This window comes from Salvelinus namaycush, chromosome 7 (genome assembly GCF_016432855.1).
Source record: "Salvelinus namaycush isolate Seneca chromosome 7, SaNama_1.0, whole genome shotgun sequence".
NCBI lineage: Eukaryota > Metazoa > Chordata > Actinopteri > Salmoniformes > Salmonidae > Salvelinus > Salvelinus namaycush.
The window spans coordinates 7,621,632-7,693,061 of record NC_052313.1 but is presented as its reverse complement, the minus strand read 5'-3'; the positions used below and the strand labels follow the sequence as shown (position 1 = coordinate 7,693,061).

The window sequence follows — 71,430 nt, the reverse complement described above, 5'->3', positions numbered from 1 at the left end:
AGCAGAGAATGGGGAGCTCTGCCTAATAATACAGCACAATACAGATTATTAGAAGAGAATGGGGAGCTCTGCCTAGTAATACAGCACAATACAGATTATTAGCAGAAAATGGGGAGCTCTGCCTAGTAATACAGCACAGTACAGATTATTAGCAGAGAATGGGGAGCTCTGCCTAGTAATACAGCACAATACAGATTATTAGAAGAAAATGGGGAGCTCTGCCTAGTAATACAGCACAATACAGATTATTAGAAGAGAATGGGGAGCTCTGCCTAGTAATACAGCACAATACAGATTATTAGAAGGGGCTTCAATTGGGTAGGGCAGCTAGCTCAAGACCAAAAATGTAAAAGTAGGCTAGAAAAAATGGACAAAAATCATTCCAATCCCGATGAAAATACAACGTAGGTTTAGTGTAAAGGAAAAATGCCAGCCTGTTTGCTTTGTCAGCTAGCCGTTTAGGCAGTGCGTGTTGCTTTGAATTGATGTTGACAATTGAACTCGGCCTTGTAAGCTCACTGCCAGCTGTTTTATGCACCATTTACTTTAACATTGATGCCAGCATTGGCTGCGAGGAGAAAATAAGCTTCACCTAAAGTAAATGAAATTTGCGCATCAAATAGCCTACCAAATAGCTGATTGTTGAGTTGCAACGGTCAGTGAAAAGCACTTAAATAGGTATTTTGCATTACTTCAAGCCACAATCTTTGGAAAAACATAGTCCAGGAAGCAAATGGCTAATGCTGAATAGAGAAGACAAAGAAAATACTAATATGTTTCTATTTATCAAAATGCTCAACTCCAAATTAAGCGAACAGTAGCCTATCTTATTGGCACCAGAAGAGATCATTGGCCAAATCCCTAGTGAGTGCACACAAATTCAATATCTTTATCATTGGATCAGTACCACTAACCACGTTTCCATCGACAGTTTTTGAGTAAAGTCATACCATATTTAAAAAAAAAAAATCAAGACAGCTGTGATGGAAACAGGAAGTTATGGTATAATTATTTTTTTGTTCAAATCAAATTAATTTGTTCAAATCAAGTCAAATGTTATTGGTCGCATACACATATTTAGCAGATGTTATTGTGTGTGTAGCGAAAAGTTTGTGTTCCTTGCTCCAACAGTGCAGTAGTAGGGTAGTAGGGGGTAGCTAGCCCCCTGGAGTAAGTGATGCTTACCTTCATGCTGATAATTACCTGACACATAAGAAAAGTCACAACCAGGTTGATGGAAACATGAAATGCTGGTATAATTTTAAATGCCAACAGACAATTTGTTTGTTCAACACGGTGAGATCTTTTTGTGTTGTTAAAATTAATTTTGTGAGAAATGGCTGTGGAAACATACAGAAGAGTATTAAGGCCAAGAGATGAGAAAAGAAATGGAGGGGTGGTGGTACTTGTGGCAATATTTAGAGAATAAAGTGGCAACATAATACAGACACCATTTTGACAATGACGTTGCAGTTATATTTCAAAATGAATGTAGGTTGCATGTCTCCTTGGCTCCCTGTTACTGTGCCCGCCACTGTTGAAATGCCTGAGTTAGATGACCTGGTGAAACTATACTTTAGAATTGGCTTTAGTAACAAGGAAATCCTTGCTCTTTTAGCACATATAAGTCTTAGGACCAGGAAGCGGTTGTGCCACAGATTATTTTCAGATAGAGGGACCGTGGTTACATATAGGTAGAGATGGGTGGGTTGTGTGTTTATGCAGGTGTGTGTGTGGAGGCAGTAACAAGTAGGGGTAAAACAAAAGAATGGCCATCAATCTAATGATCTGATACACTAGTTCAAACAGGCGTCACTGTGCAGTGTGCACTCACGATTATCAATCATCTAATCAGGGGCGCAACTTTGGTTTTAGAAGTGGGGGTGACATAACTATTTAATTATTCTTAATTTTTTCCCCAGTTGGATAAACTCTCCAAACAGCCAACTCGACCACTCGGAGGTGTCCACATGGTCCTAAAGCACACCGTTGACTCATTTTGTATCACTTTGCAACCGCACGGCAAGCGGTACCGGTGTACCAAGTCTAGGTCCAAAAGGCTTCTTATCAGCTTCTACCCCCAAGCCAAAAGACTCCCGAACAGCTAATCAAATGGCTACCCGGACTATTTGCATTGACCCCCCCTCACTCCTTTTTTTATGCTGCTGATACTCGCTGTATTATCTATGCATAGTCACTTTATCTCTACCTACATGTACAGCTCAATTACCTTGACTAGCCTGTACCCGGCACACTGACTCTACCGGTACCCCCTCTATATAGCCACCTTATTGTTATTTTGTACTTTAGTTTATTTAGTAAATATTTTCTTAACTCTTATTTTTCTTAAAACTGCATTGTTGGTTAAGGACTTGTAAGTAAGCATTTCACAGTAACGACTACATCTGTTGTATTCGGCTCGTGACAAATCAAATTTGATTAGATTTTATGATGTCAATTGCTAACCAACACTTCAGACTAAACTTTTTCAATACCTGGTTCGTATACCCATTGTTGCCTTAGCATTTACTGCTAGATATTATCAGTTAAAATGTCTTTCCTACCCTACAAGGCTAATTATTCTGTGAGCTGATCCATGCCAAAACCAGTTGAGAGCTGCATACTCTTGCTGCCGGCATATTCTGCTGAAACTAGTCTGTGTGCTGCGCCCATGTGACTATATTTCACATGCTTTGCGATTGTGTAGGCTACTTTGTGTACTTTCTCTATTGTACTACATAACAGATCAGTCATATACCTCCACTACACTACTTAGATACGCATCAGTAGGGATTAAGAAGTGAGTAAGCAATGCCCAAGGAAAAAGTGGGTATACCGCTTATACCTGCCCTACGCTACACCACTGGCCCATTGTGTTTTACAAAAAGTGCACTCTCTTGCATGAGTGCACAGGTGGGTGATTATGCAACTACGGGCACTTCCATGTCCTCGGGTCAATTTTGGGGATTTTATAAAAAATAAAACAAATACAAATATTTTTATGTTAAGTTCACACTGGAATCACCCCATACTTTTTGAAACACCTCTCTATCAAGTATTTTAGCTACTTTTCAGATGCATTTTTCACCTCAATTTCACTATTTTGCCCTTGTCCCTGACCCAGACTTTTAAGCTTCTACTATGTTTTTCTATGAGAAAACATTAATAATTACACATTATATGATGTTATGTACTACAGAAAGAGTCGATTAAATAAAATCTATATCAATATTTATTGTGAGTATGTATTATATTGTTTTTTACACAAAATATACCTGTCCTTTGGGAGTGGTGTCATTTCCACCACTGAGGACAAATTCCTCATTAATAAAGTTTTTTCAAGAGAATGTTAATTTAGTTACCATGGAAACGTATTATGACACTGAAGCACATGGCTGCAGTGGACAGTTGTTCCAGATGTGATGTCCAGAAGTTGAAGAAAAATCAATATAAATATTGTTTGTGTAGAGAATATTTTAATTGTCAGTCATTTCCAAACAGGCTATAATTTATTTTATAATTTGTGAAAGTGGTGGAAATTACACAAATATATTATCTTATTCGTTTTTACTTAACTTTTTTAAAAACTTAATGAAGCCTCCAGTGAGGATCCATGGCACGAAACCTCCAGTGAGGAGTTATGGCACGAGGCCTCCAACGAAGGACGTCAGTCCGGAGCCTTCAGCAACGCCCTCTAGTCCGGAGCCTCCAGCGTCTCCCTCTAGTCCTGAGCCTCCAGCGACGCCCTCTAGTCCGGAGCCTCCAGCGACGTCCTCTAGTCCGGAGCCTCCAGCGACGCTCTCTAGTCCGGAGTCTCCAGCAACGCCCTCTAGTCCGGAGCCTCCAGCGACGCCCATTAGTCCGGAGCCTCCAGCGACGTCCTCTAGTCCGGAGCCTCCAGCGTCGCCCTCTAGTCCGGAGCCTCCAGCGACGCCCTCTAGTCCTGAGCCTCCAGCGACGCCCTCTAGTCCGGAGCCTCCAGCGACGTCCTCTAGTCCGGAGCCTCCAGCGTTGCCCTCTAGTTCGGAGCCTCCAGCGACGCCCTCTAGTCCGGAGCCTCCAGCGACGCCCTCTAGTCCGGAGCCTCCAGCGACGCCCTCTAGTCCGGAGCCTCCAGCGACGCCCTCTAGTCCGGAGCCTCCAGAGACGCCCACTAGTCCGGAGCCTCCAGCGACGGGCTTCAGTCAGGAGCAGCCAGAGTCTCCCTCCTGTCCGGAGCAGCCAGAGTCTCCCTCCTGTCCGGAGCAGCCAGAGTCTCCCTCCTGTCCGGAGCAGCCAGAGTCTCCATCCTGTCCGGAGCAGCCAGAGTCTCCATCCTGTCCGGGGCCCGCTGCGAGGGTCCCCGGTCCGGGGTCGGCGGTAAGGGTCCCCGGTCCGGGGTCGGCGGTAAGGTTCCCCGCTCCGGAGGCGCCACCTAAGTGGGCCAAGACTAAGGTGGAGCGGGGTCCACGTCCCGCACCAGAGCCGCCACCGCGGTGAAATGCCCACCCAGACCCTCCCCTATTGGTTCAGGTTTTGCGGCCGGAGTCCGCACCTTTGAGGGGGGGGGGGGGGGGGGTACTGTTACTCCCTGACCGTAAATTGCTTTGTATGTTTCCTGTTTAGTGTTTTGTTTCACCTTTCAGGACTGTTCGTTTGTCGTTTTTGTTGTTTGTCAAGTGTTTTCGTATTTTATTAAAAAATATGACCACTTACCACGCTGCACCTTGGTCCTCCTCTCCTTCTCCATCAACAAAAGCCGTTACAGAACCACCCACCAACAACGGACCAAGCAGCGTGGTAAAAAGGAGGAATGGACATGGGAGGACATTCTGGACAGCAAGGGATCTTACACATGGGAGGAGATCTTGGCTGGAAGGGATCGCCTTCCATGGGAACAGGTGGAGGCAGCCAGGAGAGCGGAGGCAGCAGGAGAAAGGAACCGGCGGTATGAGGGAACACAGTTGGCAAGGAAACCCGAGAGGCAGCCCCAGATTTTTTTTGGGGGGAGGCACACGGGGTGATTGGCGGAGTCAGGTAGGAGACCTGAGCTAACTCCCCGTGCTTACCGTGGCGAGCGTCGTACTGGTCAGGCACCGTGCTATGCGGTGGAGCGCACGGTGTCTCCAGTACGTGTTCATAGCCCGGTACGTTACATCGCAGCTCCTCGCATCTGCCGGGCGAGAGTGGGTATCGAGCCAGGAAGGAGTGTACCAGCCCTGCTCTCCAGGCCTCTAGTGCGTCTCCTCGGCCCGGGTTATCCTGCGCCAGCTCTGCACACTGTGTCTCCAGTACGTCTGCACAGCCCAGTGCGTCCTGTGCCTGCGCCCAGCAAGTGCAGGGCCAAAGTCACCATACAGCCAGGACGGGTTGTGCACTTTGCTCGAGACCTCCAGTGTGCCTCCACGGCCCAGTGTATCCGGTGCCTCGGCCAAGGACAAGGCCTCCTGCATGTCTCCCCAGCCTGGTGAGTCATGTGCCTGTGCTAAACTCTAACCCTCCTGCATGTCTCCCCAGCCTGGTGAGTCCTGTGCCTTCTCCCAGAGCAAAGCCTCCTGTGATGTAATCCATGGCAGGAAGCCTCCAGTGATGATCCATGGCAAGAAGCCTCCAGTGATGGTCCATGGCAAGAAGCCTCCAGTGATGATCCATGACACGAAGCCTCCAGTGATAATCCATGGCACGAAGCCTCCAGTGATGATCCATGGCACGAAGCCACCAGTGATGATCCATGGCAAGAAGCCTCCAGTGATGATCCATGGCACGAAGCCTCCAGTGATGATCCATGGCACGAAGCCTCCAGTGATGATCCATGGCACGAAGCCTCCAGTGATGATCTATGGCACGAAGCCTCCAGTGATGATCCATGGCACGAAGCCACCTGTGATGATCCATGGCACGAGGCCTCCAGTGATGATCCATGGCACGAGGCCTCCGGTGATGATCCATGGCACGAAGCCTCCGGTGAGGATCCATGGCACGAAGCCTCCAGTGAGGATCCATGGCACGAAACCTCCAGTGAGGAGTTATGGCACGAGGCCTCCAACGAAGGACGTCAGTCCGGAGCCTCCAGCAACGCCCTCTAGTCCGGAGCCTCCAGCGTCTCCCTCTAGTCTTGAGCCTCCAGCGACGCCCTCTAGTCCGGAGCCTCCAGCGACGCCCTCTAGTCCGGAGCCTCCAGTGACGCCCTCTAGTCCGGAGCCTCCAGCGACGTCCTCTAGTCCGGAGCCTCCAGCGTTGCCCTCTAGTCCGGAGCCTCCAGCGACGTCCTCTAGTCCGGAGCCTCCAGCGTTGCCCTCTAGTTCGGAGCCTCCAGCGACGCCCTCTAGTCCGGAGCCTCCAGCGATGCCCTCTAGTCCGGAGCCTCCAGCGATGCCCTCTAGTCCGGAGCCTCCAGCGACGCCCTCTAGTCCGGAGCCTCCAGCGACGCCCTCTAGTCCGGAGCCTCCAGCGACGCCCTCTAGTCCGGAGCCTCCAGCGACGCCCACTAGTCCGGAGCCTCCAGCGACGGGCTTCAGTCAGGAGCAGCCAGAGTCTCCCTCCTGTCCGGAGCAGCCAGAGTCTCCCTCCTGTCCGGGGCCCGCTGCGAGGGTCCCCGTTCCGGGGTCGGCGGTAAGGGTCCCCGCTCCGGAGGCGCCACCTAAGTGGGCCAAGACTAAGGTGGAGCGGGGTCCACGTCCCGCACCAGAGCCGCCACCGCGGTGAAATGCCCACCCAGACCCTCCCATATTGGTTCAGGTTTTGCGTTGTTAATTTATGTTAATTTGGGGGGGGGGGGGGGGGGGGGGGGGTACTGTCACGCCCTGACCGTAGATTGCTTTGTATGTTTCCTGTTTAGTGTTTTCAGGACTGTTCGTTTGTCGTTTTTGTTGTTTGTCAAGTGTTTTCGTATTTTATAAAAAAATATGACCACTTACCACGCTGCACCTTGGTCCTCCTCTCCTTCTCCAGACGACAATCGTTACACTTTAGGCTAATTTAATCATATTTTAAATGAATTGAATCTAGAAAATGCTCCAAGGTGTGCGCACAAGTTGAAAACTAAGTAGTATTTATCTTTATTTTTAGAAGATGCCACATAAAACAACACAGAGGTCACAGACATGTAGAAACAAAATAAAAAATGATCCTATACGATACCAGGAACATCTGCAAAAAGACAGGGAGAGATACTGGAAGAAAAAAAGAGAAGGGAGAAGTGAAATCTATCTCTTAGCTTACAAAGCGAGAACAAAGAAACAAGAGATGGCAATGAAAATGTAACCAACGGAATAGAAGACAGACTTTAAAGAGAACAGTTGCAATGGAGACCTACCTATCAGGCAACACACCACCTCAGTCACCAGATGACTTGCAGCCAGAACATGAGGCTAACATACCTGCCCCTAACTTACCTGCCCCTGATGCACACCCTGATACCCCTTCCTCATCGTCTGCAACATGAATGAGAAGTCGAATACTTGCTGGAAGGAAAAAGGTTGGAAGAGGTCGCTCAAAAGCATACAGAGATCTTAGTATGACAAATGTCAAACTTGATAATGCTTTACGGAAAGCTGAGAAGTACAAAAAAAGGTATGATCGACTGATGAACAAAATGAAGAGACAAGATTCCCCAAAGACAAAGAAGCAAATGAAGGGAACTCCAAAGAACTTGAGAAGGATTTTATTGTTTCAAAATGCCATCATTGCAGAGTTTTTAAAAAAGTATAAAAACATGTGCAGTGCCAAAGACAAATAAGTGGCTTCAAAAATGCTACGGCAACATCCTGAGAAAGTATGGCCTGGTCAAAGCCGCAAACAGAGAACCCTCTGTTCCCCCCATGTCTGTGTGTGGAATTGTTTGTTGTAAAGTGTTTGTGCACTCTGACTGGTTCGCGGCGGGTTATTTTGTACCCATATTTTGTTGTTCTGGGTGCCGTTGGGTTTTTCCATATTAAACTGCTCCGATTTTTACCCAGTTCTGCTCTCCTGCGCCTGACTTCCCTGCAGCCAGTCACGCACCTCTTACAATCACAAGGTGATCAGCTGCAGCAACATTGAGAAAGTTATTGAGTCTTTGTGCTGTGAGAACCTGAAGAAAGAGTGCATGTGTAGAGAGTGCTCCCTTTGCCAAGCCAAACAGCTTAAAACATCTGACATCTGAGAGAAGAAAAACCAAGAGGGAAACATGGAGAAGTTCACTGTAAAAGAAAAGGTATGTGGCACACTGCAGATTCTATTGGAGGACTTCTCCAAAGGATTGAAAGAGAAGTTGGGGAAACACGTGTACAATATTCGACACCAATACTCAACTGGGAGAATTAACAGAATCTGGGGAAAGAGGAGATCATTGTGCATATTGACTTTGCAGAGAACTACCTGTGTAAATACACCAGTGAAATCCAGGCAGTTCACTTTGGTGATTCTCACAGCAGGTGACCCTCCACACCTGTGTTGGATATTACCACAAATGATACAGTTTCACTTTGCTCACTATGCGGCATGACCCCTCTGTTATCTGGGCCCATCTCTTAAAAACACTGGCCTACTTCCCTGAGCTTTGCCCATCGGCTACTGCTGTACACTTTGTGAGTGATGGGCCTACAACCCAGTATAGGTCTGACATGTTTAACAATGGTTGTTGTTCAAAATGTTTGCAATAAAATATTGTTTTCATATGTTGTTGTTTTTTACATAGATTTCATTTCCATCACACCTTGTCATTTCCACCACACCTTGTCATTTCCATCACACCTTGTCATTTCCATCACACCTTGTCATTTCCACCTCACCTTGTCATTTCCATCACACCTTGTCATTTCCACCACACCTTGTCATTTCCACCTCACCTTGTCATTTCCATCACACCTTGTCATTTCCATCACACCTTGTCATTTCCACCACACCTTGTCATTTCCATCACAATCCATATTTTGAGGTAAATTAGTATATTATGTATAATTTACCTACATTTATTTGTTTTAGATATGGAAATCATATGGTTGTTATCATAATCTCACAAAAAGGTTGGGTGGAAATATATAATTTTTCATGATAAATAAATGTTTTCAGCTGTCACCAAGGCAAGTTTATACATTCAGGCGTCATGTTGAATTATTCATATTAGGAAAACCTTATAAATCACTTTAAATAATATTCAATACAAGTTCATGTACAAGGGTATAAGAAATCCGTTATAAATCAATTGTATGAAATTTCCTTTTCAACTAAAATTGATGTTTAATAACGTGATGGAAATTACATTTGTGTATGGCTGTCTGGGAAAATTTACAAAACATATAAATTCCTGAATAGTACGATCGCAGCCATTATCAGATATAGTTCCTAGACAAATCAAAGACAAGTACAATACTGGTAACATGGTGTTTGAATAAGTTTTAATTTCTGAAAGTTTGCACGGCCAAAGTGCCCGAAGTTGCATAATCACCCAGATATTACGGTTGCTGTCCTATCAGAATCACCAACCTGTCACACACTGAAGGCCTATAAGTTTGACACTGCGCAAACATGTCTATAAAATATATAAAGGCTGTTAAGATATTGTTTCAAGAAAGGAGTGTATATATTTGGCCTGGCGAAGAGGTTTTAGGCGCTGACTGAATGGAAGCTGATAATTATGAGGTTTAATTATGAAGTTTTTACTCTGCTGGTCTCAGGAAGAAATTAAGAGTCTCACTGTACGAGACTGATTCAAGACAGAGTACAAATGTATCCGACACCAAGACACTCAATATGTGGTCTCGGTCTCGACTACTACAACACTGGGGCCAGGGCCCCTAGGCACATACGCTGTGTAGCCGGTCGGTAATTTGGTGATGATTAGGCCTTCTACACGTTTTAGATAGCTGGCTAGAATACCTTACCTAGCAATCAAAAAAATGTTAGCTGACTTGGGCTAATTGAGTGACTGTCAGTGACTGGCATAACAAGTGGATACACTACACTATTTTTCGCTACATATTCGTCGCCAGACCCACTGGCTCCAAGTCATCTATAAGTCTTTGCTAGGTAAAGCTCCGCCTTATCTCACCTCACTGGTCACCATAGCAACACCCACCCGTAGCACGCGCTCCAGCAGGTATATCTCACTGGTCATCCCCAAAGCCAACACCTCTTTGGCCGCCTTTCCTTCCAGTTCTCTGCTGCCAATGACTGGAACGAATTGCAAAAATCGCTGAAGTTGGAGACTTATATCTCCCTCACTAACTTTAAGCATCAGCTATCTGAGCAGCTTACCGATCGCTGCAGCTGTACACAGCCCATCTGTAAATAGCCCATCCAACTACCTACCTCATCCCCATATTGTTTTTATTTAGTTTTTTGCTCTTTTGCACACCATTATTTCTACTTGCACATCATCATCTGCACATCTATCACTCCAGTGTTAATTTGCTAAATTGTAATTACTTCGCTACTATGGCCTATTTATTGCCTTACCTCCTTACTCCATTTGCACATATTGTATATAGACGTATATAGACGTGTTATTGACTGTACTTTTGTTTATTCCATGTGTAACCCTGTGTTGTTGTTTGTGTCGCACTGCTTTACTTTATCTTGGCCAGGTTACAGTTGTAAATGAGAACTTTTTCTTAACTGGCCTACCTGGTGAAATAAAGAATGTAATAAAAATGAAATAAAAAATGTATAAATAGAAAACTAACACCTCACCATCAAAGGTCACACAAGCTGAGCCTCACACATTTTAAATCACAGGGAATCTTTAACATCACAGGGAATCTTACTGCATATGACACATACTGGTCTACTATAGACCTAAATTGATACCTATTGGTCCACTATAGACCTTAACTGTGAGGCACCTCTTTTTTGAGGAAGAACAAGTACTGTACAACAGAAAGAAGGCAGCTAGACAGGCTGGGAGGTTTCACCACCTGCTGGCCAGCACCAGTACTGCAAGGTGGCTCAGACACTGGGAACACACAGGTAAACCTTAAACATCAAGTCACTTGGTTTCCATGACACTGGCCAATGATGTGACAGCATTAAGGTATCAAGCATAGAATAAGAATGACTACAATACTACAAGATATTCCCTTTCAATGGTCTATGATTCAGATTTTATGGGATCGCGCACGTGCTGGAAACACTTCCAGTTTAGAGGTCGGAGCAGCTGATTGGTCAGCCCTTTATTTGGCAACCAACGGTGACCTCAGACTGATCCCAATTCACACCCTATTCCCCAGCCTGCACACAACTTTAACCCCTAACCCCTATGTGGCTCTGGTAGTGCACTATATGGAGAAATAGGGTGTAATTTGAGACACAACCCTCGTAAAAGGTCATCTTCAAGCACGGTTGTAGTCAATTCCATTTCAATTCCAGTCAAATTAAAACAATCATTGATCAATGTGTAATAAACCCCTGACAATGAGGTGGAACTGGTTAAGGAGGAGCTTGAGGCTATACTGTATACCACAGGTGTCAAACTCATTCCACGGGGGGCCGAGTGTCTGCGGGTTTTCGCTCCTCCCTTGTACTTGATTGATGAATTAACATCACTAATTAGTTAGGAACTCCCCACACCTGGTTGTCTAGGGCTTTATTGAAAGGAAAAACCAAAAACCTGCAGACACTAGGCCCTCCGTGGAATGAGTTTGACACCCCTGCTGTATACTCTCACATGACATGACCTTCCGGGTCGACAAGCAGCTTGTGAATGCATGTAAGCCAAACTATCTATTCACCCTTCACTGAAACGTAAAGGTGGTCCTTAGAGGCTGTCAGGTACAGCAAGCACCTGCCTTCCTGCACACACTTTCTCTCTGTCCTAACAAATCTGACAACACACACCTTCTTAAGACATACTGTACCTTTCTTAAATCTATGTTTTGGACATCTAGAATGCAGCACATAATGTGATGGACATTAAAATGTAATATTGAAAGTGCAAACGTGCCATCTTGTGCTATGACATTATTAACACCCGGTTGGAATCCCCACATTTCACTTCAGCAATGGTTTAGTCCGGCATCCCCTCGATTGGGTCTTCTTTGTATAGTCCACCCATCCAACAATCCAAACACTCTATTAAATGATGTGTTAACAAAATAATGTTTCAACCATGTAGTCTTGGTGATATCTTCCAGATTCATACCATCAATTTTATAAATGTTGGGTGAAAAATCTGTACAAAACCATTATGTTCCAGTACCTCTCAGCTCAGATATAGTATTCTCCCAGTTCAGGTCCTTCCTCGGGCCTGGTCCATGAAACACTCAGCTTTTGGCACAGTTAGTCTCCACTCTGTAGTGTAAAGATGGATTACTATTCCTACTATTCCATGTGATGCTGAGATCTATTAACTGTCCTGGGTGAACACTCAGGGTCACATTGTGTGTGGTTCTTCCGTGCAACTGCATGCATGGTTGTGTGTGTGCGTGTGTAACTTACTGATGATAAAAAGACAAGGCTGTAGGGTGCGACTATGGCAATGAGTGAAAGGAGTGCATTTCCATGGTTATGCTGTGGGGCTGTTTCTATAGCTACAGGTATGCATTGGGATGCTGTTTCCATGGTGACAAACAAAAGTGTGGCGTTGCTTAAGGCATCATATTAGATGGCTGGTTTCTTCTCCTGAGACAATACATTTAGTTTATGAAATCTAGTCACATAGAAGACAGCTGTAATCAGGTGCAGAAATCTGGTTGGCTCACCTGACAGCCTCGTTCTCCAACAGAGACCAAGGGTCAGGGGTTAAAGGTGCCTGAGCAGAATGTACATTCACATTTTAGATCTTATCGAGGGCTACTTACAGTAGTGAATGGATTTTTTAATATATTTTTTTACTTTTTCTCATACTGGTCCCACGTGGGAATCAAACCCACAACCCTGGCGTTGCAGGCGCCATTCTCTACCCACTGAGCCACTCAGGACATACCAAATGTCATGGAGCCAAAGATTAATGTTGACCAGACCAGATACCTACCAAACTTCAGGGTGTCATTCTCTAGGTGTTCTGTCACGTTGGCGTGTTGTTCGTTGCCTAGGAGACAGTTCTGAGACTCACTGAGAGGACTGGGACGTCTTCAGTACTGGGAATAAAATAATAGATTTACAAACATCTGATTGATTATGCATTACTGAACATAATTAGATAATAATATTTGACGTTACACTAGATAAAACAGTTTAAATCTCTCACGTTTCAGTTTATTCATCTACATCTGATAACCGTTTGTTGGTGCTGTCACATTGATTGACCTTCTGATCGACTGATCAGTTTTGATGACCTTTTATTGGCCTCTGGCTGCAGGGGGATTGTGGGCTGTTCTGGGTCAATATTGCCCGGCCGTGCTGGGAACATCAGTCCATCTCCTTGACTGTAATACACCACACAGCACACCATTCACAACACACCACACCACACAGCACACCATTCACAACACACCACACAGTACCACACCACACAGCACACCATTCACAACACACCACACCATTCACAACACACCACACAGTACCACACCACACAGCACACCATTCACAACACACCACACCACACACCACACCATTCACAACACACCACACAGTACCACATCCCACAGTACCACACCACACAGTACCATACCACACAGTACCATACCACACAGTATCACATCCCACAGTACCACACCAGATCCAACATCACACCACAGTACCACACCACACAGTATCACATCCCACAGTACCACACCACACCACACAGTACCATCCCACAGTACCACCCCACACCACACAGTACCATACCACAGTACCACACCACATCACACCACACCGGCAGAGAGAAGACACTGGTCTAGAGACTGGTTGTTACAAGTAGTGCACATCCATACATCTGATTCAGATTTCATCCTTCCCACCATCTCCTCCCTCCCTCCCTCCAACCTAGTGAAGATGGGTAGCTGCCAGAACTTCTTCCTGTGGAGCTTTGAATGCCTCTGAGGAAGGGGGAGAGAGAGGGAGGGGGAGAGAGAGAGAGAGAGAGAGAGAGAGGGGGAGGGGGAGAGAGAGGGAAGGAGGGGGAGAGAGAGGGAAGGAGGGGGAGAGAGAGGGAGGGAGTGCGAGAGAGAGGGGGGGAGAGTGGAGAGGAGGGAGGGATGGAGAGAGGGAGGGTGGTAGGATAGGGGAGAGAGACGTAGGGTAGAGAGAGAGAGCGAGCGAGTGAGAGGGGGAAAGGTTGGAATTGTTACATTACTTGTTAGATATTACTGCACGGTCGGAATTAGAAGCACAATCATTTCGCTACACTCGCATTAACATCTGCTAACCATGTGTATGTGAGGGGGTGAAAGAGAGAAAGTGTGTTAATCCTATCAGTCCCGAGACCCCTGCAAAAAATATCTGACTTTTTCTGCATGTCCAGCCCTTATATTTAGCCTCACAATGAAGTATTTTAAAGAAATTATTACCATTCGGACTCCACATTCGGGATCTGCCCTTGTCTCACAAACACCTCTCTAGCTCAGCCCCCGTTAAACACAATGTTTAAAAGGGGTTAGAAGTCCAAAACGCACTGGCTTCAAGGTGGGACTGTAGGTGAGGAGGACAGAGAGGAAGGAGAGGGGGGGGGGGGGACAGGAGGGCATGGTAGAAATGAACAGACAGACTAGAGGACAATAATCATGTCTGTGTGTGAGGGAGAGAGAGAGAAAGGGGGGGGTCAGAGGGGAGGCAAAATGTGAACAGACTGAGGGATGGAGGAGATGGGAAACCATTACTCACTGTCCAGTACTTGATGAAATACTGCAGTACGTGGCTGCAATGAACAAACAGAAAATTCCCACACAGTTGTTCACCCTGAAAGAGAAACTTTGATAAATCCAATTTTGATAAACTTTCACATCTATTGGGTGAAATACCACAGTGTGCCATCACAGCAGCAAGATTTGTGACAACCAGTGAAGAACAAACACCACTGTAAATACAACCCATATTTATGTTTATTTATTTTCCCTTTTGTACAATTTGCACATTGTTACAATGGTGTATATAGACATAATATGAAATGTGAAATGTCTATTCCTTTGAAACTTTTGTGAGTGTAATGTTTACTGTTCATTTGTTATTTTTTATTTCCCTTTTGTTTATCTATTTCACTTTCTTTGGCAATGTAAACACATGTTTCCCATGGCAATAAAGCCCTTAAATTGAATTGAATTAAATTGAAATTGAGAGAGAGAGAGAGAGAGAGAGAGAGAGAGAGAGAGAGAGAGAGAGAGAGAGAGAGAGAGAGAGAGAGTGTAAAAGTGTTTTCCATGCCAATAAACCCCCTTCAGAATTGAAGAGTGAGAGAGAGAGAGAGACAGAGGGAGAGAGAGAGAGAGAGAGAGAGAGAGAGAGAGAGAGAGAGACACAGAGACAGAGAGAGAGAGAGAGAGAGAGAGAGAGAGAGAGAGAGAGAGAGAGAGACACAGAGACAGAGAGAGAGAGTCAAAAACGAAGTTGAGTTATGACCTTACTTCATCTGAACATTAGAACAGTTTGGAGTACACTTACACGTCATTGTAGATGTTTCAGGGCAGTTATCTAAAGGAAAGGTACCTCTTTGGAGGGGTTGGCAGGACTGGTTAAGATGGTGTTCCAGTAGGACCACACAAACATGATGAAGGACAGGTGGAAGAACACTATGTAGATGACTGCAAGAGCCACACACAGTGACAGTCAGAGACACATTGCAGAAAACACAGTCAAAACATTCAGCACAAGTCTACGAAGGGTTGCATTTTGTAGTAGTTTCAAAATGGACTCTGAACTGAGTGTGTGTGTTTGTGTGTGCCACAGAGGTTCTCCGCACTGCAAACGCTGACTCTCTCCTTTGTTCTTATCCTCCTAGATCTATCCGCTGCCTTGGACATTGTGAACCATCAGATCCTCCTCTCGACCCTCTCAGGGGCATCTCAGGCTCTGCACGCTTCTAGGACCTCTCCTCTTCTCTCTATACACCAAGTCACTAAGCTCCGTCATATCCTCACACGGTCTCTAATATCATCAACATATGACTAGGACGATAAAAAACAAAGGTATCCAAGCTAAGCCCTGTTGACAGCATCGCAGTATGTGGGTGGGCGCCATCTTTACTCTCCCATCTGAAGGGTTTCCACTAGATAGCACCAGTGCTTAATTTGAGCTGGATCCTGTAGGAGTAAAATGAGACACATGGATGGCATGTGGAGGAATAGGACAGCTGAACATTGAAGTGGCAGACCACATGAAGAGAAGAGACACATAGTCTGCTGATTCCACTAAAAGCACACATACCAGACAAATAGGCGCCTAAAACAATTGGACACACTAATGATAGAAGAGACACATAGTCTGACAATTCCCATAAGCACACATACCAGAGAAATATGCCTAAGGCAACTGGATGCTAATGATAGAAGAGACACATAGTCTGCCAATTCCAATAAGGACACATACCAGAGAACATGCTGAGGCACTGAGTTAAATACAGGGTTGAGTCATAGGCCTATAGGATAGATGGACATATATTATTTTTAAGACAAGCATGGGTCTGGCCACTATTATAATCTAACTGAAAGCAGATATGGGCGTTATTGGGCGTGAACAAGTAAGAAGCCTGAACTAAAAAGATAATGATGGCAGGAAGAATTAGGGGAAGTATGCTTATTTAAATATGCTTATTTGCATATGGGGTGGTCCCATATGCTATTTGTGTATAAATGTTGTAGCTGGGGCTGGGAAGCGGGGTGTGTCCCGCGGGACATTCGAGCTGGCTATACAATTGTATTAAAAAAGCATGTTTTGATTTTCACAAGTTCTTGTAAGAGTTATATTTGAATTGATTTTCCACGACATATTTGGCGAGCTTGCCAGGAGGGACAGGGACTGAGGAATGGCGTTCAGGGCTGGAGATAGTTTCTTTGGACAATCTTGCAAACACTATGGCCACAACTATGAAAAAGGTAAGCTTGTTCTTACATAGTTGAAATGTTTGTATGGATTGCTTCAGAGATCCTGTCTCAGCGAGAGGGGCGCCACGTAAGTCTCTCTTTCAAATTTCCTAAAATGAAACCAGTAAATACTAAAGAACTTTTGAATTCAATGAATTTGCATGTATGTGTAATTTGGGGAATAGTATTAAATATAAATGTATGTGCATGTAGTATAGAGACTGAGTGAATAGGCGCTGTGAACTTTGCTTGTGTTAGGTGTTTAGCGGAGCATGCGCTCGTTCTGATCAGACCGTTCGAATGTGTAGCTTAAATGATGCGGTTGTTTACGAATCTGGCTGAGATGGCTGGCTATAATAAGGGACAGATAATGTAGGTAGAAAATCCTGTGATACCTCTTCAATAAAATTAGTAGAAGGAATGCTTGGACAGGTTACTTATGAATAACGGCTCTAAAGATAACAGAGAACTGCATAAATAAGTAGTTAGGAAGCCACGATACCGCTCTTTAAAAAAGGAACATTTTTAAAGAGGTCTGCTTGGGTGGGATATTCACGGCAGAATGGTCTGTTGGTGAATATTTAGTAGTTAAATAAATATTTCATGGCTACCGCCCCAGAATGGGGGACTGAACGGATGAATATTTAGAAGGCAGAAAGAACGTTAGCCCGATTGTGCGGCGTTCAACTGCAAAAGTAGCTTATACGGTCAAAGCATAAATCAGTAGTTAAATAAATATTTCATGGTTAACGCTCTGAAAGGAGGACTGTACGGGTGAAATATTAGGTTGTAGGAAAACGTTGGCCCGATTGTGCGGCGTTCAACTGCAAAAGTAGCTTATACGGTCAAAGCATAAATCAGTAGTTAAATAAATATTTCATGGTTAACGCTCTGAAAGGAGGACTGTACGGGTGAAATATTAGGTTGTAGGAAAAACGTTTGCCCGATTGTGCGGCGTTCAAATGCAAAAGAAATCCTGCGAATAAAAAACCGCTCTGTCTAGCTAACAGGGTTTTGTAATTCAGTAGGTCACGCCACAATACTACTCTAATAATAGAAGAAAAGATCAGTATTGGGGGGGTGAATAGGATATGAAGACAAGCTGATCCGATTAGACAGTAGTCTCGTCATATTGTAGAAATCTTAGCAGTCTAGGCTTATGTAGGAGGAAGTGAATTAAGTCAATAAAGAAAGACTAAGTTGTTTTGAGGTAAAAACAAAGGGATTGAATGAACAGATGAAAAATAAAAAGGATGAATGAAAATGTTGTAAGAAATGAGTGGATCTGTGTAAAGATAGAACATTAGGAAGAAAGATAGGACAGGTTGTGTGTGTGTAGGCAGAACGTCCAGAAGAGGGAGCGCGCAGCCTTCCTGTGACAGAGTAGAAGGTTGAGGAAGGGTGCCTCTAACTACTTAGATAGAGGGAACTGAATTAAGAAACGTCGAAGTAAAATAAGTTGTAAATCAAGGATAAAAACACAGATGTGACAAAGTAATAAGCGACCATAGTAGAATACTAAAAAAGGTGTCAAAACAAATAATAAATAAAAATACTTAAAAAAGGCGTTAACCGAATAGTATAAATACGGATAGAACAGTGGGTAACAAAACAGAAAGTAGAATCGTCGATAAATTGAAATTGTACTATAAAGTTAAAAACGAATCTAGGTTAGTTAAAATAAATAGTGATAAATAGTGAAATTCAGGACACATTAAGATTTCACGAACGGTGTAACAAAGGAAGAGGAAAAAACAGGCCGTCAGTCACTCTGTGCCTACAGAAGCTACGGTCTAAAAATAGCCTGAAGAACAGAGAGAAGGAGAACAGGGGAGGCTTGACTCACTAGTAAATTGACCATAGGATCAAACAATAAGAATATAGAGAAGAGGTAAGAAAGTATAGAAAAAATAAATAAATAAAGGTAAAAGTAAGATGTTAGATAGAGATCTTAACGGAGCGGGCAGTGGACCTGTGTGGCTCAGTTGGTAGAGCATGGTGCTTGCAACGCCTGGGTTGAGGGTTCAATTCCCACGGGGGGACCAGGATGAATATGTATGAACTTTCCAATTTGTAAGTCGCTCTGGATAAGAGCATCTGCTAAATGACTTAAATGTAATGTGAATGTAATCTTAAAAATTGATTAGAACTGTAACAACAAACCAAACGAATAAAATGAATAAATAATGATATCTGTAAAGGGAAAAACACAGTGATATTTGAAGTACTGTCCTAGAATAAGACATTAAGTCATCTGTAGTATTCAGAAATAATGTCTGTACTATATAGAGTAGGCTTCGATAAAAGAAATTAAGTGATGTGACAAATGAATTATTAATTGGAAAGGAGATTAGCTCTACCTCGGAAAAATAGTAAATAGAAGGTGTATAATACATGGGAGTATTTAGGAAAAATAAATAAATAAATAGTGGCATGACAACAAAATGACTGTTTCCATAGAATAGAGAGAGAAGGACACTATTACCTGATAAACAGGATGAATAGAATAAGGGAGGCACAGTCGCATGGGACCAAAATGTGAAGCTCGATTTGCAGGCGTTCTGATGTCAACATTCTATCATCAGAAAATACATTGCGATGAGGTACAAATGTGGTTCCTCTAGTCCTCGCAGACGTGCGGGTGATTAGCAGAACTATTGAAAATATCTAAGAACAAATAAGAAAATAGCTCTCTGTTTTGAATATGGGTATATCGGGTATGGGGAAAATTAGTGTAATGTGACACTAGAACTTAGTGCGGTAGCAGGAAATGCCGCTATACAAGAGTTTATATCCTTGTCAAAATAACAAACAACTAATCGGTTTGAGGTTGGTGAGAATGGAATTTTTTACTTGGCGGTGTGTAGTCTCTGAGCGAACAATGAGTGTTTCATAGAGATTACAGTTTATATGTGATCAAGAAGAAGTATTAGATCACGTTTGACTTGACATCTAGTAGAGTACAGATGGAATTTTAATTGTTAGGCATTCTATACCGTCATTCTCTGAAAACTGTTAAAACGTTTATGGAATAAAAACTATTTGCTGATTAAAAGGTAACATTGTGAATATTAACGATATGTATACTTTCTTTTCCAGGAAAAAAAGGGTTTATTTCCAATTCAGTTTCAAATTGGGTATGCAGAAGGATGGAAATGTTTTTTGAGAAATGTATTTAAGTTGTTCCTAAAGAAAGGGGAGTGGAAACATATTAATGGTGTCAAAATGCCCTGAATCCTAAGAATTTCCTGTGAAAGACTGATCACCTTTTACTAGAAATTGTTGGAACAGGTGGGATTTACTTATAAAATGTTTAAAAGACACCAGACTCTATTCAAACTGTATATTACTTTGAAAATCTATTATGTCCCTGGGAAAATTATGAAGAGTTGTACCCTTAAATTGAATAAGTTATTCAAATAGGTTTATTTTAATTTTTATTTTGATATAACATGAGTTCATAGGAAAAACTATCAGTTCCTTGGGGTTATGGTCTTTGGGTAAATACAAATGTGTTTTGTTCATTCTGCATATAAAAAGTGATGAAAGTTACTCCAAAGGGTTTATTGGAGTGTGGGTCTCTGTGAGGGTTTTGTTGATAAATACCTCATCTGTAATTCATCTGAGAGATCACCAGTAGAATAAGGGAGTTATCATAAAAGGTGAGGTCAGAATGCTTTAAGGCATGGGAGAGAATATCACTACAAGTGGGTGTGGAGCTCAAACTCACCCTAACCGACTGAATAGTGAGGGACAACTGTGTCTGATGACCTGTGAACTGTATCTAAAAAAAAAATATACATGCTGAAATGATATGGGCCAGGGAGAATAATGACTTAAAGGAATTGGGGTACTGATCTTTTTATTATCAGGCCACTCATGAGAGAAACTGAGACAAAAGGGCTATTGGGAAAATAGATAATACTGGTAATAAAAGTGTTTAGTATAAATGTTAATTATTAAAGGGATGATGTGTATTGAATAGATAAGGTCAAATTTGAGTTAAAGTAAACACTAAGGATTGTTATCCTGAATATTGGGTTGGAAAATGTATTAAAAAAAAACAAAAAAAAAACTGTTTAGTTATTTAGATATAGAACTGTTTAAATTTAATAGGCCTAGGGCCGCTCTGGAATCTAATCCTGAGACAAGGTGGTTGACAAAACTTACAGAATATTAGATTAAAGGTTTTTTGTTTCTTTTGTTTTATAATGTCATTGGAATTGTAATGATAAAATGTAATGTTTAATTGAATAAAAAGGTAGTCTGTTATGCGATGATACCCAAGAATGAAGAAGAAAGAGACCAATAATAACATGGGCATAGAATGAAACAGATGGACGTTTTCTCCAGGTTTAATTACATTACAAATAGTGGTAATTTCTTGCAAATGAGTAATTATTATAATTTTTTTTCTCTTTTTCTCATTTGGTCAATTTATTTTTGTTTTGAGGAACATAAGGTTGTGTATATGTTCCTGAGGAGGGACTGATACTGATATAAATGATATATAAATTGACTTAAGGATGTTTTAAGTATGTATCAAACAATGGCTGTTATGGGTTAGGGGACTCATAAATGAAGGTAATGGTAGTGAAGGGGTGTTATTTCTAGAAACTATGTATAATAATAGAGATAATTCACAGAAAAGGAAAGACAGCTGGCTGTGTAAAATATAGGGACAATTCTAAAGTGAATAGAACAATTCACATATGGTAGAATGGTAAAAAGGTAAAAATAATAAGTGGTGGCATTTTGAATATTAGAGCAAAAGTTTAAGAAACTTATGACTTAGTTTTGTTAGGATTGGATATTAATCCAACTGGAAGACGCTTGACTGATTACATGTTATTTTACAGCAGTTGTTGTAGGGACCATCATTTGACTATCATTATGAATATTTCTGTGGCAGGAGGCCAGGTATTTGAGGCAGAATGTTTACATAGGGCTGTTATTAAAAATTAAGATTTAGTTATATTGCTATAAAAAGAAAGTCTGTTGTCAGGGAATAACCCATGTGTTAGTGTGTATGTCCTCAGGAAAAAACAGCCAGAAATGGAAGGGCTTGGGCTGCATTCTGGAGACTGAGTGTACATCAAGATACACCAGGCTGGTGGTATACTTCTTACAACACTGCAGTGGTAAAGTTCTTCATGTCTCTCTTTGGTGGGTACATAAGTCTCACGAGAAGTGAGGTCCAGCTGAATAATGGGTGAGCTTGAAAACACCATGACAGAGGACGTGGGACCAGAGAGAGAGAGAGAGAGAGAGAGAAAGACTAGATTCCACTATAGACATACTGGGTTGAGTTTGGGGGCTACTTGCTTTATTTTTTAATGCATCATGTGAAAAAGAATAGATGATAGGATATTATACTCTAAACAAACATGTTAAAGGAATTGATGTGAAATCATATATAGTGTTGAATTACGTCAAGAAGAGATAATGTTGATTAAGGTTATGCACATGATTATCAGTTAAAATGGAGCAGATGGGAAACTAAGTAAAAAATGACATGATTTGGGAACACCTCTCAGAACCTGGGGCCAAAAGGGGAAGACTGGGTGGAAGCATGAGGAAGCTTTTTAGGGCTTTTATTTTTGTGGAGTCCAGCAGAAAAGTATCCTGGAGGCATAGAGTCAGGTGAAGAGAGAGTGGGAATTGTCATGGTCTCAGATTTCAGTTTTCATGAATATGTTTATGCATAACACATAACATTGTCAATGCTGTTATGTTTTGTCTGTTGTTTTCCAAGTCTTATGTTTAGGAAACCAGAAGGAGAGGGGTTCGCCAGCTTCAGCTGGAATGTCAGTTTGTTGTGTGATGAGTGATGGAAGTAAGAGGATGTATGGTGCAATCATAGAACAGAGGCCATAAGTCTCTAAGTATGAATGCCTCACAGAAAGTAGGCAGAAACCTGAACCAGGACGAGAGGTTCTGCGTCTGATGATCCAAGGGGACCAGAAGGACCTCTCCCAGTGATACCAGGAGATATAGTCCACGTTCGAGGGATCCGGAGGAAGTGGGATCAACCGAGGGGAGATGGACCCTATGAGGTGGCCAAAGCAACAAGAACGGCCGTCCAAATGAAAAGAAGCCAGACGTGGTACCATCTGAACCACTGCAGCTGAGTCCCAACAGAGAGAAGGATACAACCACATAGAGATGAGGACACAGAGGATGCTGATTCACCAGGAAGGAGCCCGGAGGGAGCAGGAGCAGCGGAAACGATTGATTCACCAGGGAGGAGCCAAGAAAACAGCGAATCAAGTGAAAGCCAAAATGTGACAGGTGCACCGACTAATGCACCCAGAAGAGGAGGAGAGGCCTCACAAGGAACAGAATGAGAACATTTCTTCCCTAAAATTGAAACCCTTCTAGATGGAAGCTAAGTCCGGCCTGAGGAGGGAGCCTCAGGTGAAGAAAGAGAAGGAAAAGTCCCGCAAGCTGAAGAAAATGGGGATTTCCCCACAATTGACTTTTAAACTTTTGAATGGCCTCCTTTACAGACAATTGAAGGTAGAACAACAAAAGAATAATGACATTGACATAAACAAAAGTAACCGTGAACACTAGTACAGAAACAACAGACTCACGCACAATCAAGATGTATGGTGGAAGCAGGAAGAGAAGAAAGGAATCAGCTGAACAATCCAAAAAGACTGACAAGGTTAGAATCTCTGTTCCACCTCAACTTATAACAGAAGCAGGAGAACTGAAGTCTATCCCAATCATAAGGATCAAACCCTTACCGGAGATGGCACTCTGTGGATGGACACATCACCAAACAAAGGGACAAGTCGTTTGGGACCCGAAAGGATGTGACCTGACATTAATCAAAGAGAAAGACGAGAGGGTGCTCATCATGAATCAGATTGAACCAGTTGAAGGTGAAGAATTAATAGTTGAAATAACAAGAACAACAGTGACCGAAGGGAGTAGCACCACGGTCATTAAGATTGATCCTACCCCTGCACCTGAACAGGAAGAACCTGTGACAACAACAAGGGTGGCGGCTGCTGTGACGACCACAGTAGCTACCACTAGATGACATCGACTGCCCTTACCAAGCAGACCACCGTACCCACAAAGCAACCTGAGACATCAGTCAGGAGAGTTTTTTACTGACATTTGGAACTTTCTGATAAACTCTAATGATCTACCTCAAGATAAGAACATTGAAAAAGCAACAGAATTAGATATATCAGAATCAGAACCACTCAAGGACACCACACGAGAAGAAGTAGTGAAGAAGGAGTGATACGAATGGGCTAAGTATATGGCAAACAAACACAGAATGGACAATTGTATTTTGTGAAGAAAATCACCTTTGTCTGATCTTTTAATAGTCTCTGAACCAGCATCATTTAAAAACTGTGTAAGTTGGAAAAATGACTATTGTACCAATAGAAAGTATTCTATTCCCTTGTGTGACATAAAATGTAGGATTGCTCTGGGTAAGCACTAGGGGTAAAACTATGTTGAATGAGACCATGCTGGGAGACAATGATTGTGCTGCCTATAACATTAGAACTGAATTAGATGTACCTCAATTAGACAGAGGTACCGTGGTTAAAGGAAAATATGAATGTTTTTACAGACACCACACTGAAGGAATGAATGTTTACTTATACATGTCCACAAAAAGTGTCATTAGCGTCACAATTGCAAGTGGTGTACAAAAATTCATGAGGATGGTCATAACCATCACCCAGAACCTTTTTTCCTGTGCCAAGTGTTAAAGAGGAGATTGTCTTATTTGTAAGGATGAGGGCTGTGCTCCTAGATAATGGGGTTTTAGCATTTTTATTTTGCCTAAAGCTTTGTGTTCTTTGTATGTTTCTTTGAATTTTTAGATATATATATTGATGAATATATATGGTTTTCTTTCATTAAAGCTAGTTATGCCTTCTAAAAAACTAAGTTAATTTCAAGAACATGTTAGGTGACAGAGGGTATTCTGGTTACAAGTGTCTACGGACCATGTCTTTAAATCTTCTAACTAAGGTTGGTATCATTGATATCACTTTATTAGAGAGGTGTCTGCAAGGGAGGATCATGTTGAAATGCTTAAATTTAGAATGATGTTGTGTCAATTTTCTTTTGTAACTGCATGTAGGTCTCTGATTTTCTCATATTCATTTATTATTATACTCATTGTATTATTTTTAATTTTTTAATTTTTAATTTTCACATAACTGAGATAACCACAGGCAAGGCTAAGTACCTACACGCTCATGCTTCATCAAATATGTAATATTATATCTTTCTAATTTTTACACCTAATTAGATCTTTTACTCTTATGCAAACTGGAGATGTTTGGTCTAGTTAGGTTTTCATTAATGTTTCTAATTGGATCTTTTACTCCTATTTTAGTTTTAATCATTTGGAGATGTTTGGTCCAGTTGGTTTATGTGTTTTACTCTGTTTTTGTATTTTCTTGTTTATCATAGGTAATCTCATTTACTATCCCAAAGTCATATTTGTATGATTTATGTGGCTGATTAGCCCCAGAGGAGGGATTGTAGGAGTAAAATGAGACACATGGATGGCATGTGGAGGAATAGGACAGCTGAACATTGAAGTGGCAGACCACATGAAGAGAAGAGACACATAGTCTGCTGATTCCACTAAAAGCACACATACCAGACAAATAGGCGCCTAAAACAATTGGACACACTAATGATAGAAGAGACACATAGTCTGACAATTCCCATAAGCACACATACCAGAGAAATATGCCTAAGGCAACTGGATGCTAATGATAGAAGAGACACATAGTCTGCCAATTCCAATAAGGACACATACCAGAGAACATGCTGAGGCACTGAGTTAAATACAGGGTTGAGTCATAGGCCTATAGGATAGATGGACATATATTATTTTTAAGACAAGCATGGGTCTGGCCACTATTATAATCTAACTGAAAGCAGATATGGGCGTTATTGGGCGTGAACAAGTAAGAAGCCTGAACTAAAAAGATAATGATGGCAGGAAGAATTAGGGGAAGTATGCTTATTTGCATATGGGGTGGACCCATATGCTATTTGTGTATAAATGTTGTAGCCGGGGCTGGGAAGCGGGGTGTGTCCCGCGGGACATTCGAGCTGGCTATACAATTGTATTAAAAAAGCATGTTTGATTTTCACAAGTTCTTGTAAGAGTTATATTTGAATTGATTTTCCACGACAATCCTGCCAGAACAGGATCCGGTACCTCTCAGATTTGACTTGACCTCTCGCAGCATGATTGATTAATTATTTCACTGTTCGCACTGTAGACATTCTAATAAAAGCGATCAGCGTTAAGGTCCCTACGTAATCACGTCACGTAGCCTAATCATCTCCTTACTGAATCTGAAGCGTGGGAAAGCCAAATAAAAAATGTGTAAGGAAAGGCAATCGAGTATGACATTTTTCAAGTCAAAAATCCAGAGAAAGATGGGGAATTGAATCCAGAATGAGCCAGAGAACTGTCAGTGCCGGAGGAGAGGAGTGAGGGGCAAACTGTTCCTGATAGCGATGCTAATCCCGCCAGTTCAGCATGACCACTGGCACCTCCACTAGCTAGTAGGCCTGCTAGCGAGTTAGACTCAGTGGGAGAGGGAGACGGTGAACTAGGGGGAGGGGGGCAGTGCGTCCACCGACAAAGCAAAAGTATAACCCCTGGCTTGTCATGCAGAATTCAATGTTGGGCTGTACATCATGCAAAAAGGTATGGCGCTTGGGTCTAGAAACAACTGGAGGGATTAAACTAGCAAAAGAGTGGGTGGAGTGTACAGTAAATGAACATCCTACGCATCAGATGTCAAAAAACAACAAAAGGCCCTCAGTAAAAAGATTTTTGAACATTCCTGAACCAAGGCGCATTTTGTGGCAGCAAGCCTTGTAGACAAGGCTAAAGAGAAAGAGGACACCCAGGTTAACACTCAAGACAAATAAGAAGAAAAGACAAATAAGAAGATAGAAACAAGACAAATAAGACAAAGACAAATAAGAAGATAGAAACTACAGCCAAAGTCTTCAGAACAGCCTTAGAAGGAGGTTAAACATCACAGCCACATGGCCGCTCATGGCTTTGAGCAAGAAGTTCACTCTCAGGAGTTAAATGGACTTGACATGGGGAGAGTAATTGTGGGTGGTTTTGAAAACTAAGGCAGGACATTTTTCCCGTTAACTTGTAATCTTAATATGTGCTTCATATTACCACATAGGCAGGCCTATATATTCTCATACGTGTGTTCTGCTGTAGACTACATTGATTTATTTCATTTGAAGATATATTGCGATATTGCGCAATATGTTTTACTGCTACATCGATGTTTTGCAAATTATATGATATTCGGGTCTTGTAAACCCCACAGCGGGTGTTCTGCAGTGTCTTCTAAAAATGTTGTTGTACATTGATGTCTAGAAAATAAGGCTATATGAAATTCGGACTTGTGCAAGCCCCGCTATACTCAAGTATGTAGGCATACTGCAGTGACGTCTAAAATACATTGAATTAATTAGCACCTTGGAGAGTGCTGTCCTTTCAACACCATAGATAGTAGGCTACTTAGCTGCTACGTTGTTTTGGACACTTTTTCCTCAATGTGTTCCGGTACCTCTGGACACCCACCCAACCACCCCATCTCGCGCTCACTGTGTTCCGGGCCCTCCCGATTTACAAATTAAGTACTACTATATCGTAAAAATGCATGAAATATTTTTTTTGGGGGGGGTCTCAATTTAAGGTTAGCAGTGATGTTAAAGTTAAGTTTAAAATCACATTTTAAAGAGATAAATAGTAGAAATGGTTGGGGATTATAACTTCATAGCTGTGGTATCTAGTGACGACCCCACCCCATGGGAGAGTTTGCGTGACGTCACCGACCACACTTCCCTGTGCATTTCCCTTCGTCTCCCGGTAGAGTGTGCAAGTGTCCCACACTTATATATATATAAACCTTACAGATATACTATATATATATATATATATATATATATTCCCTTCGTCTCCCGGTAGAGTGTGCAAGTGTCCCACCGGGAGACGAAGGGAATATATATATATATATATATATATAGTATATCTGTAAGGTTTACACGTGTTGTATTCGGCGCTAGTATATCTGGGGTGTATTCATTACGCCGATTCTGTTGCAAAATGTTCTGTCTGTTGCGAAACCGATTACTTGCAACGGTAGGTCCCTTTCTGTTTCGCACTGTTCTGTTTGCTTCCGTCTGGTTGTTAAACGATAAACGGTAATGAATAAGCCCTGGCCCGAAAAAAAAGTAGAAGCTTTGGAGTTCCAACTGTTTTGTATGCTTTTGTTAATCTCTTGATTTCTAGTTTGGATGTCTTTGTAAATGTAACCTTAATCAGGTCCCTAGACATATTCTACTAATCTAGGCGTCTCTTTAATTAGGATTGTATATTATATTGGTCTTAGACCTGGACCTACAGTACCTGCGTGCTTTATTAGCCTTCAGTCGGCTCGGACTATTCTTTCCAAATCACTACTGATTGGTGTGTCCGCCAGGAGGCAGCACGTCCGTTTACTAGGGTAACATATAACCTTTGGCAGGACTGAAAGCAAACTGAAAGGAATATCCTCCACACACAGGAACTGCAGATTTCGACTAATCTATTTTCAAAATCCGAGGCATAGCATGTCTTCCCATCGACATTTTGTTCTTAAAGATAAATCATATTTTGTATAAAGTGAACGAGATTTTTTACTTAAAAAAAAAAATCGATTAGAAAGTTCTCGATTAGAAATGGATGTTCAGAAGTATTTTATACGCATTGGGTATGAGGGACCAGCTTTGCCAACGCCGACCTTGGACGCGCTCCAGCGTGTACACCGCTGTCATCTGAGGACTGTCCCGTTCGAGAATCTCACCATCCACAGCGGGGGGCGCGTACGACTCGACCTCCCGCACCTCTATGACAAAATCGTTAACCACCGCCGCGGAGGGTTCTGCTTCGAGAATAACGGTCTGTTCTCCTGGCTTCTGTCGGAAATGGGATTCGAGGTCACCATCCTAGCGGGCCAAGTGAGAAACGCCATCACAGGGTGGTACGGCCCGCCGTTCGACCACTTCATCTCCATGGTGACGCTCGACGGGCATCGGTGGCTGTGTGACGTGGCATTTGGTGGATCTGGGTTCGAGTTCCCCATGTCCTTAGAGACGGAAGAAGCTCAGAAGCAGGGCCACAGAGTGTACAGGATCAGACAAGCGGGAGAGATGCACTTTCTGGAGTGGCAAGATGAAGAGAGAGAAACTGGGCTCTGGACTGAGCTATACAAGTTCACTCTGGACACAAGACACAGAGGAGACTTCATAGAGATGTGTGACTACCATCAGAGCTCCCCTAGCTCCATCTTCTTCTGTAAGTCTCTCTGCTCCATCCTGAAGCCTACCGGGAGGCTCACCTACATGGGCCACAAACTCATCACCACCCAGTTTCCCTCAGATGAAGCTAGGACTGTGACTAAAACCACCAGAGAGCTGACTGATGAAGAGATACCTGACATACTAAAGGAGGAGTTTGGAATCATGCTGGAATCTCAACTTGTCCCAAAGGATGACACTATCACACCACCCCTCAACATTTTTTAAAATGTTTTTTTTTCTTCTTCATGATAAACAACAAGACAGAAACAAATTGTCAGTTTGATTTAATAAATTAATATACATACACTTAAGATGTACAATGGTCATTTCATTAATCCAAATCTGTCCAATTTCAGACAGGTCCGCATCCAAAGTATTTACATATGTACAATCCTCAGGCTGCACTTAACACTTAGCAAGGCATGAACATGAAAGGGAGAGGGGGAGAGGGGGGAGAGAGAGAGAGAGAGAGAGAGCGAGGGAGAGGGGGAGAGAGAGAGAGCGAGGGGGAGAGAGAGAGAGCGAGGGGGAGAGAGAGAGAGCGAGGGGGAGAGAGAGAGAGCGAGGGGGAGAGAGAGAGAGCGAGGGGGAGAGAGAGAGAGCGAGGGGGAGAGAGAGAGAGAGAACACGAGATGGGTGGTTTCCAAAAGCAAACTTGACTACTCTGGGGTAGAGTTAGGGGGCGGGACAGAGCTGGCTCCCCTAGCCTTGCGTTCGTAGTTGACAAGCCGCTGGCCAACCAGGTACCTGCAGGAAGGCAAAGAGGGCACGGGGGTTAAAGAACAGTCACATGTCAATCACAATACTAGAGCATTTACCTAGTTTGTGTGTGAGCTGCTTATCAAGACCTTGAATAGTTTAAATCAGGTGTGGAAGTGCTGGGCCGGAACAAAAGCCTGCATATCCTGAAACTCCCTGGGACCATGGTTGTACTATCCCTATACAAGGAGCTGTGAAGGAACATGCCAGGGATGGAGATAGGGGTGGGTGCCTACTTGTCGTTCTTGATGTGTTCGTAAAGACGTTTGAACTGTCGTATCTGGAAGGAGAGGATGCCGATGATGGACACCACCATCAGGAGGAATGGGTAGATCCTCCTCTGTATCAGAATCTGCATCTCTGGAGTCACACCTGACACACCTGACAGACCTGCCACACCAGGAGGGGTACAGATATATTAGTAGAGTTATATCTGAAGTCACACCAGGAGGGGTACAGATCTATTAGTAGAGTTATATCTGGAGTCACACCAGGAGGTGTACAGATCTATTAGTAGAGTTATATCTGGAGTCACACCAGGAGGGGTACAGATCTATTAGTAGAGTTATATCTGAAGTCACACCAGGAGGGGTACAGATCTATTAGTAGAGTTATATCCGGAGTCACACCAGGAGGGGTACAGATATATTAGTAGAGTTATATCTGAAGTCACACCAGGAGGGGTACAGATCTATTAGTAGAGTTATATCTGAAGTCACACCAGGAGGGGTACAGATCTATTAGTAGAGTTATATCTGGAGTCACACCAGGAGGTGTACAGATCTATTAGTAGAGTTATATCTGGAGTCACACCAGGAGGGGTACAGATCTATTAGTAGAGTTATATCTGGAGTCACACCAGGATGGGTACAGATCTATTAGTAGAGTTATATCCGGAGTCACACCAGGAGGGGTACAGATCTATTAGTAGAGTTATATCCGGAGTCACACCAGGAGGGGTACAGATCTATTAGTAGAGTTATATCTGAAGTCACACCAGGAGGGGTACAGATCTATTAGTAGAGTTATATCTGGAGTCACACCAGGAGGGGTACATATCTATTAGTAGAGTTATATCCGGAGTCACACCAGGATGGGTACAGATCTATTAGTAGAGTTATATCTGGAGTCACACCAGGAGGTGTACAGATCTATTAGTAGAGTTATATCTGGAGTCACACCAGGAGGGGTACAGATCTATTAGTAGAGTTATATCTGAAGTCACACCAGGAGGGGTACAGATCTATTAGTAGAGTTATATCTGGAGTCACACCAGGAGGTGTACAGATCTATTAGTAGAGTTATATCTGGAGTGACACCAGGAGGGGTACAGATCTATTAGTAGAGTTATATCTGGAGTCACACCAGGAGGTGTACAGATCTATTAGTAGAGTTATATCTGGAGTCACACCAGGAGGGGTACAGATCTATTAGTAGAGTTATATCTGGAGTCACACCAGGAGGTGTACAGATCTATTAGTAGAGTTATATCTGAAGTCACACCAGGAGGGGTACAGATCTATTAGTAGAGTTAGAGCTGAAGTCACACCAGGAGGGGTACAGATCTATTAGTAGAGTTAGAGCTGAAGTCACACCAGGAGGGGTACAGATCTATTAGTAGAGTTATATCTGAAGTCACACCAGGAGGGGTACAGATCTATTAGTAGAGTTATATCTGGAGTCACACCAGGAGGTGTACAGATCTATTAGTAGAGTTATATCTGAAGTCACACCAGGAGGGGTACAGATCTATTAGTAGAGTTATATCTGGAGTCACACCAGGAGGTGTACAGATCTATTAGTAGAGTTATATCTGGAGTCACACCAGGAGGGGTACAGATCTATTAGTAGAGTTATATCTGAAGTCACACCAGGAGGGGTACAGATCTATTAGTAGAGTTATATCTGGAGTCACACCAGGAGGGGTACAGATCTATTAGTAGAGTTATATCTGGAGTCACACCAGGAGGGGTACAGATCTATTAGTAGAGTTATATCTGGAGTCACACCAGGAGGTGTACAGATCTATTAGTAGAGTTATATCTGAAGTCACACCAGGAGGGGTACAGATCTATTAGTAGAGTTAGAGCTGAAGTCACACCAGGAGGGGTACAGATCTATTCGTAGAGTTATATCTGAAGTCACACCAGGAGGGGTACAGATCTATTAGTAGAGTTATATCCGGAGTCACACCAGGAGGGGTACAGATCTATTAGTAGAGTTATATCTGGAGTCACACCAGGAGGTGTACAGATCTATTAGTAGAGTTATATCTGGAGTCACACCAGGAGGGGTACAGATCTATTAGTAGAGTTATATCCGGAGTCACATCAGGAGGGGTACAGATCTATTAGTAGAGTTATATCTGGAGTCACACCAGGAGGTGTACAGATCTATTAGTAGAGTTATATCTGGAGTCACACCAGGAGGTGTACAGATCTATTAGTAGAGTTATATCTGGAGTCACACCAGGAGGTGTACAGATCTATTAGTAGAGTTATATCTGGAGTCACACCAGGAGGTGTACAGATCTATTAGTAGAGTTATATCTGAAGTCACACCAGGAGGGGTACAGATCTATTAGTAGAGTTATATCTGAAGTCACACCAGGAGGGGTACAGATCTATTAGTAGAGTTATATCCGGAGTCACACCAGGAGGGGTACAGATATATTAGTAGAGTTATATCTGAAGTCACACCAGGAGGGGTACAGATCTATTAGTAGAGTTATATCTGAAGTCACACCAGGAGGGGTACAGATCTATTAGTAGAGTTATATCTGGAGTCACACCAGGAGGTGTACAGATCTATTAGTAGAGTTATATCTGGAGTCACACCAGGAGGGGTACAGATCTATTAGTAGAGTTATATCTGGAGTCACACCAGGAGGGGTACAGATCTATTAGTAGAGTTATATCCGGAGTCACACCAGGAGGGGTACAGATATATTAGTAGAGTTATATCTGAAGTCACACCAGGAGGGGTACAGATCTATTAGTAGAGTTATATCTGAAGTCACACCAGGAGGGGTACAGATCTATTAGTAGAGTTATATCTGGAGTCACACCAGGAGGTGTACAGATCTATTAGTAGAGTTATATCTGGAGTCACACCAGGAGGGGTATAGATCTATTAGTAGAGTTATATCTGGAGTCACACCAGGAGGGGTACAGATCTATTAGTAGAGTTATATCCGGAGTCACACCAGGAGGGGTACAGATCTATTAGTAGAGTTATATCCGGAGTCACACCAGGAGGGGTACAGATCTATTAGTAGAGTTATATCCGGAGTCACACCAGGAGGGGTACAGATCTATTAGTAGAGTTATATCCGGAGTCACACCAGGAGGGGTACAGATCTATTAGTAGAGTTATATCCGAAGTCACACCAGGAGGGGTACAGATCTATTAGTAGAGTTATATCTGGAGTCACACCAGGAGGGGTACAGATCTATTAGTAGAGTTATATCCGGAGTCACACCAGGATGGGTACAGATCTATTAGTAGAGTTATATCTGGAGTCACACCAGGAGGTGTACAGATCTATTAGTAGAGTTATATCTGGAGTCACACCAGGAGGGGTACAGATCTATTAGTAGAGTTATATCTGAAGTCACACCAGGAGGGGTACAGATCTATTAGTAGAGTTATATCTGGAGTCACACCAGGAGGTGTACAGATCTATTAGTAGAGTTATATCTGAAGTCACACCAGGAGGGGTACAGATCTATTAGTAGAGTTAGAGCTGAAGTCACACCAGGAGGGGTACAGATCTATTAGTAGAGTTAGAGCTGAAGTCACACCAGGAGGGGTACAGATCTATTAGTAGAGTTATATCTGAAGTCACACCAGGAGGGGTACAGATCTATTAGTAGAGTTATATCTGGAGTCACACCAGGAGGTGTACAGATCTATTAGTAGAGTTATATCTGAAGTCACACCAGGAGGGGTACAGATCTATTAGTAGAGTTATATCTGGAGTCACACCAGGAGGTGTACAGATCTATTAGTAGAGTTATATCTGGAGTCACACCAGGAGGGGTACAGATCTATTAGTAGAGTTATATCTGAAGTCACACCAGGAGGGGTACAGATCTATTAGTAGAGTTATATCTGGAGTCACACCAGGAGGGGTACAGATCTATTAGTAGAGTTATATCTGGAGTCACACCAGGAGGGGTACAGATCTATTAGTAGAGTTATATCTGGAGTCACACCAGGAGGTGTACAGATCTATTAGTAGAGTTATATCTGAAGTCACACCAGGAGGGGTACAGATCTATTAGTAGAGTTAGAGCTGAAGTCACACCAGGAGGGGTACAGATCTATTCGTAGAGTTAGAGCTGAAGTCACACCAGGAGGGGTACAGATCTATTAGTAGAGTTATATCTGAAGTCACACCAGGAGGGGTACAGATCTATTAGTAGAGTTATATCCGGAGTCACACCAGGAGGGGTACAGATCTATTAGTAGAGTTATATCTGGAGTCACACCAGGAGGTGTACAGATCTATTAGTAGAGTTATATCTGGAGTCACACCAGGAGGGGTACAGATCTATTAGTAGAGTTATATCCGGAGTCACACCAGGAGGGGTACAGATCTATTAGTAGAGTTATATCTGGAGTCACACCAGGAGGTGTACAGATCTATTAGTAGAGTTATATCTGGAGTCACACCAGGAGGTGTACAGATCTATTAGTAGAGTTATATCTGGAGTCACACCAGGAGGTGTACAGATCTATTAGTAGAGTTATATCTGGAGTCACACCAGGAGGTGTACAGATCTATTAGTAGAGTTATATCTGAAGTCACACCAGGAGGGGTACAGATCTATTAGTAGAGTTATATCTGAAGTCACACCAGCAGGGGTACAGATCTATTAGTAGAGTTATATCCGGAGTCACACCAGGAGGGGTACAGATCTATTAGTAGAGTTATATCTGGAGTCACACCAGGAGGGGTACAGATCTATTAGTAGAGTTATATCCGGAGTCACACCAGGAGGGGTACAGATCTATTAGTAGAGTTAGAGCTGAACACTTCATACTCACCCACAAGTGTGCATGCAAACACTTCCCATGAACATGCACGCAAACAAACAAACACGTGCACACACACACACTGCACACACACACTGTTGACTGACCTACGGCAGGTACGACCCCGGCTGCTATGGCGTAGGGGACACACAGGGACAGCAGCAGCACCGAGATGACAGGGGCAGCCAGCTTACAGATGATGAAATGGAGGTCGATGTTCCTGATGCCGTTAGCGTACACCTGACAGGAGGAGAGGTGGCAATGTTACCCCTCGCCGGTCACTTTACACAGGGTCAAAATCTAATGTTCAAGTAGGGGGAAAAGTTATTTGTCACAAGCGCTGAATACAACAGGTGTAGACCTTACCGTGAAATGCTTACTTACAAGCCCTTAACCAACAATGCAGTTCAAGAAAGAGTTAGCAAAATATTTACAAAATAAACTAAAGTAAAAAAATATATAAGAAACAGAAGAAAATGACACAATAACGAGGTTATATACAGGGGGCACCGGTACCGAGTCAGTGTGCAGGGGACAGGTTAGTCAAGCTAAAGTAAAGTGACTATGCATAGATAATAAACAGCGAGTAGCAGCAGTGTAAAAACAAATGTAAATAGTCCAGTGGCCATTTGATTAATTGTTCAGCAGTCTTATGGCTTGGGGGTAGAAGCTGTTAAGCCTTTTGGACCTAGACTTGGCGCTCCTGTACCGCTTGCCGTGCGGTAACAGAGAGAACAGTCTATGACTTGGGTAACTGGAGTCTTTGACAATTTTTTGGGCCTTCCTCTGACATCGCCTGGTGTATAGGTCCTGGATGTCAGGAAGCTTGGCCCCAGTGATGTACTGGGCCCTACGCACTACCCTCTGTAGCGCCTTACGGTCAGATGCCGAGCAGTTCAATCAGTCACAACGGAAAGAGTTGGCCAAACTTCGTGTGAGATTGAACATTGTATAAGGGATAATGACGTGGTGTAGGGTAACACACCTGCTCTATGACAGTCTTCAGCCACCACTGTGGACCCATGAGGGTGATGGCAGCGATGATTTTGGCATGGAGCACCCCCAGAGCCCAGTCCTACACACAAGATACCATATTAAAAAACAGTGACCTTTACATTACACACAAGATACCATATAAAAAAACAGTGACCTTTACTATTACACACACAAGATACCATATTAAAAAACAGTGACCTTTACTATTACACACAAGATACCATATTAAAAAAGTGACCTTTACTATTACACACAAGATACCATATAAAAAAAACAGTGACCTTTACTATTACACACACACAGTACCTGCCAGGGGTAGAAGAGAGGCGTCTGGTCCAGAGGAACGCGTAGGGGAGCAACGATGACCAGTTCAAACAGCAGGCCCAGCAGTAGAGGGATAACACCAGCCACCAGCAACGCTACTACCAGGGTCTTCAGAATCTACACACACACAGACACACACACACGACATTAAAGGTAAGACATGATTGGATGTTGAAATATAAGTGATAATGACATGAAGATCTTGACCCTGGACATACAGCCCCCTCCATAACTAGTACAGCCCCCTCCATAACTAGTACAGCCCCCTCCATAACTAGTACAGCCCCCTCCATAACTAGTACAGCCACCTCCATAACTAGTACAGCCCCCTCCATAACTAGTACAGCCCCCTCCATAACTAGTACAGCCACCTCCATAACTAGTACAGCCACCTCCATAACTAGTACAGCCACCTCCATAACTAGTACAGCCACCTCCATAACTAGTACAGCCTACTACAGTCCATCTTCCTCTATACACACTTGCAGAAAAGTGGATTTGGTCATTATTAGGATCCCAATTAGCCGCTGCAAAAGCATCAGCGATCCACATGAAACATGACATGCTACATAGTACAGAATATAGTTAAGGACTGGAACACAAATCTAAAAACGTCTATATATCAGTATATACACACAATATCTAGCTGTAATACATACAGCACTACAGTGCAAATTACAATACAAGATACATAAAATGGCTGTGTCTCTTCACAGTCCCCTTTGTGCAATAAGGTGTTCTTTTATCTGTTTTTTGAAACTGGTTGTATTGCTAGCTTGAGTTACCCGGGGTGGCAGATAGTATTAAATAGAGCCATGACTACATGGAACTGTGTGTTTCCCAGCCTCTGTTCTGGACCTGGGGACTGTGAAGAAACCTTTGGTTGCATGTCTTGTGTGGTACCGATGAGGGTCCGAACCGTCTGCCAACTGCTTGAACAGACAGTCGGGTACCTTCAACACATCAACACCTCACACCAAGACCAACAGTGATGCAGTCAATCTCTCCTCAACTTTGAGCTGACACTTCCCCTCCGTGTACATCTAAGTGCTGCTTTGTTCTGGAACAACTGCAATTTACCTATGTCCTTCTTTGCCGCACATGACCCCACAGCTAGGCAGTAGTCCAGCTGTGACAAAACTTAGGCCTTTTGGACATGTCTGGTCGACTGAGATGTCAAGGCAGAGCAACAGGCAGACCTCTTCCCATTTGAGCAACCATTGAGTCGATATGTTTTGACCACGAAAGCTTGCTATCTAGGGTTACACCTAGCAGTCGTCTCCTCAACTTGCTTAATAGCCACATTATTCAATAATAGGTGTCAACAAGGTTTAGCGTTGAGCGAGTGATTTGTCTCCAAAATTATGCTTTTAGTTGAAATATTTAGGTTATTGCTAGTTACCCATTCTAAAACTGACTGGCGCTCTCCGATTTATTTTCCGTTTGAGTCGTCAGCGTACATAGACACACAGGCTTCATTCAAGGCCGGCTGCCACACTTAACTGAATTTGCACGAGAGAGGCTTCCATTAAGGAAAACCCTCTGGGGCTACTCTTACCATGAGGCTCCACTCCTGGACTTTGACCATGATGATGGTGCGTCCCTGGGGCATCCAGGCCAACAGCACGCTGGCACCGCGGATGGACAGCCAGCACACGTACAGACCACACGCTGCTGTATACAGCTCATGGATCTTCGAGCTGCCTGTCCAGAATGACATCAGCCAACGGCCCGCAAACACTTCAACACACACATTAAAAACAGAACCATGGCTTTTAGTGTCCTTTCGTAACATTCAGGTTAGTCATTCCAGGTGAGATTCCTGAAGAAGTACTACAGTATTGAGATCAAATAAGTTCACTTATTTCCGCGCAGTTCAATTAGATTTAAAACAATACTAAGAAGGTGTGTCGATAGATGAGAGGTCAGTGTTGGGGAAGCTACTGTGAAAATATAGTTTACCAAGCTACCAATTACTGAACACTGGAAGAAGGTAAGCTACCCTTAAGAAAAATATAGTTTACTGAACTAAATGTGAGAGTTCAGTGACCAGGAAGACGATGCGACAGCCCCCTCAGGGGATAGGTACTCAGTGTAAAACCAATTAGTACACACCTGGGCCCACTAATTGCTTTGTGTCTTCCTCTATATAGGTGTGCCAGGAGAGGAGCTGGGGAGGATTGGGAATAAAGACTGGGACCTGTGAGAACGTCAGTGTTTCCTTCCTCAGAGAGAGCTTCTGTGACTGGGCACCTGTCTCTCTGTTAACCTAGGCAGGCTATAGGTAGAGAGGAGTGTTCCTCCGGTAACTGTTCTGTGTAGACGACAGTCTAAGACAGGTAGAGAGGAGTGTTCCTCCGGTAACTGTTCTGTGTAGACGACAGTCTAAGACAGGTAGAGAGGAGTGTTCCTCCGGTAACTGTTCTGTGTAGACGACAGTCTAAGACAGGTAGAGAGGAGTGTTCCTCCGGTAACTGTTCTGTGTAGACGACAGTCTAAGACAGGTAGAGAGGAGTGTTCCTCCGGTAACTGTTCTGTGTAGACGACAGTCTAAGACAGGTAGAGAGGAGTGTTCCTCCGGTAACTGTTCTGTGTAGACGACAGTCTAAGACAGGTAGAGAGGAGTGTTCCTCCGGTAACTGTTCTGTGTAGACGACAGTCTAAGACAGGTAGAGAGGAGTGTTCCTCCGGTAACTGTTCTGTGTAGACGACAGTCTAAGACAGGTAGAGAGGAGTGTTCCTCCGGTAACTGTTATGTGTAGACGACAGTCTAAGATAGCAGTAGCCGTTTGTTGTTTTGCGTTCCCTTTTCGGCCACGGCCTTTTGGTCAACGGCTTAGTTTATGTGTTTTGTTACGCTGGTGTTTCAGCGTTGGACGTTACCCTGTACTGGAGTTATTTTGTTGGGGGAAAGAAGACCCGTTTAGTAAACGATACAAAAGAAATCGATCCACAACTACTGCCTCTGGTCTGTTGATGTTATACCTCCACCGGTGTTAGGGTGCTTCGGATAAGCTGATCCGTTCACATAAAGTTCATTTGAAAACAAACTACTTTGTGAAAAATTATCATATCACTACGGAGTCAGATGTTAACAGAATGTGTAATTTAGCCTATTAAACAAAAAAAAACAAAAAAAAATTCAAGTGAGAATTAGGCCAGTCTAATGCCGAAAAAGAAAAGGACATTCATTTTACCCATATTTTATTTTTGCAATTTTTATTTATTTACTTGTGTGTAGTTCCAGTAGTCAGCTAAATGTAAAAAAAAAAGTTATTAATTACTGAAAACACTACCAAGATTTCCGTGGAGGCTGGTGGGAGGAGCTATAGGAGGACGGGGTCATTGTAAAGGCTGGAATGGAATAAACGGAACAGAGTCAAACATGTGGCTTCCATATTCCATTTATTCCATTAATGACCCCGTCCTCCTATAGCTCCTCCCACCAGCCTCTACTGCAAAATATACTTCAATTACTCCTTCAACTACATGTTGTTCACGACCCCCCCAACAATGACTTAAGGTTGATGTCTCACCTGGTAACGTCAGACACACCAGACTGGAAACCAGCAGGGTGATACACATGAACCCTATCAGCAAGACGATCTACAGACAGGAGAGAGAGAGACATTCAAGTGGTAACATGTCCTGAAGGGGAAGGGTCGGTGGTAGTGTGTAGTGTAACTGACCCTGAAAGGGAAGCGTAGGGGCCGGTGGTAGTGTGTAGTGTAACTGACCCTGAAAGGGAAGCGTAGGGGTCGGTGGTAGTGTGTAGTGTAACTGACCCTGAAAGGGAAGCGTAGGGGTCGGTGGTAGTGTGTAGTGTAACTGACCCTGAAAGGGAAGCGTAGGGGTCGGTGGTAGTGTGTAGTGTAACTGACCCTGAAAGGGAGGCGTAGGGGTCGGTGGTAGTGTGTAGTGTAACTGACCCTGAAGGGGAAGCGTAGGGGTCGGTGGTAGTGTGTAGTGTAACTGACCCTGAAAGGGAAGCGTAGGGGTCGGTGGTAGTGTGTAGTGTAACTGACCCTGAAAGGGAAGCGTAGGGGCCGGTGGTAGTGTGTAGTGTAACTGACCCTGAAAGGGAAGCGTAGGGGTCGGTGGTAGTGTGTAGTGTAACTGACCCTGAAAGGGAAGCGTAGGGGTCGGTGGTAGTGTGTAGTGTAACTGACCCTGAAGGAGAAGCGTAGGGGTCGGTGGTAGTGTGTAGTGTAACTGACCCTGAAAGGGAAGCGTAGGGGGCGGTGGTAGTGTGTAGTGTAACTGACCCTGAAGGGGAAGCGTAGGGGGCGGTGGTAGTGTGTAGTGTAACTGACCCTGAAAGGGAAGCGTAGGGGTCGGTGGTAGTGTGTAGTGTAACTGACCCTGAAGGGGAAGCGTAGGGGTCGGTGGTAGTGTGTAGTGTAACTGACCCTGAAGGAGAAGCGTAGGGGTCGGTGGTAGTGTGTAGTGTAACTGACCCTGAAAGGGAAGCGTAGGGGTCGGTGGTAGTGTGTAGTGTAACTGACCCTGAAAGGGAAGCGTAGGGGTCGGTGGTAGTGTGTAGTGTAACTGACCCTGAAGGAGAAGCGTAGGGGTCGGTGGTAGTGTGTAGTGTAACTGACCCTGAAAGGGAAGCGTAGGGGGCGGTGGTAGTGTGTAGTGTAACTGACCCTGAAAGGGAAGCGTAGGGGTCGGTGGTAGTGTGTAGTGTAACTGACCCTGAAGGAGAAGTGTAGGGGTCGGTGGTAGTGTGTAGTGTAACTGACCCTGAAAGGGAAGCGTAGGGGGCGGTGGTAGTGTGTAGTGTAACTGACCCTGAAGGGGAAGCGTAGGGGGCGGTGGTAGTGTGTAGTGTAACTGACCCTGAAAGGGAAGCGTAGGGGTCGGTGGAAGTGTGTAGTGTAACTGACCCTGAAAGGGAAGCGTAGGGGTCGGTGGTAGTGTGTAGTGTAACTGACCCTGAAAGGGAAGCGTAGGGGTCGGTGGTAGTGTGTAGTGTAACTGACCCTGAAAGGGAAGCGTAGGGGTCGGTGGTAGTGTGTAGTGTAACTGACCCTGAAAGGGAAGCGTAGGGGTCGGTGGTAGTGTGTAGTGTAACTGACCCTGAAAGGGAAGCGTAGGGGTCGGTGGTAGTGTAACTGACCCTGAAAGGGAGGCGTAGGGGCCGGTGGTAGTGTGTAGTGTAACTGACCCTGAAAGGGAAGCGTAGGGGTCGGTGGTAGTGTAACTGACCCTGAAAGGGAGGCGTAGGGGCCGGTGGTAGTGTGTAGTGTAACTGACCCTGAAAGGGAGGCGTAGGGGCCGGTGGTAGTGTGTAGTGTAACTGACCCTGAAAGGGAAGCGTAGGGGCGGTGGTAGTGTGTAGTGTAACTGACCCTGAAAGGGAAGCGTAGGGGTCGGTGGTAGTGTGTAGTGTAACTGACCCTGAAAGGGAAGCGTAGGGGCCGGTGGTAGTGTGTAGTGTAACTGACCCTGAAAGGGAAGCGTAGGGGTCGGTGGTAGTGTGTAGTGTAACTGACCCTGAAAGGGAAGCGTAGGGGTCGGTGGTAGTGTGTAGTGTAACTGACCCTGAAAGGGAAGCGTAGGGGTCGGTGGTAGTGTAACTGACCCTGAAAGGGAGGCGTAGGGGCCGGTGGTAGTGTGTAGTGTAACTGACCCTGAAAGGGAGGCGTAGGGGCCGGTGGTAGTGTGTAGTGTAACTGACCCTGAAAGGGAGGCGTAGGGGCCGGTGGTAGTGTGTAGTGTAACTGACCCTGAAAGGGAAGCGTAGGGGCGGTGGTAGTGTGTAGTGTAACTGACCCTGAAAGGGAAGCGTAGGGGTCGGTGGTAGTGTGTAGTGTAACTGACCCTGAAAGGGAAGCGTAGGGGCCGGTGGTAGTGTGTAATGTAACTGACCCTGAAAGGGAAGCGTAGGGGCCGGTGGTAGTGTGTAGTGTAACTGACCCTGAAAGGGAAGCGTAGGGGTCGGTGGTAGTGTGTAGGTAACTGACCCTGAAAGGGAGGCGTAGGGGTCGGTGGTAGTGTGTAGTGTAACTGACCCTGAAAGGGAAGCGTAGGGGCCGGTGGTAGTGTGTAGTGTAACTGACCCTGAAAGGGAAGCGTAGGGGCCGGTGGTAGTGTGTAGTGTAACTGACCCTGAAGGAGAAGCGTAGGGGTCGGTGGTAGTGTGTAGTGTAACTGACCCTGAAAGGGAAGCGTAGGGGCCGGTGGTAGTGTGTAGTGTAACTGACCCTGAAAGGGAAGCGTAGGGGCCGGTGGTAGTGTGTAGTGTAACTGACCCTGAAAGGGAAGCGTAGGGGTCGGTGGTAGTGTGTAGTGTAACTGACCCTGAAGGGGAAGCGTAGGGGTCGGTGGTAGTGTGTAGTGTAACTGACCCTGAAAGGGAAGCGTAGGGGCCGGTGGTAGTGTGTAGTGTAACTGACCCTGAAAGGGAAGCGTAGGGGCCGGTGGTAGTGTGTAGTGTAACTGACCCTGAAAGGGAAGCGTAGGGGTCGGTGGTAGTGTGTAGTGTAACTGACCCTGAAAGGGAAGCGTAGGGGTCGGTGGTAGTGTGTAGTGTAACTGACCCTGAAAGGGAAGCGTAGGGGTCGGTGGTAGTGTGTAGTGTAACTGACCCTGAAGGGGAAGCGTAGGGGTCGGTGGTAGTGTGTAGTGTAACTGACCCTGAAAGGGAAGCGTAGGGGTCGGTGGTAGTGTGTAGTGTAACTGACCCTGAAAGGGAAGCGTAGGGGTCGGTGGTAGTGTGTAGTGTAACTGACCCTGAAGGGGAAGCGTAGGGGTCGGTGGTAGTGTGTAGTGTAACTGACCCTGAAAGGGAAGCGTAGGGGTCGGTGGTAGTGTGTAGTGTAACTGACCCTGAAAGGGAAGCGTAGGGGTCGGTGGTAGTGTGTAGTGTAACTGACCCTGAAAGGGAAGCGTAGGGGCCGGTGGTAGTGTGTAGTGTAACTGACCCTGAAAGGGAAGCGTAGGGGCCGGTGGTAGTGTGTAGTGTAACTGACCCTGAAAGGGAAGCGTAGGGGCCGGTGGTAGTGTGTAGTGTAACTGACCCTGAAAGGGAAGCGTAGGGGCCGGTGGTAGTGTGTAGTGTAACTGACCCTGAAAGGGAAGCGTAGGGGCCGGTGGTAGTGTGTAGTGTAACTGACCCTGAAAGGGAAGCGTAGGGGCCGGTGGTAGTGTGTAGTGTAACTGACCCTGAAAGGGAAGCGTAGGGGCCGGTGGTAGTGTGTAGTGTAACTGACCCTGAAAGGGAAGCGTAGGGGTCGGTGGTAGTGTGTAGTGTAACTGACCCTGAAAGGGAAGCGTAGGGGTCGGTGGTAGTGTGTAGTGTAACTGACCCTGAAAGGGAAGCGTAGGGGTCGGTGGTAGTGTGTAGTGTAACTGACCCTGAAAGGGAAGCGTAGGGGTCGGTGGTAGTGTGTAGTGTAACTGACCCTGAAAGGGAAGCGTAGGGGTCGGTGGTAGTGTGTAGTGTAACTGACCCTGAAAGGGAAGCGTAGGGGGCGGTGGTAGTGTGTAGTGTAACTGACCCTGAAGGGGAAGCGTAGGGGTCGGTGGTAGTGTGTAGTGTAACTGACCCTGAAAGGGAAGCGTAGGGGGCGGTGGTAGTGTGTAGTGTAACTGACCCTGAAAGGGAAGCGTAGGGGTCGGTGGTAGTGTGTAGTGTAACTGACCCTGAAAGGGAAGCGTAGGGGTCGGTGGTAGTGTGTAGTGTAACTGACCCTGAAGGGGAAGCGTAGGGGTCGGTGGTAGTGTGTAGTGTAACTGACCCTGAAGGGGAGGCGTAGGGGCCGGTGGTAGTGTGTAGTGTAACTGACCCTGAAGGGGAAGCGTAGGGGTCGGTGGTAGTGTGTAGTGTAACTGACCCTGAAGGAGAAGCGTAGGGGGCGGTGGTAGTGTGTAGTGTAACTGACCCTGAAAGGGAAGCGTAGGGGTCGGTGGTAGTGTGTAGTGTAACTGACCCTGAAAGGGAAGCGTAGGGGTCGGTGGTAGTGTGTAGTGTAACTGACCCTGAAAGGGAAGCGTAGGGGTCGGTGGTAGTGTGTAGTGTAACTGACCCTGAAGGGGAAGCGTAGGGGTCGGTGGTAGTGTGTAGTGTAACTGACCCTGAAGGGGAAGCGTAGGGGTCGGTGGTAGTGTGTAGTGTAACTGACCCTGAAAGGGAAGCGTAGGGGTCGGTGGTAGTGTGTAGTGTAACTGACCCTGAAAGGGGAAGCGTAGGGGTCGGTGGTAGTGTGTAGTGTAACTGACCCTGAAAGGGAAGCGTAGGGGTCGGTGGTAGTGTGTAGTGTAACTGACCCTGAAAGGGAAGCGTAGGGGTCGGTGGTAGTGTGTAGTGTAACTGACCCTGAAAGGGAGGCGTAGGGGCCGGTGGTAGTGTGTAGTGTAACTGACCCTGAAAGGGAAGCGTAGGGGTCGGTGGTAGTGTGTAGTGTAACTGACCCTGAAGGGGAAGCGTAGGGGTCGGTGGTAGTGTGTAGTGTAACTGACCCTGAAGGGGAAGCGTAGGGGTCGGTGGTAGTGTGTAGTGTAACTGACCCTGAAAGGGAAGCGTAGGGGTCGGTGGTAGTGTGTAGTGTAACTGACCCTGAAAGGGAGGCGTAGGGGCCGGTGGTAGTGTGTAGTGTAACTGACCCTGAAAGGGAAGCGTAGGGGTTGGTGGTAGTGTGTAGTGTAACTGACCCTGAAAGGGAAGGGTAGGGGGCGGTGGTAGTGTGTAGTGTAACTGACCCTGAAAGGGAAGGGTAGGGGTCGGTGGTAGTGTGTAGTGTAACTGACCCTGAAAGGGAAGGGTAGGGGTCGGTGGTAGTGTAACTGACCCTGAAAGGGAAGGGTAGGGTTTGGTGGTAGTGTGTAGTGTAACTGACCCTGAAAGGGAAGGGTAGGGTTTGGTGGTAGTGTGTAGTGTAACTGACCCTGAAAGGGAAGCGTAGGGGTCGGTGGTAGTGTGTAGTGTAACTGACCCTGAAAGGGAAGCGTAGGGGTCGGTGGTAGTGTAACTGACCCTGAAAGGGAAGCGTAGGGGTCGGTGGTAGTGTAACTGACCCTGAAAGGGAAGCGTAGGGGCCGGTGGTAGGGTTGGAAACCTATAGGTCCTCCCTGCTGTAGTATGGCCTGATGGGCTGCATGAAGCCCCTCCCCCACAGCAGGGGCGGGGTTAGCGTTGTTGTTGTTATGGTGACCGGGAGCAGGGTTGTTGTTGACAGGCTGGTTAGCATCATTGTCTTCCTGTTCTCCGAGCAGGTAAGAGTGGAGGTCTCTGAAAGGGGGGAGAGGAGAGGAGGTGAAAAGGAGAAGGTAGAGAAAGTGAGCTAACAAATATATACTTCATGTTATGGGTCTGTAGCTACAATGAAAGAACACTTTGGGAGTGTGTGTATAGGTATAGTGTATAAGTGTAGTGTATACAGGTGTAGTGTTTAGTGTGTATAGGTATAGTGTATAAGTGTAGTGTATACAGGTGTAGTGTATAGGTGTAGTGTTTAGTGTGTATAGGTATAGTGTATAAGTGTAGTGTATAGGTGTAGTGTATAGTGTGTATAGGTGTAGTGTGTATAGGTGTAGTGTATAGTGTGTATAGGTGTAGTGTGTATAGGTGTAGTGTATAGTGTGTATAGGTGTAGTGTATAAGTGTAGTGTATACAGGTGTAGTGTATAGGTGTAGTGTATAGTGTATATAGGTGTAGTGTGTATAGGTGTAGTGTATAGTGTGTATAGTTGTAGCGTGGATAGACCCACAATAGGTATCCAGCGCTGACGGTCCAGGCCCTGACCAGACCTTTGAGCCACTGGCGTGTGTGACCTTGTTCCAGGAGAGCTGGCAGAACCACCTGCAGTAGCAACAGCTCCAGAGACAACTCACTGACTGGAGCATCACTGGAGGAGAGGAGAGAGGATAGAGGAGGGGGGAGAGGATAGAGGGGGAGGAGAGAGGATAGAGGAGGGGGGAGGAGAGAGGATAGAGGAGGGGGGAGAGAGGTGGGTGAAGGTACATCACTTACCGGGCATACATCTATATCTAGGTATTTTGATGCTGGGCTGGAACAAAAACCTGCACACACAGCAGCTCTCCAGGACCAGGGTTGGTGACCATTGCTGGCCACAGTTGAGCCATGTGAGTGTCCCTGTAAAGCTTGACATGGTAAGGGAGGAAGGAGTGTACCTGTCAAGCGTGACGTTGTAGGACAGAAAGGAGTGTCCCTGTAAAGCGTGACGTTGTAGGACAGGAAGGAGTGTCCCTGTAAAGCGTGACATTGTAGGACAGGAAGGAGTGTACCTGTAAAGCGTGACATTGTAGGGTAGGAAGGAGTGTCCCTGTGAAGCGTGACATTGTAGGGTAGGAAGGAGTGTCCCTGTAAAGCGTGACGTTGTAGGACAGGAAGGAGTGTCCCTGTAAAGCATGACGTTATAGGACAGGAAGGAGTGTACCTGTAAAGCGTGACGTTGTAGGGCAAGAAGGAGTGTACCTGTAAAGCGTGACGTTGTAGGGCAAGAAGGAGTGTACCTGTAAAGCGTGACGTTGTAGGGCAAGAAGGAGTGTACCTGTAAAGCGTGACGTTGTAGGGGAGAAAGGAGTGTACCTGTAAAGCGTGACGTTGTAGGGGAAGAAGGAGTGTACCTGTAAAGCGTGACGTTGTAGGGGAAGAAGGAGTGTACCTGTAAAGCATGACGTTGTAGGGGAAGAAGGAGTGTACCTGTAAAGCATGACGTTGTAGGGGAAGAAGGAGTGTACCTGTAAAGCGTGACGTTGTAGGGGAAGAAGGAGTGTACCTGTAAAGCGTGACGTTGTAGGGGAAGAAGGAGTGTACCTGTAAAGCGTGACGTTGTAGGGGAAGAAGGAGTGTACCTGTAAAGCGTGACGTTGTAGGGGAGAAAGGAGTGTACCTGTAAAGCATGACGTTGTAGGGGAAGAAGGAGTGTACCTGTAAAGCGTGACGTTGTAGGGGAGAAAGGAGTGTACCTGTAAAGCATGACGTTGTAGGGGAAGAAGGAGTGTACCTGTAAAGCGTGACGTTGTAGGGGAAGAAGGAGTGTACCTGTAAAGCATGACGTTGTAGGGGAAGAAGGAGTGTACCTGTAAAGCATGACGTTGTAGGGGAAGAAGGAGTGTACCTGTAAAGCGTGACGTTGTAGGGGAAGAAGGAGTGTACCTGTAAAGCATGACGTTGTAGGGGAAGAAGGAGTGTACCTGTAAAGCATGACGTTGTAGGGGAAGAAGGAGTGTACCTGTAAAGCGTGACGTTGTAGGGGAAGAAGGAGTGTACCTGTAAAGCATGACGTTGTAGGGCAGGAAGGCAGGGAGGAGGAGCTTGATCATCCTGATGGGCAGCCACAACATCAGGAGAACAATAGAGCCAAACACCACCTAGGAGAGGACATACATCATACACCTTTAATGATCAGCACACAATCAAAGCACAACCATAGCTGTATGTGACTACTTTTTACCAACAAATCTGTCTATAGATTGACGGACCACAGACAGGGTGAACCTGCGGAGGCAGCATTTTTATTTACTGGACAATTAAGACATTTACAGGACCCATATGCATTGTTTGCGTAGCCTGATGAGGGCGTCCACCCACGGTTCTCAGAATGACAGAAATCACATTTAGTTTATGGTAATTCATCTTAACAGAACATGCCAGTCGGATGCAATGGCGTGCGTCATTCTTACCGAATTCTGATGAGCAATTTGAAGATGTTAGAATATATAGTTGGTGTATCCATAAGGCTCGGGGAAGCTTTCCTTAACGTCCATTTCATTAAATTGCCAAAATTATAGAGCCTAATTAGCTTATTCCTGTCTATACATAAACAAAATATTTCAAAATAGCCTACTACACCAAACAGCATGTTTTGGCCACAGAATATCATGAACTTGTATAATATGTAGATTGTTTTAAATCGCATAGCCCACAGTCGGAAGGGCCTGCAAATTAGGCAGAGCGTGCGGTAAATACCAAAAAGATGTGTGATGAGTTTTGACTGTCAGTGAAAAGCAGATAGACCCAGCCAGGCATATCGTAATATTTAAAAATAAAATTGCAGAAAAACAGTTTACAGCAATAGCCAATTGTTTTCTAAAGAGAAGACTCCAATCTGTCTTTTAGTTATCAAAATGATCAACTTAATTGAGCAAAAAGTAGCCTATCCTATTGACACCAGCGGAGCACATGGGCCATCACCCCAGTGACTGTGCATATTCACTGTCTTCTCATTGGGTCACTGCCACTTGTGTTTGTTTTACGACAATCATTTCCTCCTCCAGGTTAGATGACACGTCATACTGTGTCTCTCCTTCTCGTAGGCCTAATATATGGATCAGACAACGTTTTGGCCTTATTGATCTGATTCTCAGTGTCAGCAGAGTAGGCTTCTCTGTCATTTGTCATATTAAAAAATATTCAGCTAATGTCTCCAGTCATATAAAGTATAGCAGAATTGCATAAAATGTGTTTATTAAAAAGGCCAACATTTTCTTATACAAAAGAAGATATGTAGCCTAGCCCCACTAAGTCGCTACACCCTGCATTCAACAGTATTTTCACACATTGATTGAGTTATATTATTAGCCTAAATTATGACTATCCAAATCTACTCATCACATTATGAATAGTAGAATATCTTACACAAGTCTGCAAATGGAGGATGCATGAAATGGTTTATTATAAAGGTGCATTTTTATGGTGAGACTTCGCTTCCCCAAACTTGAAACCCACATGCTGCATATGTTAGAATAACTGCCCACATGTACTTTTCCTCATCCAACAAGTAACGAACAGCAAAATTACTAACCTATGTCAATCTACCATCCGCCATAGTAGAAAAGTTGACCTATTCTATTGGTCAGCTTATCGTCCTAGGCCACACCCCAAAACGTAAAAAAGCTCATGCAACAGATCAGAACGTTTAGCATAAAATGTTGATAAGCTATTATTTCTTCACATTATAAGCGTGGCAATGCACACAAGGCAGTAAGCTATGCACGAATGTTCGCTCCATAATGCAATTAGCGGGAAACACATTTTGAGCAGTTTCATGTGGCGGCAGGTAGCCTAGTGGTTAGAAATGTACAAAGAGGAGATCTAAAGATGCAACAACTAGCATTGGTTGCTAATATGACTAGGATTGTGCCTTTGGCTACTGGACAATGAAAATCAATAGAACATGAGAGAAACAGACTACTGGTTTCAATTGCCTGCACGTTTGGATTGATTTTGGCTCAGCTACTTTGAGCAAGGTAAGACATGCCTCATAATATGTAGTAAAACGCTCAGGTTTCAAACAAATAAGTACGTTTTCAAAATGCATACTGCCTCCAGCTCATTGTAAAGTGGTGTGACGCACTGAAGCCTGTTAAATTGCCTATGTACTTGAATGGCGAATGGGAAGTGCATTTTAATTACCAGTTCAGAAATTCAGTTCAGCAGCTCTAATCTTGGCCATTGCTTTTTTTTTTAATGTTTTTTATTTTATTTATTTTTTTACATGCGATTGCTTGGTATTTCAATCATGGAATAGGCTTTTCGGCCAAAAGTCGGCAATTACCGGCCAACGGAAACCCTGCTGCCGGAGGTGTCTGGAGATGTACATTGGATTTGGACCCCTTCACCTTTTCCACATTTTGTTACATTACAGCATTTTTCAAAAATGGGTTAAATAAAATAAAAATCCTCAAATCTACACACAATACCCAATAGAAATCTTTGCAAATGTATAAAAACTAAAAAACATTTTACGTAAGTATTGTGAGCTCTGGTGCATCCTGTTCCCATTGAGCATCCTTGAGATGTTTCTACAACTTCATTGGAGTCCACCTGTGGTAAATTAAATTGATTGGACATGATTTGGAAAGGCACAACTCTGTCTATATAAGGTCCCACAGTTGACAGTGCACGTCAGAGCAAAAACCAAGCCATGAGGTCGAAGGAATTGTTTGTGGAGCTCCGAGACAGGATTGTGTTGAGGCACAGATCTGGGGAAGGGTACCAAAACATTTCTGCAGCATTGATGGTCCCCAAGAACACAGTGGCCTCCATCATTCATTTAATGGAAGAAGTTTGGAACCACCAAGACACTTCCTAGAGCTGGTCGCCCAGCCAAACTGAGCAATCGGCGGAGAAGGGCCTTGGTCAGGGAGGTGACCAAGAATCCAATCGTCAAGCTGACAGAGCTCTAGAGTTCCACTGTGGAGATGAGAGAATCTTCCAGAAGGACAACCATCTCTGCAGCACTCCACCAATTATGGAAGAGTGGCCAGATGGAAGGAAGTCACTCCTCAGTAAAAGGCACATGACAGCCCGCTTGGACTTTGCCAAAAGGCACCTAAAGGACTCTCAGACCATGAGAAACAAGATTCTCTGGTCTGATGAAACCAAAATTGAACTCTTTGGCCTGAATGCCAAGCATCCCGCCCGGAGGTAACCTGGCACCATTCCTATGATGAAGCATGGTGGTGGCAGCATCATGCTGTGGGGATGTTTTTCAGCCTCAGGAACTGGGAGACTAGTCAGGATCAAGGGAAAGTACAGAGAGATCCTTGATGAAAACCTGCTCCAGAGCGCTCAGGACCTCAGACTGAGGCGAAGGTTCACCTTCCAACAGGACAACGACACTAAGCACACAGCCAAGACAACGCAGTAGTGGCTTCAGGACAAGACTTTGAATGTCCTTGAGTGGCCCAGCCAGAGCCCGGACTTGAACCCGATTGAACATCTCTGGAGACCTGAAAATAGCTGTGCAGCGACGCTCCCCATCCAACCTGACAGAGCTTGAGAGGATCTGCAGAGGAAAAATGGGAGAACATCCCCAAATACAGGTGTGCAAAGCTTGTAGCGTCATACCCAAGAAGACTCGAGGATGTGATCGCTGCCAAAGGTGCTTCAACAAAGTACTGAGTAAAGGGTCTGAATACTTATGTAAATGTGATATTGTAGTTGAAAAAATAATAATATTAACTAAATGTTCTCTACCCGTTTTTGCTTTGTCATTATGGGGTATTGTGATGTCATTATGGGGTATTGTCTGTAGATTCATTTTTATTTATTTAATCAATTTTAGAATAAGGCTGTAACGTAACAAAATGTGGAAAAAGTCAAGGGGTCTGAATACTTTCCGAATGCACTATATGTACCACGTGGAGGTGTCTGTAGATGTACGTACCACAGACAGGATGAACCTGCGGAGGTGTCTGTAGATGTACGTACCACAGACAGGATGAACCTGCGGAAGTGTCTGTAGATGTACGTACCACAGACAGGATGAACCTGCGGAGGTGTCTGTAGATGTACGTACCACAGACAGGATGAACCTGCGGAGGTGTCTGTAGATGTACGTACCACAGACAGGATGAACCTGCGGAGGTGTCTGTAGATGTACGTACCACAGACAGGATGAACCTGCGGAGGTGTCTGTAGATGTACGTACCACAGACAGGATGAACCTGCGGAGGTGTCTGTAGATGTACGTACCACAGACAGGATGAACCTGCGGAAGTGTCTGTAGATGTACGTACCACAGACAGGATGAACCTGCGGAAGTGTCTGTAGATGTACGTACCACAGACAGGATGAACCTGCGGAAGTGTCTGTAGATGTACGTACCACAGACAGGATGAACCTGCGGAGGTGTCTGTAGATGTACGTACCACAGACAGGATGAACCTGCGGAAGTGTCTGTAGATGTACGTACCACAGACAGGATGAACCTGCGGAAGTGTCTGTAGATGTACGTACCACAGACAGGATGAACCTGCGGAGGTGTCTGTAGATGTACGTACCACAGACAGGATGAACCTGCGGAGGTGTCTGTAGATGTACGTACCACAGACAGGATGAACCTGCGGAGGTGTCTGTAGATGTACGTACCACAGACAGGATGAACCTGCGGAAGTGTCTGTAGATGTACGTACCACAGACAGGATGAACCTGCGGAAGTGTCTGTAGATGTACGTACCACAGACAGGATGAACCTGCGGAAATGTCTGTAGATGTACGTACCACAGACAGGATGAACCTGCGGAGGTGTCTGTAGATAGGTAGGTGGATCATCTCCTGGACTGGGTTGAAGTCTGGATCGTTCAGGTTTCTCAGAAACCACAGGACCCCAGGCCTCAGCACCTGATCCAACACAGCACCACACTATAGTCAGGAATTAATCAACAGTACGACGACAACAAGCCAGTCAATAGCTACGTTTCCATCCAATTGGTAACAGATTTAAGTGAATATTCTAAAAACCGCATAAAGAAAGTATGCACATTTTCCGGATAATAAGCAGTGCATGATGACCTAGTGCACTGCACATGAGTTACTTTTTGCATACATTTTCATGTACCGAATAAAAGCCTGAAGTTGAATGTGTTTCCATCGCATTTCACACAAAACTGTTGCGTTAAATAGCGAAGGTTTGTGGCACGTGCGCTCTAGCCAACAGCTCACAGATACTGTGCAGGTAGGCTAGTGAAGCATCAATCATCACGTCACCAGAATAAGACAGTCAGTATTTATTGGAAAGGAGCATCAATGCTCATCGCTGTGCACTTTCACCACATTGTTAAGTTCATCATAACATTTTACCTGTAAATGAATAAACTGCATGCTTTCCCGAGTCGTAGTGGGAGGACCACACAACATACACTACATGCTCAATAATATGTGGACACCTCATCGAACATCTCATTCCAAAATTATGGGCATTAATATGGAGTTGGTCCCCCCCTTTCCTGCTACAACAGCCTCCACTCTTCTGGGAAGGCTTTCCACTAGATGTTGGAAAATTGCTGCGGGGACTTGCTTCCATTCAGCCACAAGAGCATTAGTGAGGTCGGGCACTGATGTTGGGTGATTAGGTCTGGCTCGCAGTCAGCGTTTCAATTCATCCCAAAGGTGTTCGATGGGGTTGAGGTCAGAGCTCTGTGCATGCCAGTCAAGTTCCTCCACACTGATCTCGACAAACCATTTCTGTATGGACCTTGCTTTGTGCACGGTGGCATTGTCATGCTGAAACAGGAAAGGGCCTTCCCCAAACTGTTGCCATAAAGTTGAAAGCACATAATCATCTAGAATGTCATTGTATGCTGTAGCGTTAAGATTTCCCTTCACTGGAACTAAGGGGCCCGAACCATGAAAAACAGCCCCAGACCATTAACTTTACAGTTGGCACTATGCATTCGGGAAGGTAGCATTCTCCTGGCATCTGCCAAACCCAGATTCAGCCGTCGGACTGCCAGATGGTGAAGTGTGATTCATCACTCCGGAGAACGTGTTTCCACTGCTCCAGAGTCCAAAGGCGGCGAGCTTTAGACCACTCCAGCCGACGCTTGGCATTGCGCATGGGGATCATAGGCTTGTGTGCAGCTGTTTGGCCATGGAAACCCATTTCATGAAGCTCCCGACGAACTGATCTTGTGCTATCGTTGCTTCCAGAGGCAGTTTGGAACTCGGTAGTGAGTGTTGCAACCGAGGACAGATGATTTTTACGCACTACACGCTTCAGCACTTGTGGGTCCCGTTCTGTGAGCTTGTGTGGCCTACCACTTCGCGGCTGAGCCGTTGTTGCTCCTAGACGTTTCCACTTCACAATAACAGAACTTACAGTTGACCGGGGCAGCTCTAGTAAGGCAGAAATGTTACTAGCACCTACAACGGTGCCATGTTGAAAGTCACTGAGCATCTTCAGGAAGGCCATTCTACTGCCAATATTTGTCTATGGAGATTGCATGGTGGTGCGCTCGATTTTATACACCTGTCAGCAACGGATGTGGCTAAAACAGCCGAATTCACTCATTTGAAGGGGTGTCCACATACTTTTTGTGTGTGTATACACAGTATATAAAGACGAACATGTAAATAATCAAGTTCCTCCCCGGTATACCCAGAGAGATAACTTCCTTGCAATTGCTTGAATAAACTCAACTGAAAAAAAAAATGAGCACTGCTTCATCCTTGGAAGAAGTTTTCACTTTACATCTTGCGTTTATATTTTTGTTCAGTGGAACTTTTTTAAAATTCAACAGCAAATACCTTCTACTGTATATTCCTTCTTTAAAAAGGCCAAATAACCTACTAGCTAAAGAACACACACACACCCCGATGGACAAATACACGGATGATTTTGGCCATGTATTGTATTATCACGTGACTCCATGTCTATTTCGATATGGTTATTTTATCAATATTTGCGAATAAAGCAGTTAACGCCATTTCTCACATCATTAATTTGACAGACACAAAAAGATCCCACCATGAAATTGTACCGACATTTCCTGTTTCCATCAACTCAGTCCCGTCTTTTCTAATGCATCTGTTAATTCACCCGCATGAATTGGCTGTACGGAAACCTGGTTATAGAACATGTCCCAAATTACACCTCAGAGTGCACTACATTAACTCTACATCCCAAATGGCACCCTATTCCCTATATAGTGCACTACTTTTGACCAGGGCCCATAGGTCTCTGGTTAAAAGTAGTGCACTATAAAGGGAATAGGGTGCCATTTGTGTCTCAACCCTAAATGTGATCCCTGTCCCCTACCTCTCTCAGTAGGAGGATGAAGGATGCGAAATAGAAGACATAGACCATTCCCACCAGCCAGTGCAGGAACATGGTGGTGCCTGGAGCAGACTTAAAACTCAGCTCTCTGTCCTTCAGAGACGCATCAAACATCTCCTGCAGAACGGATGGAAGAAAAGGTGGGAACGGTTAAAGAAAAGAAAGGGGTAGGGTGGGGGAAATGGAGAGCAAGGTCGGAAGAGAAGAGGGGGAGAGAAAGAGGGATAGAAATAAACGTCTGTACGTACTAAAGAGCAGATGTCGAGCCACCAGCCACAGATGAGGGGGAAAACTCCTATCTCCACGACAACAAGCAGTGAGACCTGGAACACAAACCACGTTAAACACCATGGACAGACATGACCTCAGGGACTATGAAGACCCAGGGGAAACTAAGGCAATTCCCAAAATCATGCATTGATGTCAATGGGAGATTTACATTTTTAAAAAGTTGACCATCCGTCATTCAATTAGATTTCATTTTATATAGTCAAGTCCTTCTTCGGGTTTACAGTAATATGAAAAGCCTAGATTTAAAACCGAAATATTACCTTGACAACGATGTAGCAGACCCCTAGTAGACGGCGGGACCGCTGGAACCTGACCAGAGCAGCGAACCCCTGAGAGACACAAGTTAAGGACAAACACACACTTTTGTACACAAAAACAGTGGAAAGGTCTCCATGGAAACACTGCATGGTCACAGGAAGGGATTCCGGTCAGTAGGCGAAAGGATACGTGACAGAGGATGAGCGTCATGGCCAGCAGGATGTACCCTACGATGGTTGTGATCAGGCCCTCGAATTGGGAGGCTTGGACCTAGAGGACAAGACAAGAGCAGTCAACCATACTTGCTTTGTTGGTGAGGCCAACTTTGTTGAACGCATAAAGTAAACAGACTAGTCTTGACTATATCGATTAAATAATGCAATCATCTTTGTAAATACAATATTACTGTATAACATTATGTTTTGCACAGAGTCAGGAGTGGTGTATTAGAGAATGGTTCTTACATATTCCTCAAAGCCAAGGCCCATGACAGAGAAGTGGCCAATGTGGTATGGACAGAACGCTGGAAGAGAACAGTGCTGCATCAAACCTCACAGCCTTCTACTGAGCCCTACCACCATACCTGGCTAGTTCATTTTAAGAAGGGTACTACTTTATGGGGAGTTAGTGTTCATTTGTGTACTCACCGAAGACCAGGATGAAGAGAGTGTTCAGAGACACAACCCAGAACACATGCTCCTGGAATACGAGACCCAAAGCAAAACGTCACTACTTCCTAGTGCTACTACTTATAGAACAGACGGGTCATTGCAATACTTCATTGCAATACTATGCCGTACTCGGCGTGCAAATACTACGCCGTGCAAATACTACGCCGTACAAATACGGTGTGTTAATACTACTCCATTCTGTGTGTTAATACTACTCCATTCTGTGTGTTAATACTACTCCATTCTGACTCCATTCTGTGTGTTAATGCTACTCCATTCTGTGTGTTAATACTACTCCGTACTGTGTGTTAATACTACTCCATACTAGGTGTTAATACTACTCCATACTAGGTGTTAATACTACTCCATACTAGGTGTTAATACTACTCCATACTAGGTGTTAATACTACTCCATTCTGACTCCATTCTGTGTGTTAATACTACTCCATTCTGTGTGTTAATACTACTCCATTCTGTGTGTTAATACTACTCCATTCTGTGTGTTAATGCTACTCCATTCTGTGTGTTAATGCTACTCCATTCTGTGTGTTAATGCTACTCCATTCTGTGTGTTAATGCTACTCCATTCTGTGTGTTAATACTACTCCATACTAGGTGTGTAAATAAATACGTACTAAGAAAACCAAGGAGCCATCGAGTCCAAGCATCTGCGAGGTAAAGAGAGAGACATTAAGAGGTGATGATATAATCATGGACAGTGTGGTGTCACGTGTTTGATTCAGGACAGATGTGTTGGAGAAACGAAACCAGTTTTACCCTCTCCCACGTGAGCTCCTCTGCTGCTCTGTCCCATTCTAGAGCATTCCAGTTCATATCATCTACAGAAAGAGAAAGAGGGAGAGAGAGACAGAGGGAGAGGGAGAGAGAGAGATGTAGAGACAGAAAGATAGTGAGAAAGAAATAAGTGGTAGAGAGAGAGAAAGAGAGATGTAGAGAGAAAAAGAGAGATGTAGAGAGAGAGATGTAGAGAGAGAGAGATGTCGAGAGAGAGAGATAGTGAGAAAGAAATAAGTGGTAGAGAGAGAGAAAGAGAGATGTAGAGAGAAAAAGAGAGATGTAGAGAGAGAGATGTAGAGAGAGAGAGATGTCGAGAGAGAGAGATAGTGAGAAAGAAATAAGTGGTAGAGAAAGAGAGATGTAGAGAGAAAAAGAGAGATGTAGAGAGAGAGAGAGATGTAGAGAGAGAGATGTAGAGAGAGAGAGAGATGTCGAGAGAGAGAGAGAGATGTAGAGAGAGAGAGAGAGATGTAGAGAGAGAAAGATAGTAAGAGAGGAGAAATAAGAGGGAGAGACAGATCTCATACTATATAACTTTTAGTATTGCTTTTGCCATATGTTAGTCATCTGATGAGTGCTGGCCCGAGTCTCATACCCTGAGCCCCGTTGTTGGCATCCACATCGTCGGCAGCCGCCCCCTCCTCTTCCTCGTTGTCTAGTTCTGGCTCCTCCCCCTGTTCTGGGGGGCCGTCCGGGGGCTCTGCCTCTGCCTCGTGAGCTGGGGGGTTGGCAGGGGCAGGGGGTTCATCAGCTGCTCCTTGACCGGCAGCCTGCAGGGGAGCAATGTGGATGGAGGGGCTGTAAATGTGTGTATGTGTGTGTGTGATGAACGTGTGTGTGTGTGTTACCTCGTTGGGCTGTTGTCCGGCTGCATTGGGCTGGGGCTGCTGGTGGTGCTCCAGCCACAGGGGGGGACCTCCATGGACTATCTGCTCCCTGAGCCACACCAGACTGATGAACGCACACAGTGTACACGTCACCACGAAACAGCCCTGCAGACAGTCTGCCAGCAGGTTATCTCTACAGGGAGAGGGGATGTGAAAATGTCAAAGATCTACAAAAAAGCACTCACACATCTTGTTGCATGTGCGTGGGAAACTGGGAATAAAGCAATAACATCTGTAAGCTCTGACCAAGGCCAAGCGGCCGACACGTAAGCTTGAATAAACAATGACATGATCTGATACAGGAAGGAGGTGAGGAGGTAGTCTGATTGGCGAAGGAGGAGGATATGACGTCATGACTCACGTGGAGAGCATGTCCAAAGGCAGCGTCAGGAGCGAGGTCACAGAGCCGGTAAACAGACACTTGTAGATTCGACCTGAAGAGAGAGAGAGACAGAGAGGAGATATGGGCATCATCTCACCAAGGGAGAACATGCTGAAGAAAGAGGTAGGCCTTCATGAAGGAAGATCTTGGTTAGGACTGAGGACAAATGTGTTTAGGCAGGGGCAGTAACTGTATGCTTAATGCTGGTATTGTAATCCACCCTATCCTAATAGCGTAGACAGTGGACACACAAACCAACACACCAGTAGGATTAACAAAACTGGGAAAATCCCAAAATCCCACTTCTGATCCTATTAAAAACCATGGACACAGCGCTAGCGTACAGGTTCTTATGTGAGGGATACTGTACTTAAGAGTAAAGTGTTGACACAGTGTGTGTGTGTGTGTGTGTGTGTATCAGTCTACTCACATGCAGTGAGGGGGACCACCCCCAGCCATGCGAAGGCCACCAGTGTGTAGTGAAACCAGTATCGTATGGCTGTGCCCACACTGGTCAGCAGGCCAGCACAGATATCCTGGATGGGCAGCCGGGGGGGCATGTCTGGGGAGTAGACTGGAGCAGAGCAGATAGAGGGATGAGACAATCATTTATAAATAACAGAGCAGATAGAGGGATGAGACAATCATTTATAAATAACAGAGCAGATAGAGGGATGAGACAATCATTTATAAATAACAGAGCAGATAGAGGGATGAGACAATCATTTATAAATAACAGAGCAGATAGAGGGATGAGACAATCATTTATAAATAACAGAGCAGATAGAGGGATGAGACAATCATTTATAAATAACAGAGCAAAAATAAAGGTTGAGACGTTTTGAAGAACCCTTTTGGGTTCCAGGTAGAACCCTTCTGAAGTCAACCTCTTGCAACACAGCACATTTCTGAGACTGACAGGTCAATGCCACGGACGGGTACTTACTTGGTGTGAAAGCAAATCTGTGCTTGCATAATTCACAGTACTCCTTCCTGCTGTGCTTCAGCCACTGGACCAAACTGTAAACAACAACAACAAAGGTAAGAGCGGTGAATGTTAGGTGAGGAACTAACGATAGTGAGAGAACAAACCACACTGAACACCCTAAAAGACTCTTTCATACCACACAGCAGTCTACTCATTCAGAAGTTTACCACTTCGTACTGCTTTCTTTAATATGCAGTACAACGCTTGCTACTGGAGCCCTGAGCTGTCTAGCATTGGTGATTATGTGGTCCTAGTTTGCAATATATTAAGAATTAGATATTTGTCTCACACACACCTGGTGAATGAGAACTGGTCCACACAGAGGTTCCTAAAACACTGATTTGAATCCTCATGATAGTGTTATTACTGCCAGTTAGGACTATATGTTAATAACACCAAGACAACCCAAGTTACATATTGTTTTATTATTTAAATAGGCAAGTCAGCTAAGAACAAATTCTTATTTACAATGACGGCCTACCCCGGCCAAACCCAAACCTAGACGACGCTTGGCCAATTGTGCGCCGCCCTATGGGACTCCCAATCATGGCCAGTTATGATACAGCCTGGAATCGAACCACGATCTGTAGTGACGCCTTTAGCACTAAGATGCAGTGCCTTAGGCCGCTGGGCCACTCGGGAGCCCCAAGTTCCATGTAACTAACTAGGCCGAGGTTACATGGTTATCTTCCTGTACATCTGAATGAATCGTGTGTGAACCAACAGGGCCCTCTGGAGATCACTGACATTATGCCAGAGCAGACGGTACCAGAAATGGAATGATGACACAGTGCTCCAATGCACTTCTGTACCTGGCTCAGCAGACCACAAATGTGTAACCACACCTGTAGTAACTGTGTAACCACGCCTGAAGTAACTGTGTAACCACACCTGTAGTAACTGTGTAACCACGCCTGAAGTAACTGTGTAACCACACCTGTAGTAACTGTGTAACCACACCTGTAGTAACTGTGTAACCACACCTGTAGTAACTGTGTAACCACGCCTGAAGTAACTGTGTAACCACGCCTGAAGTAACTGTGTAACCACGCCTGAAGTAACTGTGTAACCACGCCTGAAGTAACTGTGTAACCACGCCTGAAGTAACTGTGTAACCACACCTGTAGTAACTGTGTAACCACACCTGTAGTAACTGTGTAACCACACCTGTAGTAACTGTGTAACCACGCCTGAAGTAACTGTGTAACCACACCTGAAGTAACTGTGTAACCACACCTGAAGTAACTGTGTAACCACACCTGTAGTAACTGTGTAACCACGCCTGAAGTAACTGTGTAACCACGCCTGTAGTAACTGTGTAACCACACCTGAAGTAACTGTGTAACCACACCTGAAGTAACTGTGTAACCACACCTGAAGTAACTGTGTAACCACACCTGAAGTAACTGTGTAACCACACCTGAAGTAAACCACATTATAGTAGTTCAATAGTGTTCCGACTGCTTCTTATCACAAGCACAGTAAATGACAGATCAGAAACTTTCACTGTCTTTTATCCTTTATTGTTTTTCCTTTGTTAGATCCACATGGCAGAGAAAACAGCTGCGATAGCATCGACATAAGTGGGATGATCACTTGGGACACACGTCAACATAATCGCCTCAGGACAGTCTTAGGCAATAGCGAGGCCCTATGCTGTGTCTTTATATCAACATTACTTCCTCCTACTGACTCAAATGTGATTCTCCTATGGCCATTATATCAGAGGAGTGAGTAGGTTTCTCTATGGCTAGTACTGGGAGCTGGTGTGGGGGGCTAGGCTATAGTTCCATTATAAATACTAGTACCGTATATAATACAGTATAGGTTAAAAAAACAAACCAGTATATAGTTGACTCCTGATAATAAGTGCACTTAAGAGTAAAACAATCTTGAGGTCGCAATTCAATGACAATCTTTGTAATTGTTCCTGATGACTGCGTGTTCCCAAGCCGTGTCAATCATTCATCAGGACAGGAGTTGACAGTGATTGAGTCAGACAGACAGAGAGACACTCACCATTCCTGGTGGATGAACTTGATGCTGCCAGTGCAGACACAGGGGTGGTACAACGGTTTGTCTGGGGTCCCCTCTGAACGACACACGCGACATATATCCCCTACACAGAGAAGATGTTTGTCCATTGGTTCAGAGAGACAGACAAGACGACACACACACCGCCTACACATAGGAAGAACAGCCTTCTGTAGTAGCAATCGATTTGAAGCTACCTAATGGATTGTTCCAGTGCTTAATCAAACAATATTGTAGTTAGCCTCACACTGACAAGATAAATGGCAACATCAGCCATGAGCGCAGACATCAGCTAGCAAATAGCTAGCTTGCTATGGGGTTAGCTACGTTTCATTGATTACCTTGCTACTGTAGTTAGCTACATAAGGTTAGCTCCAGTTAGCTTAACGAACTAACATGCCAGTGCTAGCAGCCGCATTAATATCTGTACTGGGGAAATGTGCTCGATTATATAACTAACTAGCACCGGTCTAGCTAGCTAGCTACTTGTAGCCCATTGATGATCGATTGCTTCTAGCCAGGCCCTAACTGGTGTCACTGTGTGGGTGTCAGTGGACGAAAAAGGTGCTAAAAACTTACGTTGGAAAGGTAACGTTAGTTAGAGACCACCTTTGCCTTGGAGACTGCGTACAGAGTAACTAGCTAGTTTCACTAAGCTAACTTAGCTAGCCAACGTTAGTGGACTGTAAAATTACATTTACCTTCGTCTGCAATGTCCATCTTCATAGATGAGGCTCTGTCCCTCTTTTGGAGTTATACAGTAACGTTAGTTTGCTATCGCACACCCATCCACAACGTGAATGGCACTGTTATTAGTCGATTTGGATCAGACTATCCTTGAAGTCAGATACATTGACTATCATAAAATGGTGTGCACTTTGAACACCAGAATCCCTCCTGTTTCGTGACACGCTCGGACCATGTATGTTGGACCGGTAGCGAGTGTCAAACCGAGATCGCTAGCAGACCTTTCCTTGCAAATTCAACACGATGGAGGCGACGAATAAGAAATTTACCCGACACAAGTGACACCTTGCGACAGTGTGCGCCGTTTTCCGTCAGCGGTCACAGCATCCGGAATCTGCGTCACATGGTACCATTTTGTGGTTTCTGTCCCGTGTAGATAGTGACATCCTGCGGTATTTAGCCGGTACTACATCATACCGATATATCTGTGACTGAATCCCATTTCTTTAAATTGATGTCTGATCCACCGCTTTACCCCGTTATGGTATTTACAATTAATCTCGGAATGTAATTGGAAACTGCACACAGCTGACTTTACAAAAAATGCTCATATTACCAAAGCCAGGTCAAGTATTGTTAATATCTTTAACGCATATGGCATCAGTGGTGCTGTGGCTTAGTTGGTTAAAGCGCCTGTCTAGTAAACAGGAGATCCTGAGTTCGAATCTCAGCAGTGCCTTTTTGAGACGGTAGGTTTGTACACTTCGAAATTGTCCCAGTTAAAACTCGACTAAAGCGAATTGAATGATTATTACACGTTTACATTTTCTACACTCAAAATGCAGATTATAAAATGATCAATTTTGGTGGGTTTGGACTTCGGACTGGGAACGGCGCTCACGCTATTGAAGAGGGCGTTCCTTGCAGTCAGCCATTCCATAATTATTTTCACTTTTCCACTGCGGAAGAAAACTTAACTCTAACGGCAAGGGGAGAAATATACTATTTTTTAGAGTCAGTGTGCGGGTACAGGTTAGTTGAGGTAATTTCTACATGTAGGTAGGGGTGAAGTGACTATGCATAGATAATAAACCGCGAGTAGCTGCAGTCTACAAAACAAATGGAGGGGGGGGTGCCAATGTAAATAGTCCGGGTGGCCATTTGATTAGTTGTTCAGCTTTCCTATGGCTTGAAGGTGGAAGCTGTTAATTAAGGAGCCTTTTGGTTCTAGACTTGGCGCTCCGGTACCGCTTGCCGTGCGGTAGCAGAGAAAACTGTCTATGACTTGGGTGACTGGAGTCTGACGATTTTATGGGCTTTCCATTGTATGTGGAAATAACTGAGGCTTGTAGGCTATAATGTTGCCCTCTAGAGCAGAGTCAGCATGACGCACTAAGTAATGAGTGGGAACACTTTAATTACCCACTTATGTCAAAGGATTCCGTATACCTGTATCGATTAATAAAAGCCATGTGTTTCAGTGTACCAGTATGCGTGTTTCTAAACATGTTTGTATGGTTATGTGTGCGATTCTCAATGTTATCTCTTTCCAGATGGCCAATGAGGCGAAGCCGTGTCCATGTGACATGGGATACATGATGGAGTACGGAGGTGTTGGCCAGGAGGTCCAGATAGAACACATCAAGGCCTACCTGGTCAAGCCTCCCTCTGATTCAGACAAGGCTGTCATCATCATCCAGGACATCTATGGCTGGAAGCTACCCAACACCAGATACATGGCTGACATGCTGGCCTCCAATGGATACATGTACGTAACAATGCATACTTAACAATGTTGTTACTTACCATGTACTGTAATTCGCCAGTAAATGCCAGGTATAAGTATTACCAGTATTGTCATGCTGGCTGTCTATCTCCCCCCCAGTGCAGTGTGCCCTGACTTCTACGTTGGAAAGGAGCCATGGAGTCCATCACATGATTGGTCTACCTTTCAGCAGTGGCTGGAGGACAAGAAGCCCACCAATATCAACAAGTAATGCAAACATTCCCATTGGCCAGAGAGTAGTCTCAGAAAGCCAGACTCCACTCCATTGGCCAAAGAGTAGTTTCAGAGAGCCAGACTCCACTCCATTATGCCAGAGAGCTGTCACAGAAAGCCAGACTCCACTCCATTGGCCAGAAAGTAGTCTCAGAGAGCCAGTCGTCACTCCATAATCTCACATCTGTATACAGTATTAATCTCTATCAACACACATCCACTGTTGGCCACTCTGTACCATCACGAAGCCAGACTCGTTAGTCTTATATTCTGTCAATAGAATATAACTTTATTAGAAAATAACTTTATCCCTCTGTTAACTTACAACTGAAATGTGTCTGCCCTGTGCTCCCCTAGTAACCCAACCCCTTCCTCCCCTCTCCCCCTGCTGTCTGTCTGTCCGTCCAGGGAGGTGGACGCAGTCCTGAGGTTTCTGAAGAGCCAGTGTGGGGCACAGCATATTGGGGCAGTGGGCTTTTGCTGGGGGGGGGTGGCCACCCACTACCTGGCTCTGCAGTACCCTGAGGTCAGGGCAGGGGTATCTGTCTATGGTAAGGGTAGGGGTCAGAGGCCTGTCCAATCAGAATACAGTAATAACCATGAGGTAGAGTGTCTACCAACGGTCGCAATCTAGGCTGATTACATTGCAGACGCCTGCGGGATCTCGTAAGGTCTAGCTAACCACATCATATGGTCCCGTGTAGCTGGGTTGGCTCAGTTGGTAGAGCATGGCGCTTGTACCGCAGTGCGAAAAAGGTATGAAAATGTATGCACTCACTACTGTAAGTCACTCTGGATAAGAGTATCTGCTAAAGGACAATTTTTTTTTTTTTTTTTTAAATATGATTTAGCAGCCCGATTCCCGACTGCACATTCGATAATATGAAACACAACCATTGGTTGATGCAGTGCAACAGCTGCAATGCAGTCGGTCTGGAACGCAACCATTGGTTGATGCAGTGCAACAGCTGCAATGCAGTCGGTCTGGAACGCAACCATTGGTTGATGCAGTGCAACAGCTGCAATGCAGTCGGTCTGGAACGCAACCATTGTGCTTGCCTAGTAATGCTAATGCTATTCTGTTTGGATGTGACTGCATGTCTGCAGGAATCATCAGAGAGAGGGAGGACAGGTATGAACTGAAGAGCCCAACACTGTTTATCTTCGGAGAGAAGGATGACGTCATCCCACTGGACCAGGTCTGGTATTATTAAATACTACACCGTACTACATTTTTTAAAGAAAAAAGTCAATGTAGATCATAAATATATTGAAAACTATATTGAGCACCATTTATTGCAAACCAGTGATCTCTTGAGTGAAATGAACCGTCATCATCAGCATCTCTGTCGGTTACTGGCCTTATACCACAATTTAGTGTCATCCAATCAAATGCTTTGAGTTGTGTTTCAACCATCCTATCACCATTTCATTCATTCCCTGTTGTTTCCTTCCAGGTGAGTGTCCTGGAGAAGAACCTGCAGGAGAAGTGTACAGGTGTAGACTACCATGTGAAGGTCTTCCCAGGTCAGACTCATGGCTTTGTTCACCGGAAGAGAGAGGACATCAACACCACAGACCAGCCCTGCATCCAGGAGGCCAGGACGGACATGCTCAACTGGTTACAGAAATACATGTAGAATATCTACAGTGCAGTTGTCTATCATCTGCCGTCCATGGTAGAGTGAACGGAAAGGAGAAAAATCCAATTTCACTACACCACTAACCTTATTAAAAAGGAATAGCTTATAGAATTGATCATCAGCTCTGAGGTCATTTCCACACATGTCCTTTCTGAATAGCAGCCTATCTGGTGATTATCATGTCCTTGATTTATCATGATCACATTCAAGCTGACGGGGTGTTTTAATGTGGAATCTGCAGTTGCCATATTTGTAGTAGACCTTAGTTTTGTACCTTTTTCTTGCAGTACATTGTATACATTATCTCTTCCTTGTATACATTATCTCTTCCTTGGATACACGATCTCTTCCTTGGATACACGATCTCTTCCTTGGATACACGATCTCTTCCTTGGATACACGATCTCTTCCTTGGATACACGATCTCTTCCTTGGATACACGATCTCTTCCTTGGATACACGATCTCTTCCTTGGATACACGATCTCTTCCTTGTATACATATGGTACGTTTTGCATACATTATCTGTTAATTTTGTGTATCCATTGTACACATTACCTCTTCATTGTATACATTATCAAACCAGGCATTACTTTTAACTGCAAAGTGTAATTGTCATTATATAAATGCAAGTATATTTTATGTTTGTGTATAATATCATGTAATACCCAATGATATCAATAAAGATATTATGCTTTATGTTAATGTATCATTGTAATCTCATGTGCACATCTTATCCTGGATTCAGACTCTCCAGCCACAGCTGTTGTATAGGTGTTTACTTTGGCTGACCACAAACAACACAGGCTGAGCAGGAAGGGAGAGACCTTCAACTAAGGCACAGGTTCACTTCTCCCACGGTCTGAGAGATCAGACAGTAACCTGCTATGACAATCTTTGGCACTTGATGTTTTTCATTTTTTCTGTCAGAAACATGTTCAATTTCCATCTAATTAGGGATGACCCCATTTAGTCGACTGGATGATTGTTTGGTCGGTAGGCTGTTGGTTGACCGATAATTTTTTAGTAGGGCAGTTGCAAAAAAAAATACAAAATAATGATGGCACGTCTTGATTGATGGCACACCAGTAGTACATTTACCATTAATTCCCATCATTTCTAATCTACCAGTGGAGGCTCCTTGGAGGAAGGGGAGGACCATCCTGCTCAGTGAATATCATAAAAATTTTAATTGTAAAACATTAAAGTTATTTTTAGATTAAACTATACTAAATATAATCACATCACCAAACAATTGATTAAAACACTATTTTGCAAAGGTCTACAGTAGCCTCAATAGCACTCTGTAGGGTAGCACCATGGTGTAGCCAGAGGACAGCTAGCTTCCCGTCCTCCTCTGGGTACATTGACTTCAATACAAAACCTAGGAGGTTCATGGTTCTCACCCCCTTCCATAGACTTACACAGTCATCATGACAACATCCGGAGGACGTCCTCCAGTCTATCAGAGCTCTTGCAGCATGAACTGACATGCATAAGCTATAGCTAGCTGGCACTGCAGTTTATAAAATGTGGTGAGTAGTTAAGAGAGAAAATAGTTGAACAGTTTTAACCAAATACATTTCTTCCAAAATGAAGGAGAAGCAAGAGAGAAAGTGTCTTTAAAAAAAAAACGGAGTTTCACTTACTTAGCTAGCAAATGCAGCTAGCTAGATTAGCCAACTGAAACACCCTTCTCAAACAGAGGGATGCTACAGCGGCTTGCGAAAGTATTCACCCCCTTGGCATTTTTCCTATTTTGTTGCCTTACAACCTGGAATTAAAATATTTTTTGGGGGGGGTTGTATCATTTGATTTACACAACATGCCTACCACTTTGAAGATGCAACATATATTTTATTTAGAAACAAACAAGAAAGAATAAAAAACATTCAACTTGAGCATGCGTAACTATTCCCCCCCCCCCCCCCCCCCCAAAGCCAATACTTTGTAGAGCCACCTTTTGCAGCAATGACAGCTGCAAGTCTTGGGGAATGTCTCTATAAACTTGGCACATGTAGCCACTGGGATTTCTGCCCATTCTTCAAGACAAAACTGCTCCAGCTCCTTCAAGTGGGATGGGTTCCACTGGTGTACAGCAATATTTAAGTCATACCACAGATTCTCAATTGGATTGAGGTCTGGGCTTTGACTAGGCCATTCCAAGACATTTAAATGTTTCCCCTTAAACCAATGATTACACCCTATATCAGCTAGATGCAGTCAATAGTGTGCAAGGCGGTATTGAATGTCACTGTCCATGTGTCACTGTCTGCTGCCTCAAATTTGTCTCTCGACCTGTGTGCACTTACGTTATAAACTTCAATTCGTCGGCTAGGTTGTGGCAACCTCATGATGGGTACAGGGAAAATTAGAGTATCATGTAGTAGCCTAAACCTATCGATGTTAATTATTTTTTCATGAGTATGTGCCTTATTTCTATTACAGCATATTGGATGACTCTCATTCATATTCCATTCACCCAGTTCAATGTGTCTTCATCTTAAACGGCACTGACCGCCGCTGTAATCTACAATGTTTGTTTGGTTGACGTAATTTCTGTAATGCATTCAATACATTATTAGTAGTATTTTACAGTTCTCCTTGTCAGAGTGGACAAGTTGTTTTCAGAGCACACAACCTAGTCTATACTTGTGAGAAACAAGTTTTAGTTTCATTCCATGTACGAGTTGTCAATTCATTCATTGTGTTTTGTTTGGAGAGCTCCTGTCAATGTTGAGTAAGAACGCGCATCTGATTATGCACTGAAGTAGGCCTAGGCTACTTGGCCAGTGTGCAAATGTAGGCTTAAAAATGTGCCCATTTGGGGATCTGATAGTATTTCTGATTGTCTTAACTCGCCACTAATGAGCTGTGGAGCTTCTCAGAGTAATTTTTTCTTCACCTCAAACAGCAAGTAAACAAAGTCTATTTTTACATCTATAGAGAATGAAAATAGTTCCTCAATGTAGCCTATTTGAAAAATCTTTCCAGCTCTCTCCTTTTTGATAACCACTTAGCATGAACGGGGAAAAAATGTCATGCTCTGATCTACAGTTGAAGTCAGAAGTTTACATACACTTAGGTTGGAGTCATTAAAACTCGTTTTTCAACCATTCCACAAATTTCTTGTTAACAAACTATAGTTTTGGCAAGTCGGTTAGGACATCTACTTTGTGCATGACACAAGTCATTTTTCCAAAAATTGTTTACAGACAGATTATTTCACTTATAATTCACTGTATCACAATTCCAGTGGGTCAGAAGTTTACATACACTAAGTCGACTGTGCCTTTAAACAGCTTGAAAATGATGTCATGGCTTTAGAAGCTTCTGATAGGCTAATTGATGTCAATGGGAGGTATACCTGTTGATGTACTTCAAGGCCTACCTTCAAACTGTGCCTCTTTGCTTGACATCATGGGAAAATCAAAAGATATCAGCCAAGACCTCAGAAAAAAAATTGTAGACCTCCACAAGTCTGGTTCATCCTTGGGAGCAATTTCCAAACGCCTGAAGGAACCACGTTCATCTGTAAAAACAATAGTATGCAAGTATAAACACCATGGGACCACACAGCCGTCATACCGCTCAGGAAGGAGACGCGTTCTGTCTCCTAGAGATGAACTTACTTTGGTGCGAAAAGTGCAAATCAATCCCAGAACAACAGCAAAGGACCTTATGAAGGTGCTGGAGGAAACAGGTCCAGAAGTATCTATATCCACAGTAAAACGAGTTCTATATCGACATAACCTGAAAGGCCGCTCAGCAAGGAAGAAGCCACTGCTCCAAAACCACCATAAAAAAGCCAGACTACAGTTTGCAACTGCACATGGGGACAAAGATCATACTTTTGGGAGAAATGTCCTCTGGTCTGATGAAACAAAAATATAACTGTTTGTCCATAATGACCATCGTTATGTTTGGAGGGAAAAGGGGGAGGCTTGCAAGCCGAAGACCACCGTCCCAACCATGAATCACGGGGGTGGCAGCATCATGTTGTGGGGGTGCTTTGCTGAAGGAGGGACTGGTGCACTTCACAAAATAGATGGCATCATGAGGGAGAAAAATTATGTGGATATATTGAAGCAACATCTCTATACATCAGTCAGGAAGTTAAAGCTTGGTCGCAAATGGGTCTTCCAAATGGACAATGACCCCAAACATACTTCCAAAGTTGTGGCAAAATGGCTTAAGGACAACAAAGTCAAGGTATTGGAGTGGCCATCAGAAAGCCCTGACCTCAATCCTATATAAAATTTGTGGGCAGAACTGAAAAAGCGTGTGGGAGCAAGGAGGCCTACAAACCTGACTCAGTTACACCAGCTGTCAGGAGGAATGGGCCAAAATTCACCCAACTTATTGTGGGAAGCTTGTGGAAGGCTACCCGAAACATTTGACCCAAGTTAAACAATTTAAAGGCAATGCTACCAAATACTAATTGAGGGCATGCAAACTTCTGACCCACTGGGAATGTGATGAAAGAAATAAAAGCTGAAATAAATCAATCATTCTCTCTATTATTCTGACATTTCACATTCTTAAAATAAAGTGGTGATCCTAACTGACCTAAGACAGGGAATTTTTTACTAGGATTAAATATCAAAAATTGTGAAAAACTGAGTTTAAATGTATTTGGCTAAGGTGTATGTAAACTTCAGACTTCAACTGTAGGTCATAAAATAGGCCCACCTGATTACTTCTTATCCCTTGCACAAATAGCCTACAGCTGTGTCTATCCGGAGCGCACTGGAGCAGGAAACATGCAAGTTTGAGTAGTGCAACCTTCAGGCTGAACAAAGTTGATACGTTTTAAGTTCCTTGTAGACAAGCCATGCATAGACAACGTGATTTATTTTTAAATAAGGATATTTTCTACCTGCAGGCTACAATGTTTTTATTTGTTGGCTTTCTGTAGGCAATTTTTTTTACATACAGTAGTTGGCAATGGAAGTTACTTTTAGATTTTGCACAATTTTCATTTTGGTTTAGATATCATTTTGAGATACGTAGATTTTATTATAAAATACATGAAACTGTTCCACGAAAATGTGCATCTAAAAATCATAACTGGCATGCAGATTGATAGAACTGGTCATTTAAATTGGCATTCCAAATGGAAAAGGTTGCTAACTCCTGGTGGAGCCTATTACTGGCAACTTCGGGAGCTTAATGGCAGAATCTCCAAAGGCCATCAGAAGGTGGTGGTTCGGGAAGAGTTTATTTTCTTCTGGTTAGGCTATCTTGATCTCTGCCTCCCTCGAGTCATTTGTGTCTTCATTATTTAAAATCACAGTGTGCTTAAAGCATCAGACAAGCTCAGTAGCCAACATATAATTGTTTTTATTTAAAAAAAAACACGTTTAAAAATCAGTCGATTGGTCAAAAGAACAGAAGACTCTTGGTCACCAAGATTTCAAGCTCACTACGTTCTGAGTGTACAGTATATACTGTAGAGAAGGGACTGAGCCTCATCGGCTACATCATTTCTGAAGAGGTTCCATTTCAGAATGAGGGGTGCTGAAACTGTGCCGGTGTTGCTGTTCTGTCTTTCTGGGGCATGGGCTCAGGGAGAGAGTGGAGGGGTCAGAGAGAATGACATCACTCAATAGGGTCACAGTGGAGGAGACCACCACCCCTGACATCTGGACAGAGCTGAAGAAGCTGAGAGACATGGTGGTGGAACAGTGAGTAGAGCTGGCTGTCACTGAACTGCAGCTCCAGCAGAACAAGGTGGAGACAGAACACATGTTATGTTAACACCAGAACAATTTATTCTTAGATATATTCTATATTTTAAAACACAGCCAGTGAGAGTGAGGTGAAGGAGCTGGAAAGAGAGAACAGTATTTACTGTGTGATCACCCTCT

General features: G+C 44.3%; 3 protein-coding genes and 1 non-coding gene across 9 annotated transcripts; 3 read left to right on the top strand and 1 right to left on the bottom strand.

Moving 5' to 3' along the window:
* Positions 1-28,451: 28,451 nt before the first annotated feature.
* LOC120050925 (arylamine N-acetyltransferase, pineal gland isozyme NAT-10-like) lies at positions 28,452-29,579 on the top strand. The gene has a single exon (XM_038997457.1). The coding sequence runs from the start codon at positions 28,653-28,655 to the stop codon at positions 29,496-29,498; it is 846 nt and encodes a 281-aa protein (XP_038853385.1). The 5' UTR covers positions 28,452-28,652; the 3' UTR covers positions 29,499-29,579.
* A 224-nt stretch (positions 29,580-29,803) lies between these two features.
* On the bottom strand, positions 29,804-62,288 carry LOC120050924 (E3 ubiquitin-protein ligase MARCHF6-like). 2 transcript variants are annotated; one of them, XM_038997455.1, is made up of 26 exons: positions 61,934-62,288; positions 61,218-61,317; positions 59,157-59,230; positions 58,641-58,784; positions 58,190-58,262; positions 57,790-57,961; positions 57,537-57,711; positions 56,921-56,982; positions 56,779-56,811; positions 56,120-56,171; positions 55,937-55,995; positions 55,662-55,742; positions 55,475-55,543; positions 55,172-55,246; positions 54,906-55,040; positions 52,370-52,489; positions 47,633-47,733; positions 46,107-46,244; positions 45,414-45,627; positions 39,929-39,998; positions 37,951-38,132; positions 36,375-36,509; positions 36,058-36,147; positions 35,180-35,312; positions 30,269-30,422; positions 29,804-30,020 (listed from the first exon to the last, which is right to left on the bottom strand). In XM_038997455.1, the coding sequence occupies exons 1-26, from the start codon at positions 61,956-61,958 to the stop codon at positions 29,933-29,935; spliced, it is 2,754 nt and encodes a 917-aa protein (XP_038853383.1). In that variant the 5' UTR covers positions 61,959-62,288; the 3' UTR covers positions 29,804-29,932. The 2 variants fall into 2 exon arrangements, with proteins under 2 accessions (XP_038853383.1, XP_038853382.1); XM_038997454.1 differs by having other exon boundaries at positions 57,537-57,961.
* A 296-nt stretch (positions 62,289-62,584) lies between these two features.
* On the top strand, positions 62,585-62,658 carry trnat-agu. The gene has a single exon. It is a non-coding gene; the product is annotated as a tRNA-Thr (tRNA).
* cmbl (carboxymethylenebutenolidase homolog (Pseudomonas)) lies at positions 62,644-66,259 on the top strand. 5 transcript variants are annotated; one of them, XM_038997461.1, is made up of 6 exons: positions 62,644-62,668; positions 63,473-63,687; positions 63,805-63,912; positions 64,327-64,469; positions 65,026-65,117; positions 65,376-66,259. In XM_038997461.1, the coding sequence occupies exons 2-6, from the start codon at positions 63,473-63,475 to the stop codon at positions 65,556-65,558; spliced, it is 741 nt and encodes a 246-aa protein (XP_038853389.1). In that variant the 5' UTR covers positions 62,644-62,668; the 3' UTR covers positions 65,559-66,259. The 5 variants fall into 5 exon arrangements, with proteins under 5 accessions (XP_038853389.1, XP_038853388.1, XP_038853387.1 ...); XM_038997460.1 differs by lacking the exon at positions 62,644-62,668 and adding an exon at positions 62,810-62,904; XM_038997459.1 differs by lacking the exon at positions 62,644-62,668 and adding an exon at positions 62,821-62,951.
* Positions 66,260-71,430: the final 5,171 nt, after the last annotated feature.

Excerpts from the sequence above, each read along its gene's own strand:
- LOC120050925 (XM_038997457.1), top strand. The coding sequence starts at position 28,653 with ATGGATGTTCAGAAGTATTTTATACGCATTGGGTATGAGGGACCAGCT.
- LOC120050924 (XM_038997454.1), bottom strand. The coding sequence starts at position 61,958 with ATGAAGATGGACATTGCAGACGAAG. Across the intron at positions 56,812-56,920 it reads AGGAGCTCACGTGGGAGAGG|ATGCTTGGACTCGATGGCTC; the intron begins GTAAAACTGGTT and ends TTTACCTCGCAG. Across the intron at positions 35,313-36,057 it reads TGAAGACTGTCATAGAGCAG|GTGTACGCTAACGGCATCAG; the intron begins GTGTGTTACCCT and ends TCCTCCTGTCAG.
- cmbl (XM_038997461.1), top strand. The coding sequence starts at position 63,473 with ATGGCCAATGAGGCGAAGCCGTGTCCATGTGACATGGGATACATGATG. Across the intron at positions 63,913-64,326 it reads AAGCCCACCAATATCAACAA|GGAGGTGGACGCAGTCCTGA; the intron begins GTAATGCAAACA and ends CTGTCCGTCCAG. Across the intron at positions 65,118-65,375 it reads ACGTCATCCCACTGGACCAG|GTGAGTGTCCTGGAGAAGAA; the intron begins GTCTGGTATTAT and ends GTTTCCTTCCAG.